Consider the following 63,182-nt stretch of genomic DNA (forward strand, 5'->3'; position numbering starts at 1 on the left):
AGCAAGGTGGTGGCAGGTAAGATGGCACTGCACATCCCTAGTGCTTGTTGTAGTCAGAGGCGACCAGATCCTTGGTGGGTACGAAGTGAGATAGTATCACTGAAGTTTATGGAGCTGCGTCAATTCACAGGTAGTGTGTCCCCCTTAACAGCCCAAATTCCTCCTTGGAAAAGGGGCGGCAGCATTTACACAGGGAACCAATTATTTTGCATATCAGCTCACACGGAGGGCAATACAAGCATGTTACTTCCCCAGGGTTAGTCCCAAGGCTGATGTCTATATACCCTCCCCATCAGCTGAGTAAGAAATAGGTACACATCATGTTTCTTTAGCATTTTGGAGGAAGAGTAAAGGGACATGCCCCCAGACCTGACCTCCTCTCCTGTCCCCCAACATGCAATTTCCTGCAGCCTAGAAAGCCCAGGTTTAAATGTAGACACAAAAGCAAAGGGATGCATTAAATCCAGCATACCTGTAACCAACTGGCTTGATAACAGGATTTGAACCCAGACCTTTCAGCACTAGCCTGTACTGCTTAGCTATAGCACAACAATAGCCCGCTGCAGCCAATCAAAGCTCTGACGCAGTGCAGTCATTATAGAAGAAAGATCCCACCCCCCTTCTATTATGGGTTAAGCAGGTACTAATTAATACCTGCTACCAGACATATGAGAGAGGTAGTGAGGCTATGACTTGCATTGCCTCAATTCTCCTTTGGTTTTTGTTTCCTCCTCCTTTCTGACGGGTCGATTTCACTCCTCATCCTGCGCATGCATTGTTGCTCTTCACATCCACTACTCAGAAGTTGATGCTGAGTGACCTCTTTTATTCCTGACCCAAACCGTGGACAGATAAACTGGCACGTTGTACTGAACTAGAGGCCAGGTCAGATTTGGTCATTTGAGAAAACAGACTAAGTATCAGTTGTTGTGTAGAGACCAGGTCAGTCCACGCCTGAGCCAGCATTCCTGCTGCATAACTGGACTCTGGAGACTGCAGCAGAAAGATCAACCCAGCAAATTTTGTAATTAAAGGTACATTGGACCTGGGTTATATTCAAGTCTGTTTTTCTCAGCTCTGCAGTGAAGGTGCATCAGAAAAATACTAGCTTGGATGGCTAAAGCTTCTCTGAAATAGACAAGTAGTAAGTTGCAAATGAGCTCAGTTTATTGATGCAATTAACCCCCCCCCCACACACACACACACACTTCAATCTATTTTAAATCTCATTGTTTTCTAGATTTTAGTTCAAGAGTCCTGGTGTTTGATTAGAGTGATCGGAAGATTCCAGGGTATTAAAAACCTCTTCATGCATTACCTGGCATTTGTCAGTTGATTTCTTCCCCCTGGGGAAATTCCAGAAGAGATTTTCCCCCATTTCTTTGTTTCCAAGACTCTCTCTGTTATTCAACGCCTGTTGTTTCACATTGGAACAGAGACATTTTCAGTGCAAATAGCCCTGTGCTATGCTGTATTCTGCACATTCTGTTCTGTTCAGTATTCATTACACCTCCCAGGCACTCTTCTCTTATTCAGGAATTGTTTACAAGGAATAGAGAGAAAGGCCTAGCCTGGCAGGTGTAAGGACAGTGCCTCTAGTGAGACCTCAGGGGGAATTACACATTTCCTTAGCCAGCTCCATTTCACTTGTTTACATGCTTGCGTTCCCCTCCTCAGTTACAGTTTATTTTTGTGGGTGCACAGATCACTCATTCCTCATTCCCTCTTGTGTGCTCCACTGACGCTCATTCTAGTCAGAGTTTAATTTTAGAGAAAAAGCCTGTCCAAGAACTGAGAAGATGAGGACAACCGCCATGCCCCACTTAGAAGGGGTATATATCAGCATAGCTCCCCATGTTATGTTTATGTAATGCCTTTGAAAGACAATGTAGCATTTAGGGGGTGGGAAAAACATGCACATTTTTATTCTTTCTTCCTACCCATTTGTAATCTTTGGGGGAATGTTTGTCTTTATCTCCTGCCTCTATCCCCTCACTTACCCAAGCTGTTACTTTGGGCATCTTAAAATATTTTCAGAACAGAGGCTTTGCCATGGCAGGGATGAGACTGGAAAGGACTGGTAATGGCTGGTACATGGAGCCTTTCATCTCTAGGACAGCAATTCCAGTACTGACAATCCCAAGCATTCAAAAAATGACAAGTCAGGCCCCATCATGAGATTGGCCTAAAAATCACAAGAGTTTAAAGATAATAAGTGTTGGGTTCTTTGTGTATGTCTTCCCGTATTAGAAACTTCACTGTTCATGTTTCCAGGCTTTTCTCTGCAGCCAAGTTAGAAACTTACTGTTTTTGCAATGAAAACTGAGTTTCGTAGGTAATAACGTGACTCCAGAAGCTGGGGGCTTTACGAAAAAAACCTCAAAATCACAAGCTCCACAATGAAATCACGAGAGTTGGCAACACAGCAATGAATTCAAATCTAGCCCAGAGTGGCAAGTGTACAAAGGTAGTCCTGATGCTAAAGCTGAATCCATCAGCACCTGGGCCAAACCCCATTGACTATAGCAGGACCCTGGGCAGGATTAAGTGTCTGCATGTAGTACTGGGGCCTTTGTTACCATCTAATGCTGGTTTGGTGCCCTATGAAATGGTGTACTCCCCCTAGTTCTTTTAATACATAAATGGCCATATCTCAGAAGTCATCCCCTCCTTCAGCACCACTCAGCAGCCTGCTTGGTAGTTCTAGCTGAGAAGTCAAGGATCAAAACAGCATGAAAAGAACATTCTTTTCTTTACTAGTGGCCATAGTTAAGGCTCATTGGCAGGGCAGCTTGCACAGCTACTGCTCATGCTGTAACTATTCACTGGTTAAACAGAGAACTTCAGGCTCCAGGACTATTTAGACTGTAAACTCTGTATGGCAGGGCAGGGGTTTGTCCATTTATTCTGTTTGTACAGCACCTAGCACAATGGGGCCCCAATCCTGGCTGGAGCCTCTAGGCACTAATACAATACAAAGAAATAAGGACAATCTCTGGTATCTTTCACCAGCTCTAAGGTCACTTTTAATAAAAAGATATATTTTTAAATGGAGATACTGCATTAGAGGAAAAAATGGCCCACCTAGCTCAGTGTCATGTCTCAGCCTGTGACCAATCCCAGATGCTTCAGAAGAAGGCAGAACACATCCATAATGCACCTACCTGTTCAATACCATAGTGGAGGGAGGTGAGAACTTTCTTCCTGACCCAGCTGATTACATTAGGTTACATCCTGAAGCATGAAGATTGATAGTTCTTCTAATTTGCAATCCTCACCAATGTAACTGCAGATGCAATTCTTAATACACAAAAAACTTAGCCAGGAAGCATTTGGGGCTGCTGTAGATATAACACAAACCCACATAAGCATACCCTCTACCTGCAGCACCCATTTGTCTCTTGACCAGCCTTTGGATTATTCAGCTAGTCACGCTGTAAATCCCACACCACCAGGGCCATGGCTGCCCTGTGCATTTGATGAAGTAATCCAGGGAGGTGGAAGGTCACTGGTTGCTCTCAGTGGCTTAAACAGGTGCAGCAGGCACTGACCTTGCATATCTTGCAGCAGATTTTTATCCCTTTGATTTCCGTATCAGGCTGATGACATTCCCAGAAGCAGGTTTTTGATTCCTATGCACCCAATTTACTTTATAATGAATAAATATTGAAAGAGAGGTGCCGGGCTTGCTTTGAAGAAGCTGCCAGGTCAAGGGTACATGACTGCTGGTTTTGAAGTGGTTTTCAAAAGCAGCGAAGGCTAGCAGTTATCTCTGGGTTGCACTGCAAGGCAGGTTCTTGGGGGGTTGGGTTTTTTAAAACCCTCACCTGGCACTGAAAGGCTTAATCAGTGGTTCTCAAACTTCATTGCCCCGCCACCCCCTTCTGACAACAAATCCTACATGACTCAGCCCAGGATGGGGCTGGGGCCAGAGCACAAGCCCAAGCCCTGCAGCTTCACCGCCCCGGGTGGGGGCAGAGCCCGAGCCCTGCCACGCTAGGCTGAAGCCCTTGGGCTTTGGCTTCAGCCCGGGTCGCAGCAAGTTTAACGCTGGCCCTGACAACCCTATTAAAATGGGTTTGTGACCCACAGTTTGAGAACTGTTGGCTTAGTTGCTATGTTGTGAATGATGCATTTAGGATAGTGGGGAACTGGTGATCTTTGAGAGCAGAGAGGGGAATGTGGGGCCAGATGGGGCCAGGAAAAATGTATGTTTCCTGCACATCCCCTCACTCTTAACTCTTCATCTTGACAGCCCAGTTGCAACTCCTTTTGCTGGTGCATCAGCCTGTGAGGTTGGTTTTCTGCCCACTCACTTAGGTTCCCCAAAGTTCAATGGGGCAAACAGGAAGGATCACAGCTACTCTATCTTGCCCCAGTTCTGTAGGCCAGCAAAGCCTCAGCACAAAGTCTCTTCTTCCAGGTTGGCATCTCTTCCCAGGCCTCAGAGTTTGAAACTCCCTTCTCTACGCTTTGCAAAAAAAGGGAATTACAACATAAACCTCCTACGCCCCTGAAGCACTCCTGCCTATGGGAGACCCAGGTTTCTAAGGCTCAGGCTGGCCTGAATGCAGGCCTTTAAAAGAGGCAGAACATCAGCGGTGAGCTAGAGTCACTGCTGACAAGAAGCACATGGTTCTTAGGAAGGTGGGGCATGGCAGGAAGATAAAGATCTAGCTCTAAGGGTTGAGGACTCAACTTTGATTTCTTTGGTACGTGTGCAAGTGCAAAACATTCCATGTTAGTGTAGCATTAAGGCTGAGAAATTAAACAGACAGTTTGTAAATGCTGAAGGGTTTGCCTAGCAGCGTTAACTTGGTCACACTGCGTATCTTGTATTTCTTCCATTACTGTTCATGTTGCTAAATGTATTCCTCATTGCAGCAGAACCTCACTACTAGTGGCTGTAAGACTAACACACCTTGTAGATTGGCAAGTAAGAGAAAACCCAAAGGCTGGCCTGAATGGATCCAACTGTAGCATCTTGTAGGACCTTGAGTTGTAGATTAACAAAGAGAGAATTAGCAGCATTCTGTTGTGTCTATCTATAATATGACTGAATTAGGCCCGCATGCTGCAAACACTAAGGCCCTGATCCTGCAAGCCCTCAAACACATGCTTAACTTTAGGCTTATGAATAGTCCCTTTATAGTCAATGGAACTACCCAGGTACATAAAGTTGCATACATAAGCCAGTCTTTGCAGGATCAGAGCCTTAAGCACATGTGTAATGTAATCCACATAAGTAGCCTCTTATTTGACAGGGTATATGATGTAGTGGCTAACACCTTAGCATGCTTAGACTGAGACTCAAGAGACCTGTGTTCTAGTCCCACACAAAAATATCTCCATTAAGATGGAAGTTTCTATCAGTAACTTAAGAGTAAGACAGGTTTCAGAGCAGCAGCCATGTTAGTCTATATCCGCAAAAGGAAAAGGAGTACTTGTGGCACCTGAGAGACTAACAAATTTATTTGAGCATAAGCTTTCATGAGCTACAGCTCACTTCATCGGATGCATGCAGTGGAAAATACAGTGGGGAGATTTTATATACACAGAGAACATGAAACAATGGGTGTTACCATACACACTGTAAGGAGAGTGATCAGGTAAGGTGAGCTATTACCAGCAGGAGAGAAAAACAACAAAAAAACCTTTTGTAGTGATAATCAAGGTGGGCTATTTCCAGCAGTTGACAAGAACATGTGAGGAACAGCGGGGGGGGGGGAAATAAACATGGGGAAATAGTTTTACTTTGTGCAATGACACATCCACTCCTGGTCTTTATTCAAGCCTAATGTAATCGTGTCCAGTTTGCAAATTAATTCCAATTCAGCAGTCTCTCGTTGGAGTCTGGTTTTGAAGTTTTTTTGTTAAAGAATTGCCACTTTTAGGTCTGTAATCGAGTGACTAGGGAGATTGAAGTGTTCTCTGACTGGTTTTTGAATGTGATAATTCTTGACGTCTGATTTGTGTCCATTTATTCTTTTACATAGAGACTGTCCAGTTTGGCCAATGTACATGGCATAGAAGCTGTGTTGTGCTGGCTTGGTAATCTAAATATTGGAATATCCACCAGTGTTTGGGGTTTGTTTGCCCCATTCTGTTTGTAGTTCACCCTGATTGAGTGACCTCAGCTGGCTCCCACGGGCCGCACCGTCACACACCCAAACAACCTTAACTCTGCCCTGAAGTAACACCATGCAGTAACCTTGTGATTAAGACATTTCAGTGCTTGTGGTCCCAGATTAAATTAAACTGATTTTTAAGGACACATTCACTTTTTTCCATATGTTTTAAATTCCTTGTGACCTCACTTATGTCCTTAATTATTGGTATTACAGGACCAGGCTTTTGGCTGTGTAAAAATCAGACTTTACTGTTGTTGTCTTTTTAATTCCAGTGAAAACAAGTTTCATGCAACCCAAACATGGCAGCCATGGCTTGTGCATGAGAACTAGAAGCAAAAATGAAAGGGACTGGTCTAATTTCATGTATGTGTGGAGAGAAATGCACAAGCACAAACAGTGAGAAGCAGACTAATCTTTCAGTGATTTTACTTAGACAGTTTTTGAGGAGGAAGAAAGAGGAAGTGATGTGTTGCCTCTTTTTCCCGCCTCCAAACTCTGGATAAGAGTGGGGGTGCAATGTGACCCGCAATACCGGCACACACTCACTGCCAACAAAGAGGGACTCTCTCACTGGTCCAGAGGCAGGTAGGCTGTAGAACTGATCAATGAAATTGTTTTTAATTGTTCACTTTATTAATATAACTTCATAAGCAAAGTTTTATGAATGAAACAACATTCATTCATAAAACCGGTTACCCCAATAACTGGCTAATTGAGTTTCACTTTCAATCCAATTTTTGCTTAAATCACTGAAACTTACACTGTTTCAACATTGTAACTTCTGTTCACTGTTTGCCATTCCTTACACTTTTCCATATTGTAACTCAAACCCCATTTTAACGTGTCCCAAACGCCATTTTAAAATGCTCACTCCATTTTGTAAAAGCTTGCTGCAACCTTCATTTTTGCAAAACCCTGCTGTCATCTTATTAGTTTAGATGTGTGAATGAGGTATGTAGGGATGATGGAATCAATCTCCAGCCCCAGCCTGTCCTGATGAAATTAAGTGTAAACACCCAAGGGCTGAAGATGCAGACAACAGCCCTGACAGAGTAAGAGGAGTCCACCCTCAAAAGAAAAGAACAAAAGTACAATTGAAGAACCGTGCCAGGTCCTAGGCTGAAAGTCATGTCTGCAATTGACGGGTGATCAATCACACTGAACCCAGAGGCAGCGTGACACAGCAAGACCTATAGACTCTGGATTCAAACTAAAGCCTACAAAAAGGATGGGTGAGATGGAAGACTTTGAAGGGTAACATTCTGCTGCCAACATGGAAGGGCATTGGTGCATGCCCAACAGAGACCCAGCTCTTCCTTGTGCCTGGCTTACCTGGCCAGTTAGCCGCCATGAGCTACGAACCCAAGCCACGAACTCAAGCTACATTCAGGACTGGTAACTATACAGCAGCTGCAGAACCTTTGTGTGTGTATGAAGGAACGTGTGAATGAATGTGAAACTGAATGAAATGTTACAGCTATAACTGACTGCCTACTATGATTCTTTTTGTATTCACAATAAATGCGACATTTTGTCTTATCCCCTTTAATAAGGTCCTGCTGGTTTTTATTTTATTGGTATAACAAGGCTGGGGGTTGGGGGGGGTGGAGTGATAGGGAGTGTTGGGTATGATGTGGGGGGAAGCATGGGATTGTGCGTGTGGCAAGTGAGAATACAGCACCATTTCCTCTGTGTAACAACCTGGTCTAGTGTGTGACTTCCACTACCTCTAGAGGTCCCCAGCAAGTGGAAGCCAGTTACTGCTGTCTGGAACCAGCTGCATGCAGAAGTGATGGGATGTGTTTTGGATCTCTACCAAGTGACTGTCAGGTTCCAGTCAGGGATTCTGGAATAGGCGCTGGTTGTAGGGAATGGATTCCGATGAGAAATAACCTCCCCACCCCTCTCCTGTAACAAAAGCATGGGTAAATTGTACAGCTTCTCAACATGTGCAGCCAGCAGCCTTAGAGGGAGCCAGGCATAGCTCAGCCAGGTACTGTGCACATGCAGCTAGTTTTGCCAATGCACCTCTAACCCTTGGCAGGTTAGCCTTGGATTTAGCAGCAGCTGTGAGTTGTGCCAATTTATATTGGACCAGGCTGAGAACACCACACTTGCTCCCTTTGTCTTAGGCAACATAAGCACTGGTTATTGCTTGCCACTGACTTCCAGGTCCATATCCTCTTCTGTTGTAAATTGGCAACTTAGAGCCAGATTGGTACCTCAGCTGAAGTCAGCAGGCATACACCGATTGCTGAGGATCTGGCCCTCAGTTTGGTCATTTACCAACAGAAAGGATGATGGATTTCTTCCTAACGGAGTCATGATCTGAGAGTCATGCATGTGACAATCATGGCAAAAATGCAGTGTCACGCAGAGGTTACCTGGCCCCCCCTGGGGCTGAGATTAACGGAGAGCTCCTGGGTTGATTTGTAATCAGAAATACTTTTTACCGTGTGTCCAAACTGTAATGTATAGCTCTGTTTCCAGCATTTCATGGGGCACAGTGTGTAGCACCTCCGTCCTCTCTGCTAATTAATTAGAATTAGCTGTGTTTTGCTGCTCCATACCTGCCTCAGACTCCTGTGATAGATCAGATTGGAATGGAAGTAATGTGGCCAGATGATGTGTAGTGTTTGGGGAGACAGAGGAATAGTGAGGGGGGAACTTGTGATGTACTCCAGCCTGGACCATGACTGAAGAAGAACATCCTGATTCTTATGGGGGATTCTGATTCTTATCACGCTGGAGATCATTCACCCTAAACTGCTGGCATTCCCCACCTCACATGGCAACAGATCATTAGCACCATGCCTCATGCAGGCACTGGTGGTCCCATCACAATTGGGACAGGGAGCCAGCAGCTGCAGTTCCGAAGCATTGTTTAATCTAGCTCTGGCTGAAGGGACCTGCCAATCCCTTCCTGAGTCTCCTGACTGCAGAGTGATATGAATCACCCCGCCTCCCTTGGGCCTCCCTGCTGAGGAAGTAAAAAGACATGATGCCCTTGCTCCCAGCACCTTCCAGGGACATGAGGAGAACTCGGTTCCTGTTCCTTGCATGGGTGGTGAGAAGAATGCAGAAACCCGGGTGAGTCACTTGTCCGTGACTGAATCAAAACGTGCCAGGAGTCATCTGTGGTTTTGCAACATTTGCTGCGACAAACCAAGAACCCCAATCATGATGCATCATGTGAGTGTTGGCAACTGTGACAATGACATTATAGTGCACAAGACAGGCATAGCTCACCAATGCAAGGGGCTGGATCCAATGCCCATTGTTGAAGTCAACGGAAAGACTCCTTCTGAATCAGTGGACACTTGATCAGGCCCTATAAGAAGGCTTTGAAAACCATGAGACCAAGGCAGAGGTTCCAAAACTGATCTTTCAGCCTACATGTCCCTCACCTGGACTGACAGGAGTGTTGGCACTGAGGGGAGGCTTTCTAGCTGGGCGATGCTGAAGAAAGAAAGCAGCGTTCTGATGACAGCACCTGCTGCTCTCCTCAAACGTATTGGCTAGGAATGGGCTTGTTAACTGAAATGGGGATTTCTGAGCCTCCTGTTGGTTGCCACCACCATGCTGCTTTGGAAAAGTGAAGTGACACCATTAGCCAAGATGGGAGTCTGGTTTCTACATAAGTTTCACAGGAGAACTTGAGTATAAAACAGTAAATGTGTCCAATTTTATTTCCACTGAAATCCATGGCAAAGCTCTCATTGACTTCAATGGGAGCAGGAGTAGGTCCCATTGCCCCTCCTTCAACAGCCCACCAGTACAAAATCACCTTCAAAAACCCTAGATTCTAGCTGGTCAGTAGCCTTGGTGGTAGCCTGGCACAAGAACACTGGTTGGAGCTACTTCTCATTACTGAACCCCATCACACCAAATATCAATGCACCACCACAAGGAATGGCTTGTATAGAGTATCAGTATAACACAGCGGGCCCAACTCTCCACCCCACCCAACTCTGTTCAGCCATCGTGAGATGGGCACAGTGCAGGGAGCTGGTTGCAGAGCCTAGATTCCATGTCATGTGGGATTAGCATAAATCGGCAAAGGCAGCTCTCATTGATATCAGCGGCGCATGGTCCCTCTGGGATGTTACCCCAGTGGATGATTGGCGGTAGCATAGCTCCAGTCTGCCATGCTCATTCCTGCCACCAACCCACCCTAGAAATGCTCCTGCTGACTCCACTGGCTTTACCAATTCTATGCCAGTGGATAGCTCCTTTGCACAGGGAATTCTCCACTAGCCAGTTCAAGTCCACTCTGTCACATGCACAAAGTGGACCTAATGGACCAGAGAATCTGGCCCAGAATGTGTTATGCTGGACACAGCAGGCAGCTATAACCATTAAGATGTTTTTTTCAGTGACATCCAATCTTGTGAGCAAACAACGCCAGTGTCCCTTCAGTCTACCAAAAGCATATTCAGCAGTAATGCTGCACCTGCTCAGAAGTGGTAGAATCTTTCGTTGGTGCTGTCGAGGTGGCCAGTGTACAGTTTCATGAGCCAGGGGGAAGGCTGGGTCACCCAGGATCACTACTGGCATTTCAACATCGTCAATGGTAATCTGCCAGTTGGGAAAGAATCTCCTTGCTTGTGCTTTCTGAACAGTCCTGTGTTCTTAAAGATGCGCACATCATGAACCTTCCCTGACCAGCCAACACTGATGTTCATGAAATGTTCCCAGTGATCCACCAATGCTTGCAGAACCATAGAAAAATAGCGCTTTCGGCTGATGTACTCTTTGGCAGGGGTGTCTGGTGCCACAGTAGGGATATGCGTGCCATCTATTGCTGCAGCTTGGGAATCCCCTTGTTGCAAAGCCATCGCCTGTGTCCTGCATATTGCTGAGAGTCACAGGCCTGCATAGCAGGAGACGATTAATGGCTCTGTACACCTGCAAAAAGATGGCTCCTGCAGTGGATTTTCCAACTCCAAAATGGCTTCCCACTGACCGGTAGCAATTTGGTATTGCAAGTTTCTGCAGCGCCATTGCCACTCACTTCCCCACTGTCAGCGCAGCTCTCATTTTGATGTCCCTGTGCTGGAGGATTGGGGTGAGTTCAGCACACACAGGGCTGTCCCTACCCATACGCAAAGTACGCAGCTGTGTAGGGCACCAGGAAATTTGGGGCACCAAATTTCCTGGTGCCCTGCGCAGCTGTGTGCTGTTCCAGCCCCGTCCCACCTCTTCCACCCATGCTCCGCCCCACCCCTTCCCTGCCCCAGCCCCCACTCTTCCCGTCCCTGCTCCACCGCAGCCCCACCCCCACTCCCCTGAGGACTGCAGCAAGGCTGGGCCTGCACTCACTGGCAGCGGGAAGTGCAGCGGCCTGGCCCCAGCTGCGCTGCCAGTGAGTGCTGGGGGGTGGTTCCTCCCTGCCCCCCAAGGTGGTTCCTCCCTGCCACAGAGGGGCTGCATAGGGCCCCAGAATAGCTAGGGACAGCCCTGCGCACACAGATCCAAAAATGTGGCCTTATGCATCCAAAAGTTCTGCAGCCGCTGATCACCATCCCAAGCCTGCATTACGATGCCATCCCACCTGTCAATGATTGTTTCTCGGGCCCAGAAGCAGCACTCCCCCATCTGCAGCTGCTCCGTGAATGCCTCCAATAACCTTGAATTGATTCTCGCTGTGTCCCACAGCAATCTGGCCTCCAAGAAATCGTCACGTTCCCCACAGATTCAGTTTTTCTTCCCGCTCCACAAACACCAGAGGATTGTGCGTCCTGTGCTTGCGACACTCCTGACAATAATGCAGAGCTGTGCAGGCTCCATGCTTCTGTCAGAGATGGACAGCGAGGAGGGCCACGTAGGTTTGTGGGATTTTTTGTAAAAGGCACAAAATTATGGGATATACATGACATTATAGGACGGAGACAGATGCACACTGGGAAGTTGACCCCTTGCTCCTAGTCACCCTGCGTGGCTCATTTCAGCCCCATCACATGTTACCAAAACTACCCACACTAGGATACGTACACATGGAGCACTGCACTGTGCACCATTGCAAACACTCCCCCGCCGCAGCACCAGCTCAAGAAGTCAAGGAGGCGGTGACTTGAGGCCAACATAACTTACATCAACCAAAGTTTGTAGAGTAGACGTGGCCTGAGAAGATCCAGGGAGATGAAATCACTTGCTGAAGGCCACAGAATAAGTCGGTGTCACTGGAATCAGGATTAAGAGTCCGGACTCCCAGCCGCATGCTCAATCCACTAGGCACTGTCTCCAGAGGCATTGACTCTGTGTGTGCAAACCTGGAGGCTACTGCTAAAACTAACTCAGGGAGACGTGAAAGGAGTGACCTTGTGTTAATGATTCCTGTCTTTCTGCTAAAAGAAAAGGAGTACTTGTGGCACCTTAGAGACTAACCAATTTATTTGAGCATGAGCTTTCGTGAGCTACAGCTCACTTCATCGGATGCATCCGATGAAGTGAGCTGTAGCTCAGAGACTAACCAATTTATTTGAGCATGAGCTTTCGTGAGCTACAGCTCACTTCATCGGATGCATCCGATGAAGTGAGCTGTAGCTCACGAAAGCTCATGCTCAAATAAATTGGTTAGTCTCTAAGGTGCCACAAGTACTCCTTTTCTTTTTGCGAATACAGACTAACACGGCTGTTACTCTGAAACCTGTCTTTCTGCTGATGCATCCAGTGTAATGTGATACCAAGAATCAAAACACAGTTGGGATAAATGTTGAGTTTAGTATTTCTAATCTGATGGTGCCATCTGCTGTCATGGAACACAAATTACTCTTAGCCATTAGAAACTAAGTATCAGAGGGGCAGCCATGGTGTAGCTAGCAACACCATCAGAGGACCCAACTACATCAGCCACATCATCAGGGGCTCATTCACCTGCACATCCACCAATGTGATAGATGCCATCATGTGCCAGCAATGCCCCTCTGCCATGTACATTGGCCAAACCAGACAGTCTCTACGTAAAATAATAAATGGACACAAATCAGACATCAGGAATGGTAACATACAAAAGCCAGTAGGAGAAAACTTCAATCTCCCTGGACATTCAATAACAGATTTTAAAGTAGCCATCCTTCAACAAAGAAAACCTTCAAAAACAGAGAAACTGCAGAGCTTACAATTCATTTGCAAACTTAACACCATTAATTTGGGCTTGAACAGGGACTGGGAGTGGCTGGCTCTCTCAATTTTCCCTCTCTTGGTATTGATACCTCCTCATCAATTATTAGGAGTGGACCACATCCACCCTGACTGAGTTGGCCTTGTCAACACTGGTTTTCCACTTGTAAGGAAATTCCTTTCTCTTCATGTGCCTGTGTATATATTTATGCCTGTATCTATAATTTTCACTCCATGCATCTGAAGAAGTGGGTTTTTTACCAATGAAAGCTTATGCCCAAATAAATCTGTTCGTCTTTAAAGTGCCACTGGACTCCTTGTTGTTTTTATTAGACACTAACATTGTCAGGGTAATCCAGGCCTGCATTTTAACATGATGTCATAGATTCTCAGTAGGTATGTGCTCTGTTTCAAAGAATAGAAAGATTTGTTTACTCAAATCCTTGCTGTGCTTCAAAGCTCAGACAAGACGTTGTAAATTAGAAATAAAATGTATAGATATATAGCCTATGTCAGCATAATTTATGTCGCTCATGGGTGTGAATACACAGACCACCCTGAAGACACAGAAGTTACACCACCATAAGTGTCCGTGTGCACTGAGCTAGCTTCTCCAGCCAACATAGCTGCTGCTGTTCACAGAGATGGTTTTATTATGCCGATGGGAGAGCTCACTCCTGTCCGCATAGAGCGTCTTCACTCGTCACTGCAGTGCTGTACATGTAGACATGCCCTTAATGTAAAGCGTCGTAGCAGCACCTTTCTGAGTTTGCAGGCAGCCTGAACCAGTAGTTCAGAGAGGTGTGATCTGCCTCACTCATCTCAGACTAGCCCCTGTGGATTCCACAATTAGATGACCATGGCATATGGCATTTCTCCAAGATGCCACAGGATTCTGCATTTTTGCAGTGGAATTCACCATTCTGCAGCTGCCTGGCACTCAACATATCATTTTTAGTCTCCCTGCCCTTCTGGGACCTGCCTTCAGCTGCCTCTCCACCTTTCCCCATAAAGGAGAGCTAACTGGATTACAGTGCAAACTCCCTGCATTGCATGGGCAGCAAGGGGTCTTGGAGCCTGAACTGGAGTCCAGCTTGCAGCCCGAGAGTGGGCGAAGCCTGAAGTATAAGCTGGCAAGCCAGGCTACCTAAAGAATAGAGCAGTAGCGGAGATTCAGAAGCCAGGGTGGTGAATTGCTGATGCTGCCTGTGATGTTGCACTCCATATGATTTTATGAAAATATGCTAATGAGTGTGAATATAATGTAACTAGAATATGCTTCATGCAAAAGGTCTCTTGTAAGGTATCATTACAAAGCTTATAATCTACTGAGTGTGGTCATCCTATTTGTATGAATGCATCATTCTTGTAGCTGAAACTAGAAATATGAAATATAGCTCTGAGGTCCTATTGTAATTATGCAACGTGTGGGCCATTAATGGGGGTTTGGAATCTTGATGGCTCCCATCAACTAGGACAATTGGTTGTAAATGGCTCTGTTTACATGCAAGCCTTCCTGTGAGTCAGGCCAAGAAGAATGAAAGCTTGGGGTCTCACAGGATATGTGACCATGTCACCTGGTACTGGAATCCATCTTAAACCTGGTGCTTTTCCATTTAGAAGGAGGGTTAGGGACCCAGAGAGACAAAAGATTCTTGTCTTGTGCCAAAGCTATATAATAAGGGTGTGGAACAGAACAAAGGAGGCTCCAGTCATGAGAAATCCCATAGTTACCACCTGAGCTGGAGCTAACAAGAACTGTACCAGGGGAAAGGATTGGGCCCAGACTAGGAAGAAGTCCAGTCTGTGAAAGAAGCTTATTGGAACATCTCTGAGGGTGAGATTTTATCTATAAATCAGTTTCTTAATGTATTAGGCTTAGACTTGCGCGTTTTGTTTTATTTTGCTTGGTAACTTACTTTGTTCTGTCTGTTATTACTTGGAACCACTTAAATCCTACTTTTTATATTTAATAAAATCACTTTTGCTTATTAATTAACACAGAGTAAGTAAGTAAGTAATATCTGGGTAAGCAAACAGCTGTGCATATCTCTCTATTGGTGTTATAGAGAGTGGACAATTTATGAGTTTACCCTGTATAAGTTTTATACAGAGTAAAACAGATTCATTTGGGGTTTGAATCCCATTGGGAGCTGGGTGTCTGGGTGCTGGAGACAGGAGCACTTCTTAAGCTGTTTTCAGTTAAGTCTGCAGCTTTGGGGCATGTGGTTCAGACCCTGGGTCTGTGTTGGAGCAGTCTGGTGTATCTGGCTCAACAAGGGAGGGTTCTGGAGGCCCAAACTAGCAGGGAAAACGGGCTCAGAGGTAGTCTCAGCACATCAGGTGACAGTCCCAAGGGGGTTTCTGTGATCAAACCCATCACACTCCCTACAAGCTCTTCTCTTCCCTGGCACATGTGGGTAGAAGGTGATTCTGTGCTGAGTCTGACTTCAACAGGGCTCCTGCACTGTGAGCTCCTGAAGTGAGGACAAAGCTCATTGGAGGGTTGTGACCATAATCAAGAGAAGTGACTGGCTGTATTTTAGGATCCAGTATTTCCTCTGTGGCTTCCACAGCAAATGTTTTTTGTTGGAAGCTGATTTTGCTACAGGACAGGACTGGAAGGTCTTTACACCATTTAAGAAGCCGGAGGACAGGTGATGGCCTAATCTGAAGACAAAAGGGTTACAGAGGTCACTAAGGGCCTACTCTGGGCCTTCAGAATCTTTCTTACAGGGGATGATGCTTGAGAGAGAAAGTCCCCAGCTTGATGCTGAGCTTCCCAAGGTACATTTGTAGGGTTTGCAGTTAGAAAAGTAATGATCCCAGATTTGATCAGAGATCAATGAGCGGATGATACACAGGGACTTCCGCAGTGCCATTTTCAGAGTAGCATTGCACTTTCACCAGCTGGTACCACGTGGAACTCTGCAGAGCAGCAATCCTTAACGCATCACAAAGGAACAACTCCCTCTAGAATGGTCTTGCTTGGCAGTGACAACAAAGATCTCAAGGACAGGGGAAACATGAACAAGACAGGTGAGTTACCTGCAACACACTCTTGCTGGAGGCCTTAGCAAGCAATTAAAGAGGGAAAAGTGGGAGCACAGGCCAGGGACTCAGGAAATCTAGGTTCCATTCCTGCCTGACACAGAGGTGCTGTGTGATCTTGGTCACTTAAGTGTAAGCTTTCAGAAGTATCCATTAATTTGGAGTGCACATTTTCTAGGTGCCCATCTTGCCTCTGTCCCTCACTTCCATATCTGTGAAACAGGGATAATAATACCTTCATTAATAATGTTCGTATAGTACCTTTCGATCCTTGGATGGATGGAGTTTCTGAAGTTAATCACTGTCAGTGTAACCTGAGTCACTTTGTCTCTCTTGTCCCTTGACCTGTGTTGGTTTCTGGGAATTTATTAGCGTGCTCTGCAGAAAAGTAGTTAAAGGGTAACAATTTACAGAGCCAGTTCCTCAGCTGGTGTAAGCTGGAGTAGCTTCGGGGGTCAAAGGAGTGATTCCTATCCACACCAGCTGGAGTTCTGGCACATGATGTTTTAGTTTTAAAATCTATTTTGGGATTGGTCCTCTCCTGCAGTCAGCCACAGTGTCTCTTTTTTATTTTGTCCTGCACTGACTCATTGATTTCACAGTACTAATGCTATTTGTGCCTGAGCTAGGCTCTTTAATTGTTTCAAGCGTTGCCCTTTGACCTTTCAGAAACTGGGATCCCACACTGGGACAAACTCTGGCTACGTAAAACCTTCTTCAGGATATGTTCATTGCAGAGTTTACACAGGTCCGGGGACCCAGGAATGGGCACCCTGGTTAGCCACGCCCACCCGCAAGTGTCCACGCTATGCAGCCACACTCAACTCATACCCATGTAGCCACTGTCATGTTTTGGGGTGCAATCCAGACCAGTAAGGGATTATGTCACTGCCTGCCCTGTAACCCTGGATAGCTTAAATGCTCTGCTGCTGTGGGTCATAGCCTGGACACCAACAGCCACCAGACAAGAATGCAATATCCTGAGTGTCTGTGTGCTGCACAGCTCTGGGTCAGTGCTTCTGACTGCAACAGCCTGCCTACAACACAACAGCCCCACCCAGGTTTGGTTACTCCTGGCAAGATGACCCCAATGCACTTCCAATCCTGAATTTGTACAAAACGATCTGCCCTGAAAGGTCCAGCCCTCTCCTGGACTACTCAGAGAAATGAGGTTTGTTTGCTCCTTCAGAGAGACAATACCCAGCAGCTTGCCATGTTAACTGAAGTTAATAGTCACTTAAATTCAACACAGCACTGGGCTGATTTAGATTAAAACAAACAACTTTATTAGCAATGTGATGGGGGAATCCTGCTTGTCAAAAGGGGCCATCCTTGTTGGCCCAGTGCAGGGTTGGTACACCCCATCACACAGTCATCAGGACTCCCTGTGGGATCAGATATTGCTACAAGGCAGGCTCAGGACCTTTGGCGAGGTCAAGCAAACAATCAACCTGCAGCCCCTGGGCAGGGCAGAACAAGCAGTCTGTAGCCCCTGGGTGGGCAGGGCAAACAAACAGTGTATGGCCCCTGAGCCTCCTGGTTGGGACAGGCAATAGCAATTGGGGGTTCTGACCCTCTGGGCAGGGCAGAACAAACAGTCAGTTTGTAGCCCCTGGGCGGGGTAGCGCAAACAAACAGTAGTCACATGTAGTGGAAAGTGCGGAGAGGTAGGGGAACCCAGGCCCATCCTGCTCCACCAGGTTCCAACTCAGGGCCCTATGAAGCTGGGAAATTCCCTGTTAAGGGTTTAAGCATCCACTTCTACTACATTCCCTGGGTCACTTCCTACCGCAAGGTGCACCTCAGGCTTCTTCCTGGCTGGCAGCGGCTCGGTGTCCCCATAAATCTCTGTGGTCGTCTGGTTGTCTGCAGCCTAATCCTGGTCCACAGTTTTTGCCTCTTGGAGTTTCAGGTGTTTCTGCAGGAGCTTGCAACACACATCCTTCCTTCTCCTCAGCCAGCCCAGACTGAGCTGGGATGTCTCCTTTTATCTGTCCCATCTACCTGGAGCATGTGTAGCAGGGGTAAGGGGGTGTGGCTTCCTGGGCCCACAGTGATTGGTCCCACCCCATTGGCCCAGTGCAGGGTTGGTAAACCCTGTTACAAACAGGACATAGGTTAAGTGAAGCCAAGCAAAAGAAATAAAGGTAGAGATGGTTACAAGCAAACAAAAGTGAAAACATGCATCTAGAAGTCTAATACTCTACCTCGCAAGGTTTCGCTCACCAATTGCTCTTGTTCCGGCATGGCTGGCTGTCTCTCAGTCAGGACCCTTCCTCAGATGTACAAGGTACTGGTTTCTCTTGTCTTAGGTGAAAGCTAAAAATGGAATCTCTCTCTGTTCCTTATATTCCTAAATAATAGTTTTTGTTCTCAAGGTTAGAAAGGCCTCCTGGGGATTTGGTCTCTCTGGTGTGTAGGAGCCATGTTAATTCTATGTGTCTCGGGTTCAGGCTCAAGACAACCCAGGATGGTTTGCTTTATAGCTTTGTTAATGACTAATAGGTAAACTCAGGTAAACCCTCATTTCTTTGTCTAGGACGGACCTGCTTATCTAGGCTGTCTTCTTACGCATCTTCTAGTAAACTTATAGAGAGGGAACTCATAACTTCACATATTAGATTAATACATGCATTTTACAATGAGGACCATTGTGCTAGAACATAAGAGCATGAGTGGCCATACTGGGTCAGACCAATGGCCAATCTAGCTAGTATCCTGTCTTCCAATAGTAGCTGGTGCCAGATGCTTCAGAGGGAATGAACCAAACAGGGCAATTTATCGAGTGATCATCCCCGGTCATCCAGTCCCAGTTTCCGACAGTCAGAGGTTTAGGGACACCAAGAACATGGTGTTACATTCCTGACCATCTTAGCCAATAGCCACTGATACACCTATCCTCCATGAATTTATCTAATTTTTTTAACCCAGTTATATTTTTAGCCTTCACATCATCCCCAGGCAACAAATTTCACAAGTTAACTGTGCATTGTGTGAAGAAGTACTTCCTTGTTTGTTTAAGCCTACTGTTTATTAATTTCATTGCATGACCCCTGGTTCTGGTATTATGTGACGGGGTAAATAACACTTCCTTATTCACTTTCTCCATACCATTCATGATTTTTACACCTCTATAGACCTGCTATTAGTTTTCAAATGATACCTTACAAGGCATATTTTGTACAAACATCTTTGCAGTAGTGTGAGAACAAGGGGGTGCTTAAAGTCACAGCTGTGTCCACATTGGCATTGCAGTAACCCAGGTCAGGCACAATGATAATTTTGGGGCATAGCCCAGGATTCTTAGCACCTCACTAACTTGAGCAGCTGTAGGAATTGTTCCACAGTGTACTGTGAGAGAACTTGTCCACCCTTCCCAAGCCTCTTGTGGAGGTGTTCTTAGAGTTTTCAGTGTTACAGGAACCCAATCTATTAAACATTCTCCTCCTTTTGTGTTCCTTAAACTGGGTTTAGAAGGAATTATTTAAGAACCGTTTTAAACAATTCTCTTTCCTAGTATGAAGACTACCAGGGATTGAACTGGGAACTTCCAGAGCTAAAGGTGTGAGCTGCAGCTTGAGCGTAAGCTTGCAAATTGTGGCTCTAACACATCCATACCTCCTGTAATTAGCACAGAGGGGGCCCTATAACACTCCCCAGTGGGCTACCCTAGTGTTTTAAAATTCATTTTTTGGTTCAGTTTCTCTCCCTCTCTGTAACAAAAGTTGGGTAACCGTTTCTCTTCTCCAACCCTAGCAACGATAGCCTCCAAGGAGCTGGTGGTTCTGCTGGAAGATGAAGTCTTTGTAGATTTTTTCAACACATTCCTGAATCTCCCCGTAAGTTTCCATCTTACAGTTTAGCTCACTCTCTTTCTGGATTCTACCCTCCGTGAGTTTGCAGGTCTTAGGGAACCCTGTGAATTTCAGGCCAGTACTGCTCTGGTAGCTATCCCTACCCCTGCTCCATGGGCATGCATCTTTGGATGTAATTTTGTCAGCTGTTGCAAGCTATGTACGGGGGGGAGGGGGTTAGATGGGCAGAATGTAGTTATCCAAGCAGGACTTTGGGCAGCACAGAAGGAATAACACCTTATTTTTGCACATAGTGCCTGTGTCGTGCTGTCTGGAGTCGCTCACAACAGGGACTGCCTACCTCAGGGCAGACTGTCAAAAACAGGGCAGATGCCCCCAAACTGGTGGTGTGTTCTACAAGTAAGATTTCACCAAGCCAGTAACAGATGTGAACTCCTGGATCACTACACCAGTCTTACCATGGAGTCACAGACAGTCCCCTTAGACTCTCCAGTCTATCTTGCCACTCCGACAAGCTGGACTTAATGATAAATGGTCACTTACACCAAAAATCACAAAATATTCAGGTTGCTCCCAGTCCCAAGAGACCAGTCACTTACCCCAGATCAATTTGTGTCTTAGATCTCACACCGAAGACAATGCCTATAGCCAATCCTGTAATAAACGAATTTCAAGGTTGATTAACAAGGAAAAACAAAATAAGAAAGTTATTTAAGGGATAAAGCAAGCAACCATATATGCACAAATGAGTTGCAATCTAAATCCCAAAGATGACAGAGATGTGGTAGTTTGTCAATTCAAGATGTCTTCCAGGGTGGACCCAGGGATTTCTGCCTCAGTTGGGAGTCTCCCAGTGAGACTTAGAATAGCAAAGAAATGACAAGTTTTCCTGTGTTTGTGTTTTTTATTTCCTTCATTCAGCCTCCAAGTCCATAGGACAGGTCTTGCACATGGCAGTTCCCAGGTGCAATAGGGCCATTTACCAATCCTTTGTATTGTGATGTTCCTTGATGGCCCATCTGATTTTGATGGTCCTTCTGGACAAGCGGTGGAGGGTGAAGGAGAAACACTCTTTTCATATGAGTTCACAAGTTTAGAGCAAACATTTTCAAAGCCATAAAGCAAACCTTACCTATTTCCTTATAGCATAGAATACAGACATTACAAATGAGATTAACGCATGCAACAACTTGTAAGCATCCTGTAGAGTCTAAACATACATACATACTTATAACACTAATACCTATTTTGAACAACACTAACACATAAGTGAATTGGTGTGGTCTCCAGCTATGAGTTTGTCTGTTCTTAGCTAATGCCTGAAGCCTTGGCAAGAGCTGGTGCCTGGCCTGCCAGCATCACAGCCTGTTTGGACAATGATTCAATACTGATCAGAAAGAGTGAAAATATAGACTCAACTCCACCACTTCCAGCACCATCAGTTTCCCTGAGTATGTCTACACTGCAATAAAAGACCCCCCCGGTACTGAGTTTCAGAGCCTAGGTCAACTGACTGGGTCCCATGGGGCTAAAAGATAGTAGTGTAGATGTTCGGGCTTGGACGGGTGCTGAACTGCTGGAGGTGATGTCTTTAGAGATGTCAAACAGAAATTGTGACTGCTGGTGGGAATTAGGAATCCCTTCTGCCTTACAAATTTCTCCAGAGCTTGTTCCTAAAATGGCTACTTTTGGGCCTAGTAGGACAGAGCTCATGGAAGAGAAGGAATGAGCTTGTGAGTTAAGTCTCCCAAAGACTGGCTTCAAGTCCCGGCTCTGCCACACACTTCCTGGGTGACCTTAAGTAAGTCACTTAATCTGCAAAGTGGGAGCAATCATTCCTTTCTCCCACTCTTTGTCTGTTTAGACTGTAAGCCCTGTAGGGGAGGGGCTTTACTCCCTGTACATACAACACTAAAACACTAGGGTACCTAGGCCCCGCTGTAATACAAATACATCACAGACCACACACTGAGAACAGTGACTATAGGGAGGGGTGCATCACTTTGGTTTTAAACAGCTATTTAATTTATTATTAATAATTGTGTCTGAGGAGTGTTGCTGCTTACCAAGAAAGGTTGGAAGAACTCTGCATGACTTGGAAGAATAAGTGGTGAGGATTGTCTATAGGAAAGATGGCTTTTCCAGGAGGAGTTATTGACTCCACTAATCAGCCCCTCCCCCACACCCCAATCTCTCTCACTTCTTTCCTGTTCTTTCTTCACAGGTCTTTGGCCAGACACCCATTTACATGGCCAACATTTGCCAGTGGTTCCTGTGGCCAGAGTTACCATGCTACCTGGTGAGGCAATAACCTTCTTAGCATGCAGTGGAGGGCTGTTACCTTCTACAACAGGGATGGGCAGAACAACTAGAGTTTAAGATTTCCAAGGCTGACTCTCCTTCCCTTTTGTCCCCTCCTCATGTTTATTCCATTAATTGATTTATTTTAACATAGGGAATCATGTTCTTTGTGAATCCTGGGGACAATCAGGAGCACAAGTGATCAAGGCCCTGATCCTGAGGAAGTTCCATGGGGCTTGATCCAAATTCCCTTGAAGTCAGTGGAAAGACTCCCATTGACTTAGGGGCGGGGAGGGGGAGTAGGATCAGGCCCCATCTGCAGAAGTTTCGTTGAATTTGATAGAACAGTGTGGAGCAGAACATTCCATCCTTAAACAGGATAGGGCAAAACCAGGAGCCTTCACCCTAAGCCACCTCCTGCAGGGTCTCTCCTCTCCACTGCTACAAGCAGGATTTGCCTGTGCTTTGACACTATTGATCCCTGCTGTTCTCACTGGGGACCCTGCTTCCCCGATGCTCCAGCTGCATCATCACCACCTCTTCCTCCCATTGGTTTCACTGACAGGAAGCAAATCCCTGTCCCCCTAGGTGTAACCCCATTGGGATCAATGGGGTTTACGTCCCACAAAATGTTCATTACCCTGAAAAGGTCATGAAAAACAAGTCCTACCAGGCTTTGAGCCCTGGGAGTCTTACAGGCCCCAAGCCCTAATGGGTTCTCATTTAATGAGGTCAATGGAGCTACACCAGGGATAGATCATTCCTCACAGTCTAATCAATCTTTGGGGGGAATACAGGTGCCAAAGTACAAAGGCTTATTGACCTGGATGGAAAAGTACCGGCTGCCGCACTTCTGTAAAACCAACTTGTGTCTTCATTACATTCTCTGTCAGGAGCTTCTCAGTTTCATTAGATCCAAGGAGGCAGGTAAGCAGAGGTGACCTTAAGCACAAACATTTTAATGCAGGGCAGGATTTCACACGTCAGCAGTGCTGTACCCTGACTCCGTTCAGTTAAGGTGCTCACCTCTGGTGCATGCTGACTGAGGTTTAGAGAGTTGGAGACGCATTCTGAACTAGGTCATCGTGCTTATAAAATGGTTGCATTTTTTGTAAATGGTTTCATTTGTGTAGGGGAAAATATTTGTAAACGGGAAAAAGGCTCAAAAGGGGCATTGTTTATTGTAGCAACTTACACTGGAACCCAGTGACTTCTCAGTCTTGGGGTCTTTAATCAAGACTGGATGTCTTTCTAAAAGCAAGGCTCTGGCTCAACCAGAAGTGGTGGACGGGATGTAGGACTCACTGGGTGAAATTCTATGGCCTGTGTTATGCAGGAAGTCAGACTGGTCCCTTCTGGCCTTAACACCTGAGGACTCTATTCTGTCTCAGTGATTCCAGGTCAAATGTGCTCAATTCACACATAAAAAGATCGTATTCCTTTTACTTTTCAAGCTCCTCTCAGGCTTGAAACAGGCAGATATTGGAGAGAGAGAGAGAATTTGCTGGCAGTTCCTCTAGGAGTCACTCAGCTACTACGGGCATGAGCAGTGGTGCAATCGTGAATTTTATGTGCAGTTACTCCACCTCTACTAGCGTGGCCCCACACCTACGTTGCCTGCGAGGTCACTCTGTGCTGAGGAGGCTATTTTGGTCTATAAACCGTGGTTACAGGAAGGGGACTCTGACAGTATGAGCATGCAGAAGGGGTGCAACAAATGATACCCTGAAACATGGAGCAGAAAAAGCAAATATCAGAAGAGCACAGAACAAAGTGAAGGGACTTGCTGTAGTTGGTTGTTCTGCTCCAGTCCTCCTTTCCCCCTCTCCATAAGTTACATTCCTTTTGCACGCCCATGACTGAGGGTTAAATTGCTGCAAGTTGCCCACTTCACCACTTACACCTTTTTTTGGCATTTAAAATCATTTACCACTTGTACCCAAGTCTAACTTGCACACTCCCATTAAAGTCACCAGCCAGTCAATTTCTCCCTAAAATCTTGATGGGAATTGCACCCAAAAGTGGACTGTCCATGATGCTTGAGATGCTGAAATAATCCTCTGTTATAAATGTCCTGAGATGACCTGTTTTTTTCCTCATCTGAAGGAGCAGCAACCATTTAAAAATGACATCTTTTGAACGATTCTGGATAGAAACAAATGGTATATGCCCTTGGGAGTCCCACTGTTCCAGTGACGTATAGTAGGTTTGGTGGGTCAGGAGATAGCCCTGATTTAGGCTTATTGGTGCGTTATTTCTTGTCTGCTGTGTCCTATGCTTCTAAAATAGTGTCCTAGCCTGTGAACCAGCCAGTCTGTGTCATAGTTGCAGCAGGTCTGAATCTGGGCCATAGTGTTACCCCAAAACACGAGGGCAACAGCCCATTTACCAGGGAAATGGAAAGCTGTTGAAAGTGAAGACAAATGGGAGAAAGGCAAACAGGATCCTCTTGGTGTTTCATGGGGCACAAACGCATAGGGCCAGATTAATCTGGTGTAACTCCAGGGAAGCCAATATTTAAAGCAGTCATTGGGTGTAGAAAGGTCACCCACCAGCCAGTGCACCTTTAATGACTGGGCACAGTGTAGAAGCCTCTTGGACTCTGGTGGCCCTTGTTGATGGCCACTCTGAGCCTGTAGTGGTTGTCCATTCTCATAACTCAGCCCTCCAGCCACATGGTGTGTCATCCCACCCCTTCTGGGGTAATAGAAAGCCTAACAAACAAACAGTACAATGACCTTATGCCAAGTCTTTAGCCCCATACCGGGATCACTAGTTCTTGTTTTCTTGCATCAGACAGGCTTTCACATCCCCTTCCTTGGAGGCAGGGAGGGGAACCCAGGGCCTCCCTCTCCTCTGGGTTCCAACCCAGGGACCCTGTACTAAGCAGGTAAGATCTGCTTCCCTGGGCCACTTCCTACCTTCATTGACCTCCAGGCCCCTCTCAAAGAGCAGCTGGTTCTAGCATTTTGTCCTTGGAGGTTCTGGCTCCTTGCACTGCTTCCTCCCACTTTGCAGCTGGTGCAGTCCTCCCCAGGTTCCCAGGCAGCAGTCACTCTCTGGCTGAACTCCAGCCTTTTATCCCAACTGGTGCTAGTCACATAATTCCCTGCAGGTGGGGAAGTAGCTGCTCTGCCTGGGTGGCTATTGCAGCACAAGGTCCAGACATCCTGGATAAACTTGGGTTATACCATGGATTAACTTGGTCCATGTGGTTCAACAAAAGCTCAGAATCAGAATGTCATTATCAGAAGAGCTGCAAAGATAGCTGAGCCATGTTCATCTCGTATTATAAAGTCAACAGGAGCAAAGTTCACACCAGTTTGATCTTTCCTCTGCATCTCAGGCTTCTTCTTGCAACCTAGGTTTAATGTTCAACACCAGGAAGATTTGAAGGGAAGCCCCAGTTAAGATAAAAAATGGGAGCAGGGACGGGCTAACTCAGAGAAGGAGATGGCAGGGTGTGGAGGGCATGTGTGTGGTTTTACATGTCCATATGTTCATGTGCTGGGTATCACTAGTGGGAATTCCAGCTGAGCATTTGCAACTGGCTCTTATTTGTTCCAGGGGGCAACTAGGTTTTGGAACAGGGCCAGGGTCCATTGGCCTGCTGGCTCCTGGCACTGCGGGTCCTCCAGCAGAAACTAACAAAGATCACTTGAAGGATTCTAGAGGGGTCTACTGGAATTTCACATCACATCAGAAAGTATTCGAGCATAGGGATGTGTTTGCACATGCACATGCTCGAGTCCTTTCTGATGTGATGTCTTTCACTTTCTCTTGCAGCAGAGATGCTGAAATGGAAGAGTGCAGATCAATGGCTGCTCGAAAAGTGCATTAGCGGTAGCAGGGGAATGTGGCGCTTTCGTTCTTTCATCCAAGGAATGGCAGGTGACCATAGAGAGCTTCCTTCGTACTGCCCCCTACTTCCCTATGTAGCCATACATTTGTGCAGAGTGGCAATCCCTGCATCTGGACATTGGGATATGTAACTTTAAGGCGGGGCCACTAAAGTAGTTCTACTAAAGTAGAACTCTTCTACTTTAGAATAGCACCTGCCTGTCTCATCAGCAATGCTTTCAGGGGATGTCTCTCCTGCACGCTCTCCCCACTTTCTCATTCCTTCCCTGCCATTAACCATTGTGCTGTGTGTCTGACCCACAGGGGAAGAGCTGACAAAGTTCTGGCTTGCTGCAGAAAGGATCTTGGAGATTGACGAGTCAGATGTTGCCCAGCGAGATCTCTACTTGTCTCTGCTCCAAGTGCTGAGGGCCACGCATTTGCAGGAGGGCTCCACAGTGGTCAGCCTCTGCAGCATGACCATTGGTAAGGAGAATTTGAGACTGAGAATCCAAACTTCCAGGAGCAACAAGACTTCAGTGCATCTGTTCACTTTCTGGTCATGTCCAGCACCCTACGCTTGGCTTGAAGAGCTGGGGATAGAAACATGGGGTTGTATTTACAACTAGGGAGTTGATGAGCATGGAGTCAGTTCGTACAGCTCCACCTTGCAGAATGGACATCAGTATCACTTGGTTAGAGATCTCATAGTTCCAGAGATACCAGCACTCAATGAACAATGTGACCAAATCATGGGCGGCTGGTATCATAGGCTAGGGGAGGCTAAGCATCCCCAAACTGCCAGGCGTGGCCCCGTCCATGCTCCACCCTGAAGCACCCTCCCCCATCCCGCTCTTCCCCCATGGCCTCACCCATGCTGCTCCTTTTCCCACCCTCGCCCAGCCTCTCCCCCAAAGCCAGCAGGCACTGGGGCTGGGGCTAGGGTGGGCAGGCTGGTGGGTTGGGACTCTCAATGGCTGGGGCAGGTGGGCCAGCGGCCTAGGGCTCAGGCCAGCCATGGCAGCTGGGGCCAGCTGGCCTGCAGCCTTGGACTTGAGGCGGCTGGGGCAGGTTGGCCGGATGGCGGGCCAGGACTCAGGGTGGCTGAGGTGGGGATCCTGCGGCCACGGTTGGGGGCTTGGGTGGGACAAAGGGGGCGGGCCAGGAACTAGCCTCCCCAAACAGGGGGCTCACGCACCCCCCATAGACCAAATACCTCTTTCACCCCAGAGAAGGCCATTCCTCCACCTGCTCAGGCTTGAGGAGCAGTGGTGGAGACTGGAACTGACGGGAGATGGAAATGAAATCCATTCTCTTACCCAAGGGAGGGGAGTTGTTCCAGAGCAGAACTGAAGGAAAGTGGTGGAGCAGAGAGGGCAAACACAGGAGTGAGAAAAACTGGAGACTGACTGGTCCTGGCATCCTTTTGAGAGAGTTATTCCACCTCAGCCAGGGTGAGGGCTTGTGCGGCCCATCATCAAACTGGTACAGTAGTCAAGCTAATCTAAGACGTTAACTCACAGAAAGCCCTGGTGGGGTTATGACCCTGCCACTGGGCCCTTTCTAGATGAAGGTGTATGTGGAGCAGCCGGAGTCTGATGTACCGAGCAGAGGGCTGAAAAGCAGTCAGCTTGCATTCAGCTGCTGACTCTGCCACTGAGTCACTGTGTGACCTAGGTCAAGTCACTTAACTGCTAGTCCCTGTGCCTGCATTAACCTATCTGGAAAACAGTGGGCAGTAATGCACTTCTACCTTCCTGTATAAAGTGCTTTGAGTTCTGTGGATTACAAAACACTCTACAATGCAAAGTATTATTATTGCTGTTATTTCCCCTTGCTTTAAACCATTGTCTTGTGGCTGGAAGCAGTGAGCTATTTTGCTTGCTGACTGCCATGCTGTATGCCGGGATTGTGCACGTATACAAAAACGGCCACAGCGCATGTGTTGCTTTGTCATGGAACAGATAAACCACAATCAAAAATCCAAGTTTTAAAAAAGTCATTAAAATTAGACATCCTTGCAATAGCTTTGTGTATGTGCAGCTTGCAATACGAAATAATGGAATGAGGAGCACTGTGCAGGCTGTAGGACTCCTCTCTCCCCTGCCGTATTTACTCATCACTTCTCAAGAACCTACTCTTGCAGGGTCTGATCCAAAGCCTACTGAGTTAGCGGAAAGACTGCCATTGACTTCAGTGGGCTCTGTATTAAGCCCTTACTTTTTACAATTCTCCATGCCCTTTTCAGAGTCGCTGTTGAAGATCTCAGGCTGGCACCCTCAGTACATCAGCACCAGGAGGGAGATCCTGAGCGAGATGCAGAAAGTAGCCCTGTTTAAGATCCAAAGTTATTGGCTCCCTAACTTCTTCATTCATTGCAAGCTGAACATGGAGAAGGAGGAGGCCTGCCAGCCTCTGTTGTGGGAATACCAAGAGCGTTTATTACAGGTGGGCTCAAAGGAGAAGGCAGTGTCTCCTGCACACACAATGAGTATTAGGAACAGCCGGGCTATGTCAGAGCCATACTCCAGTAAAAAAGCCAAGAAGAAGATCTGGGATCTCGTAACTGGTGGAAGACAACCTCAAGAAACAGAGAAACACGGAAGACATGGGCTGCAGCCTGAGGGGCAGCCAAGCTCAGACTGGAGTACAACTAGTCTGACAGACACGAAGCAACCACCTCCAAAAGAGGATGCCCTGGGAAAGACTTCTGTGTGGGCACAAGATCCAGAAAGGGCTGTTAAAGATATGGAAGAGGCCACTTCTTTCAAAACACCCAGCCTTAATGCCCAGCTGCCTCTTCAACTGGAGGAGACTGGCAAAAGGAGAAGCCTCTCTGATGTACGCACTTCTACACCCATTGCCCAGCTGCCTTCACTGCTAGCCCTGAAAAAGATCGTCAAATCCTCTTCTTCTTTGGATTTCCTTCCTTGGGCACTTAATGCCGACAGCTGCGCTGGCCGTCCCTTCGGGAAGTTCTTGAAGAGCAACAACTATGCTGTGGAGACTCATCTTTTGGATCTGTGGCACGATCTGGAGGATTTTCTGCACATGTTGCTGAGCTCCAGCAAAGAAGGCAGCTTCCTCCTGCGCCATTTGATGGGTGAAAGGATATGTGAGATCTACTTAACAGAAAGCAACCGCCAGCACCTTCCCCTGAAGCCGAACACTCTCAGGAACTTGCAAGATCTTCTGCCTTCTGGAGAGGTCATTCCTTGGATATTAAAAGCACAGGAAGAGATTTGCAAGGTAGGAAATGCTGCCATGATGCTAATGCTGGGAAGTGTGATTGACATTCTCAGAGTGTTGGGCTGCTGCTATGCATGAATGGAAGTCATTTGTAACATTGCAAAACTGAGTACTTTGGTGCCTGACGATCCCTTTACAATGTGCACGGGACACATGCAAACACAGTACCTGGAGCTTCTGACTTCTAAGGTCCCATTGTACGAGGTCAAACTCTGAACCAGACACTCCAGGAGGGATTATTCCCAGAAACACAAAAGGCTAAACTTTCAAAGGTTAGCACCTACATTTTGCTCACAAAACTTGCGTAGGCAGCTGTTGTGCCTGATTTACACCTGCAAACAGAAACTGGGGCATGCAACATGGGTACTTAGATGAGCAGCTACCCATTTGCGAGCCCAAATGTAGATTTTGCAAAAGCAGCTTAATGCCTACTTAATGAGGATGGTGCTTCAGTTCAGAAGTGAGGCAGAGAAAGGAGAGTAGAGGTGCAAGAGCACACCATGCTGCACACTGTCTGGTCAGGAATCCGAATTCCCCAAGGACGCAGCAGATGTTATTCTCTGTTTGGCAGAGGTAGTGCTGCCTCAAGTTAAAAATGACCTTCCACATGGTCTGATTCCAAGACCTTAGCTCATGCTCTGTGGACCAGGTAGAGGTGAGTGGGGAGCTCACTGGTCAGTGTGCCCAGCCAATAAAGACACGTGAGCCAGGGGGCTGGATGGTGTGGGCAACTGTGCTAGGGATCCTGTCACACTGAGGCTGGTGTTCTCAGTGTGATGTAATCTGTGACTGAATGCCATTATAACCATAGCTATTGGGTAGCCTATGCAAAATGACTTGATGGGCTTAACTCAGTCTACGTCACTGAAAACACCCTTCAGCTGGCCCTTTAGCCAAGGACCGAGAATGAATTCCCTTTTCCCCCTAGCCATGGCCCTTCCAGGTCAGCATTGAGGCATATGGACAGGGTAGTGTGGGGCAAGCCCACTCTTGGGCCACCTGGGCTGTCCTTTATGGCTCTGCAATAGACTCCTGCATCCATGGAGGGTATTAGTCCAGCACTACACTGGTTTTTCAAAGCACTCCCTGGCAAACTGAAAGCTGAGAGCTTTCAAAGCATGTGCTTACAAAGCATGTTCTTGTTGCCTTATCAGATACTGAGCTTCTTCTACGATGACTTTCTTGCTGATGATGATGAAACGTTTCTTCATTTTGTGGTAAGAGGAGGTTGTGATGCGGCTGAGGGACTGGAAGGATGGCCCCTGGCCGGTGTGCCTGAGGATGTTTGTGTCCCTTTGTGCACTGCATACCCATGTGTTCTGAGCATACAATGACTGTGCACACCTGGGGAAGGGTTTGTGTGAATATTTCTGTGTGTGCATGTAGGTGGGTGTGTAACAGACACTCTCTCCAGCTCTTTGGAGCAGCGTTCCCAAATTCCTTAGCCACTAACCTCTGAAATTTAGCAGCCTATTGGTGGTGTCTTGAAAGAGGCCTTGCAAGAGCTGTCCGGAGAATTGCCTGACCAAAAACTACCCAAGAGTAGCAAAAAAAATAACCTGTCTGGGCAGGAAACACAACAAGGTTCCAATCACATACACAAACCAGGGGTAGGAAATACAGTGAGTAACTGATACATTCTTTAAGGACCCACCTCTTTTCCCTTGCTTATAGCAGGTGCTGCCATTATTACACAAAGAGAAAAAAGTCTGCACACACAGACAGGTGACCCTGCAGCCAGTAAAGGCCTTCATTATGGGAGGGGCAGCTAGCAGTTTTAACTGTGCTTTACTTGTGTTTATGGTTTTCACATGTTTTTTCACTGCCTTAAGGAACCAAATTACATGAGTTCTCCTCTTCCCGTGGCATTGCTCTGAACTGGTGGTTGAAATTCCACAAGAAGACCAGATCTCATGGAATACCAGCCCCGTAAATGGCACCTTGAGGCAAGAATGCCTCTGAAAAACATACTTTCAAACAGAAGTGCTAAAATATCCAGGTTTATTTGGATTCCTGCAGAACCCACATGGGCCACCCTGCTAACGGAGGCCAACATTTGCAAACTGATGTTTCCTTTCGAGTGTCTCGGTTTTGGGTTCCAACCTGAGATACCTGGGCCTTGGCTTTAAAAGGTGCTGAGCACCTGCAGCCGCCCTTTCCTTGGGTGCTTAGCGTGTCTGGCTGCAAATCAGACCTTCGTTTTCTTAAGCCGGGTACCCCAAACCAATGGCCACTTCTGAAAATATTGATCTTGGGCCAGTTTTACAAAGGTATTTGGGTACCTAAAGATGCAGCCAGGCACCAGGTGGGATATACAGAGCATGTAAGCATCAAAGTCAATGGGATTTAGCCTCCAATGTTCCTAAGTCCCTTTAAAAATGACATTTAGCATCCTAACTCTGTTAGACCTTGCAACACTCAGCAAAGCAATGCTTGAATACCTTTAAAAATCTGGCCCTTATTAATTCTAATGGTTGTAAATTAATTAGCCAGGTACTTAAGTATCCCTTGACAGGGAAATTATCTTTCAGATCACAGAATTGGCCCATGAATGCAATTAGCACTTCAGCCGGTGCTAAAACCCTGAGGTCTGTAGGGTATGAAGCAACTGGGCTAAGTTCGTCCTTGGTGTCATGCTATGGAATTTGGTGGAGTAGCACCAGGGATAGGTCAGGCAGCTTGTGGGCATATCTTAAAATTTTCAGGTAAAGGACATTCTAGTCCTGTTGCCTTGTGAAGCATCCAAATTGCTCACTTAATGGTTAAGGGCCCAAACCTGAAGCCAGCAGCAGGCCCTGAAGGATATAGTTTGGCTGCATGGGGAAGGGGAGAGACTCTGCTGAAGCCAATGAGGTCACACAGGCGTAAAGGAGGGCAGAATTGGGCTCATGGTGTCATGCAGTGCATCAGCAGTTTCAGCCAGTCACAGGGATGGGCTGTTTCTCTCCCAATAGCACTTTTTGTTCCATGAGTTAAATAAAATGCCATGAGTGTGCCAGTGTCTGAATGATATGAGCATTTTTTATGTTACTTACTGGATACTCTAAATTAGACTACACTTCAAGGGCTAACAATTCTCATGCTTCAGGGCACATCCGGATCATCAATTGCTGTCAGGAAGACACATCCTCTACCTTGTCCTCCACATTATTATACAACTAGGTGCATTATGAGGGTTTCCCCTACATAATGGAGAGGAAGGGTGGTCTTGTGGTTAAGGCACCAGACTCAATAGACCTAGGTTAATTTCCTGGCTCTGCCGCAGACTCCATGTGTGACCTGGGGCAAATCATGTGGTTGCTCTGTGCCTCAGTTTCCCATGTAAGACATGGGGATTATAGCACACCCTTTCTCCCACTCTTTGTTTCTTTTGCATATTTACATCATAAGCATTTCGGTTCAAGGACTGTTGCTTTGTGCAGCACCTAGCACAATGGGGCCTCTGTGTGCTACTGCAATATAAGCATCCAGCACCAGCAACTGTCCGAGCCTTGCCTATACTAAAAACAACCACTCGCGTTTAAGCGCAGTATGACTGTGACCATCTTACAGCATGACTAGCTGTGCAATGCAGCTGGTGCTCACGCCAGCGGAGAAGCTGCCGGTGTGTTCTCGCGTAGCAATTTCGAGAATGTCATCTGGGCTCCAGCAATAATTCTCCACTCTTTTGGCTGTAGTCTCAGAGGAGCAAGGTCCAGAAGCCTGTGGGAGAAGAGGAGACTTATGGAAAAGATGAACACCTTCTGCTGGCCAAGAGGATAAACGAATCCCTGACTCTGAGCCAAGCCTTATGTGGAGTGAGGGACTTCGAGACACTCTCAGAGGAGCACTGGCGATTCATAGCCACTCAGGATCTCACAAAAGGGGGATCGATCCAGGTTGAACTGGAGCCTGTTGTGCGCAAGACAGGTAAAGGGAGTCTCTTCTGCGGGCTTGGACACAGTCATTTGAGTGGGAGGCACTCATGTCAAGCTAGAGTAAGACTGAAATACACAGTGTAGGCAGGGTTACAGTGATCCCTATAGGAAACCTGGAAAAAGTGGTTTCCCTCTAGCAGACCTTCTTCAGCTGCTTATTGGTTGGAAAAAACGTTAAATAGTTGACAACATTATTTTGCAAAAATGGTGGCTGTTCTTCCAACCAGCTTCTAGAGTTAAAGTGTTCCAAAAAAGGGTCTTAAAACTTTCAGCAACATTTTTTCTGCATTTTTTGGACAAGCTCTGTTGCTTGCAGCCACCTTGAACTTTGATACTTGGGGCTGAAATTTTCCATGCCTGGCGTCAGCCTCACAGCAAACCTTTTTTGCAGTCTTTCTTTGTTCAGCTTTTCTCTACAAAGAGTGGCGAAAAATACATGCGGGCCATGTTTTGTGACCCTTTATTTGAACACAGCTCAGAGGGAGATGGCAGACAATTCAAACTTGGCTGAGATGTCAGCCCACTATGGTGATCTGGTGAAAGGTGATTTTGACGATACACGTCTCCCATTGTGTAGGGTGTCTGAAGGTACATATGGAGTGGAAGCCCATATGATATGCCCAAGAGAGTATGGAATAGGGGCAGGGCTTTGAGGTCAGGGATGCCTGCGTTGTAATTCCAGCTTTGACAATGACTCACTGGATCAGATCCCCTCATGCTGGGACAGGAGGAGCAAACTGTGCCTCTTTGCACCATCCTGGGACATTGCACCGGGTGGAGGCCGCAGCAGGAACGCACGGAGACCCGTGGCCAGTTGCCTTGGCTTCATCCCACGTCTTGGACTGCCTTGGCCCCCAGTAGAGGGGAGGTTGTAGCAGTGCCACATGCTCTCGCCCAGCGGACTTCTGCTGCCTAGAGCCATGCACAAGATTCGACGCTGGCGAAAGCTGTTGTAGACCCTTGGATTAATTTAGCTCACTGTGTGACCTGAAGAAAGCCATTTAATCTCCCTGTGGTTCATCGACTGCATCTGTACACTGGGAACAGCAACACACGTCTTGAAGGGAGGCTGGGAGACTTCAGTAATGTCTGGAAAGTGCCAAGTGTTACTAAACCTGTCATTATTAAGCAGTTTTGGTGAAGCCTGAGTTTCTGTGGACCACCTGTCTTGGTCATTGCTCATCACAGTGGTGAGTCAAAGGAGCAGGATAGAGAAGGAATCAGGGGGGCGGGTGGGAAGACGAGCACTCCTGTGGATATAACACCATGAATTATTTCCTCAAGCACCTTCCCAAGGCTGATTGGTAACCACAGGCGGAACGAGTGATTAGTCCAACCCCTTTTCTCTCTGCCCCATCAGACTACAGGAGCATGACGTTCGAGGAGCTGACCCTCAGGAATCCTTCGATGGCTGTAGAGCTGTTAAGCGAGGACTATGAGCTCTTCTGCCGCATGTTTCCCTCCCTTGGTGAGTGCTTATGAGGGGCTAGAACCAGGGCAGACTTAAAACAAACTCATGGGCAGAGAACAGCAGACACAACCTTGAAGGACTGAGCCCAGAAGGCACCCTGAGAGGATTAGGCTGAGGAGAGGCCCACCTACTTGCTTCCTGTGGTTCAGGTGATCATCTCCAGAAGGAAGTGGGAGAGGAGAGTCCTGGCCCCCCAGAAAGGCCTGCACTCCAGCACCCTTTCCCAGAGTTCAGGGACAAGGAACACTTCCCAGCAGCCAACCCCAAAGGGACCTGACCATATTCAGGTGACAAGCTCCCACAGCACAGGCTCTTCTGGGCTGGCCTCGTGACATGAATGTCATCATGGTGGGTTTGGAGATTGCCCAGAGCCCTCTGGGTTCCTCCACCTGGAGGCTGAGTAAGTCTGTGCTCTCTGCAACATGGCTCCCAGTAACCATGGGCCCACATCTCTTCTCTCTGTAACAGCGTTCGATCTTGAATGCGAAGTGAGGAAGACTGTTCGCTCGAGCAAGACAAGTCTGTCCCTCATGAAGAAGGGGATCCCCATATTAAAAAAGCCCTCTCTAAGACCCAGGTACAGCACCATGCGTCATGGAGCTTTTCTCCTTTTTACCACCTCCACTCTCTCTGGCGTCACATTTTCTAACCCCCCAAACACCTGCCATCTGATTCATCTTCCTGTGGAAGCAGTCCCACCTGCCTCAGAGTAGGGCTGTCTCAGACAGAGACATTGATATAGCTGGGATCTGGGCCGTGGAATGTGGGGAGGAGGGGAAGAAACTCTGTATCCCCCACTCCCCCCACACACCCTCATATGCAATCTCACATCTCATCTACTTGTACAGGAAACATCCAATTCAGCCTGGAGGGCTGAATCACTACTAGTTACCCATCAGGTGGAACTGTTGAGCATCATTAATAAAGCTTCCTCCTCCCCTCATTCATTTATTTCTCTTACCTGTCTAGTTTGATTCCCTGCTGAGCTGATACTCCTTCAGCATAAGGGCCAGTATATGGCCTGGGTGCTGCTGATCACTTGTGGGTTCCAAGGCAGTCAGGGCAGATGCCTTCAAGTGCACAGCTGAAGTCTAGTGAAATTAACCTTGCTCCCACCTTAGTTCTCTGGTTGGGATCTTCTGTTAAGCATGGAAGGCCCAGAGCCATTGGGTCAAATTCTGCTGTCTGGTACACCAGTGTAAATCCAGAATGACTCCACAGGCTTCAGGATTTACACTGGTGTAACCCAGGTCAGTATTTGGCTCAGTTGCTCCCTTTGGTGGCAGCCAGGTGTGGTAAATTCCACTGATGCTGTTGAGTGATGGGTGGATTCATCTGGTCACGTGGTTCTCAATGAATCAGTAGCTGGATAGGAGGCACACATCTGTTTTCCCTTGTTACAGAGAAGACGTACTCTGCCAGTGCCTTCATCAGATCCCATGCGCTGAGGTCCCCAAGCTTTCTACCCTCTCACCATCATTGGGAGTCTGACAAAAACTCCCTGTGCCAATGGAGATGTGGGTGCAGGGCTCCAGCTCTTGATCAGGGTCCAGTGCCCTGCCATAGTGCTGCATCCTCACCCAGTGCCTCCTCCCCACCAGGTATCTCATGGAAGTGCTGCACAACCCCGGCCACCTGGAGTTTTTCAGGCAATTCCTCAAACAACATAATGCTGAAGCCCCACTGCTCTTCTGGCAGGCGGTGGAGAAGCTCAGCGCCGAGTCCAACCCCAAGGCTCAGAGGGCTTTGATCAACAGTATCCTCAAGAATTTCTTCCACAACAAAGTGCCTGCTGGTACGCAGACTCCCTACTCCACAGATCTCAGCTACCCAGGAAGGCAAATGTGATCTAGGCTACCCACTAAGGTTACTAGGGAAAGGGATGCCCCATCCTAGAGTGATTTCTCTGGGCACAGGGTAGCGCCTAAGCTCACCATCCCAGGAGTGGCTCGGACATGCATTGTGCCACAGACACCCGTGGGGTACAACTCACTCCCGACTTCCCTATTGCTCCAGGGTGGGAGGGAAATAGTAATTTTGTGGCTGGGCCTGCCCACAGCAAGGTAGGACAACCCCCTGCACCACCTCAACTGGTTGGTGCATTGGTAGGGGAGGGGAAGCCGGCGCATTGCCCACTTACTCCAGCATGGGGAATATGTGGGCACACAGCAAGGCTGTGGCGGAGCTGCTACTCTCCCTGCTACAATTGTACGCAAATCGGTGAGGATTCTTGACCACAGGGAGCATCCTCAGCTGCCCTACCTAGGGCTGGCTTACGATGCTGTTGTATCACTCCAGCACCACAATGGGACTTTAGTGGAGGCAGAAGGTCTGAGCTGTCAGTAGGCATTTCCAGTCTGCTGTACCACAATGCTGCTAAATCCAGGGACCTTGCAGCAAGATTTGGATCCAGCTTGTAGCAGAGTGCACAGGACCTTGCCAGCTCTCACTGCCCAAACCAGTGGGGCATCTGCTCTTCGGGGACTCTAATTTTCATCTCGCTGTTTCCTGAGGTTCCTGCTCTTACTGCCACACAGATTTCTAGAAGAGACCACTATGATCAGCTAGTTTGACCTCCTGCATAGAATTTCACCCTGTGATTCTAGCAGTGGAGGAAATTATTCTTCCCTACTGTATCTTCTTTAGATGTTTTGAGCTCAGTAGTGTCACTTGCAAAGTGTGTGAGGTGCCTTGGTACTTACGTGGCCTGCAGACTTCTTCATGGATTAAAAAGTGATATTATAAAAGGGGAAAATGCCAAGGAAGGAGGGAAAATGTATTGGGCAAATGTGGTGGAGGGGATAGTGATGGTGATGGAGCTCCTGGACCTTGTGAACACTAGGGATGCAAATTCATGGAGGGCTCAGGAGGTCCTTACAATGATAAGAATGTCTGGTGCAGATGAGAGGAGGTGACTGTGTGACTTTTCTAGAGGAACTACTGCAGTGCCAAGCTTCCATCATCAGAGATATACCCAAGGCGAGCCTGGTCACCAGCTCCATGCTATTCAGAGCACAGAGCTTTGTCCTGAAAGCAATGGAAGAGAAATGGTAAGTAGTCCTGGCTCATTTCACTTTAACGGGGTACACTTACCCCTGGGGTGCCTCTTTGTGGCTGCGTCTGGGGATTCTCTCTCGCCTGGTCTGGTGCCCCTTTTCCGCAGTTGCCTGCACCATGGCCTCTCTATCTCTCTGGGACTTGGGGTGCTTCCTCTTCGTGACTCAGCCTTACAGCCAGGTCACTATTTGGTCCTCCCCTTCTGGGGTCTTAAAGTCCCACTGGACAAGCTGTCCATATGCCATGTCAGTCAGTCTTTCAGGCCAAGTCCAGGTCCAGTGCCACTTCCCCAATGGCTGGTAGGGGAACCCAGGCCTGCCCAATACTACGAGTTCCAGCCCAGGGACCCTGTGCCTAACAACCACAGTCTATGCAGTCTCTGACTCTGTTGCTGTTTCCTTGGGCTCCTTCCTAATTCACTTCTCTATCTCCTGGCCCACCTCTGGGTTTACCAGCCCAAGCTTCCTCTGCTCCCAGCGCCTATTGCCCCCTCTGAGCTTCTTGCCAGAGTCTGTAGTCCAGGACAGGATCCCAGAGTTTACACTCCCCCTCGAACTCCTCCTTGTCCCTAGGCAACTTCCTTTCTCTCTAGGGAGTGACTGCAGAGCCCCTCCCTGCAGCCCCCCCTTGCTCTCAGCTTCCTGGCTTTACTCAAGCCCAGCCTTCCCATGCCTAGCTGGGCTTCATCTTCCATTAGGCTTTTTCCATCCCTGGCTCTCCTCCAGGTGCAGCCTGTAAGGTTAATTGGCCCCTTTTAGCTTGTTTCAGCCTTGTGAGGGGTGGACGCCCCATCACACTTCCTGAGAGGCCAGTGGCATTGTTGCTAAGCTTGCTGGAGGTTACACACACACATACTCCGTAGGAGGATACACCTAAGCAGTGGCCAGAGTGCTGAGTCCGTATTCTGGCACAGCTCTCATTGAGGCCGACAAGGGTTTTACCTGTATAAGGACAGCAGGGTGGCTCATAACTTTTCATTCACAAGTGTGTCTGTGATATATTATAAGGGGCAGGCTGAGCTGGTCCTTGCATTGCTGGTGTTACCCATAAATAGCAGCCCCCTGCAGCAGCAGAAGCTGGTGAGGAGGGGATCAGAGGATGATCAGTTTCACCCTCCTCATCAGGTTTCACTATAGCAATAGAAGTGATATCCAGGGTCACTGAGCATTCTGGGACTGGGCCCGCCATTCCCCCCACTACCTCTCTCCTCCCTGTCTCTGCCTTCACGCCAGTCTCCTCTTAGCATTGAAGTCCATTGCTTTACTGACTGACTGGTTGCCACTGCTTTCTCTAATACTCTCCCATCCTGGCAGGTTTAAGATGTACCAAGACTTGTACCCTGGGAGCGATATTTTAGACACTCACTTTGTCACGAGGCAGGGGAGGGGATCCTTCATAACGGACAAGCTGGTAAGTAAGGATGGCCTGCACTCCGCCTGCTGATACCCCAGCTAGATCCCATAGCACAGGCCCGAGAGTGGGGAGGGGCTGTTTTCTCTGTGGATGTGTTGATGCCAGTGGGCTGAGGGGTCATGCGAGGCTGCAGAACAAACTGTCTTTGTCCAAAACGAGAGAGTTAATGTGTAGAGCCCCTGGGCTGTAAGCTCATCTGTGCAAACAGACCCCTGTGCCCATGCAGAGCCCTACTGACTTTCATCAGGAAATTCATTTAGCGTCAGCATCCCCTAGGGTTCTGACTGAAGCCCAGTGACATTCAAAAGCAATGACTGTGGCTCAGTGGGGTCAGTAATTCCACTTAATGTGAGGATGCATTTTGGTGCATTAGTTCAGAGTGGCAGGTCTGCCTGGGCACAGATTCCCAGGGAATAATCAGGATAATTAGACTGAAGGCATTCCCATCAGGCCCAAAGTTATTTACTGCCTCCGTTCCCTGCCTTGCTTCCCCTCCCAGTGCTGTACATAGGCTTACTCTCTCCATGCACTTTGCCCACAGAAGAGAGTGTGGTTCGTGCTCCAGGCTTTCATCAGGAGCATCTGCAAGTTCAGGAGGGAGATGAACAATTGGAAATCCCGCAAAGACTTTGAGGACTTTCTCCGGAGAGAGCTCGTAAATCAAAAAGAAAGTATGTCCAGATCCCGCTCATTCTCCTGCCTACCATTGTTGTCTCCTGGGGTGAGCAGACTTTAGGGGAGGCAATAGCAGAAACCTGGCAGCTTGTCCCCTGCTGTCATTTTCTTACCAGAGGGTTCTCTGTTGGAGGCATATAAGAGGCCAGGATACCAGCTGGCTCAGAGGGAGTGAAGCAGCTGTGTTGTTCTCTCCATAGCAAGAATCTGCTCCACCCAGCAGGAAGTTAGCCACTGGAGAGGGGGAAATCCCATTTGCTAACCTGGGCAGGCAGCTCTGCAGCTGGCCACTCAAAGTGGCGTTTTATTCAGCTCGTGCTATTTGAGCACCCGTGTGAGGAGATGGGCAGCCTACTTTAGGCACCCATTGGGCACTATAATGAAAAATCAGGTCCAAAATGTTTAAAGCAGTAATTATACTGCATAGCCCCCCTGGAAGTTCCCTACACCTTACATTTTCAACTCATCTGAAGACAGCACCCACCAGCTGCTTCCTTTATGTTCAGTAAGTCTGTGCAGTGACTTAGTACCTGGCTTCAGCTGTGAGTATTTTCTCCATGTGATGGTTTAGGGTGTAGCACTATGTAAGTTCTTTCCCTGTGATTTAGAGTAGTGCTGAGGGGCAGGAGAGGTACGGGGATTAGAGAGTAATGTGAACTATAAGGGCTCCGGATGAGCCCTGTGTGTACTGGGGGAAATGTACAGCTTGAGGATTACAGGGCCAGAGACACCAGCAGCAAACTGTAGACAGAAGAGTAGAGCACTTTAGGTGGGGGTGAGGGTACAAGATTACATTGTCGGGGGACTGGGTAAATTGATAGAGACACACACATGGGCCTGAAATGAGGTGTGGCTCAAACCCATTAGTGCTGGCCCTGTCATGTCTTTGTCTCATGCTCACACTGTCTATCAATTTACCCAACATCTGGGTTGCAGGAGCTTGAGGGAGATGAGTTGCTCAGGTCTTCCCTTGTCCTCACTCAGACTTGCCCAGTAGCTCCGTGCGCAGTAACATCGCCATGTCTAGCCCCCGCCAGTCCATGCCGGCTGCCAGCGTGGGAGAGGATGTGGAGGTGATACAGGTGAAGCGCCGGCTCTTTAACCAGCGGCACATTTCCATCAACTTCCTGGTCAACGACCTCAGTTTTTACCTGGAGATTGAGAAGTAAGCATGCCCACCCCGTCCGTTTGTTTCAAATACCTTTGGATTTTTCCTGCCTTGCAGCGATAAAATCCCTGGCCTGATGGGCTGGCTCAGACAGAGCGGCACCGCACACTGGTCTGCTGGACACTCAGCTGATCTGTTGCTTACACTGCAGTGATGTGGTGCTGGGAGGCACTGTACTCTGCTCCCTGGGCAAAGAGACTAGACCCAAAGGCCTGTTCCTTTGCACAAAGAAGCCCCCTTTCCACAAGCCAGAAGGGAGTCTTGGTGTGAACGAGTACCTGTTGCTGAGTGCTCTGCAGCGACACCTGTTGGGTGATCAGGGAGCAGCAGTAACAGAACACTGAAGAATGCTCACTTTCAACCTCCCAGCCACCACACGAATGGCAGTGACACAAGCTGCGTTTCTTCAGGGCAGGAGGTTGTTAGGGGGAAGGCAGACAAGTCAAGCCATGCTACCTGTGTCTGCATTTTGTTAGCTTAACTGTGACCCATGCACCGCTGGTGGCCTGCAGAGAGTGGGCTAGTTACACACTACTGGTTGCTGCTCCTGGTTTGACATTCGGTATTTTCCTGCTGGAGCTTGACACAGGGATGTCATGATGGCCAATGGGAGGAGTGGGAAGCACAAGACAATCCCTCTGCTGAGGTGTAGTTGCCCCATGAAAGTATCCCCCACCCACCTCTGTCATTGAGTGACTCACCACTGGCCAGGTGTGGTGTAGCAGGCTCTGGTCTGGCACCTGCTGCGGGACAGCTGTTCCAGCCTAGTGGAGGTCTGCCTCTTCCAGTGACTCAACCCTCTGGCCAGGCCACATCCAGTCCCACCCCTTCTGGGGTAGCAGAAAGTCCTGCAAACACCAGCCTGATGTCCTTAGGTCAGGTCTCCAGTCCTGACTCTAGGCCCAGTGGTCTTTACATCCCTTGTCTCCAGGTTTCCCAGAGTCCTTACTCTTTGTATGGAGGTATCATGCCACCTTCCTCAGTGGCCAGGATGGGAACCCAGGCCCTCCCTCTTCTCTGGGTTCCAATCCAGGGACCCTGTGGAAGCAGACAAGGTCTACTCCCCCAGACTCCTCATTTGAGTGCTTCCTATCTTGGACTTCCTGCTGCCCGTTTCTGGGCTCTGTAGAGTTCTTTCCATTTCTTGTGGTGAGCGATACTTCTCAGTTTCTCTCCCCCTGGTAGTCCTGTTCCTCTTTGTCAGAGCTCCCCTTGGAGGGACTGCTCCACCCCTCTGTCTTCCCAGTCTCTCTCCTGGCCTGTTCCAGTGTTCCCGTGTCAGGAGAGGATCCCCAAGGCCTACTCCCCCACCTCCACCCCTGGGTTTCCTCTTTCCTCTACTGCCCTGAAATCCTGCCCTTGGCCCACAGGCCTCTCTATTGACCAGAGAGGGACTGCAGAGTTCTTACCTTCTCACTGCAGCTTCTCACTGCAGCTCGTTGTAACTCCCAGCTCCTCCCCAACTGGGCTTTATCTTTAATTGGACCTGGCCCATCCTCCAGGTGCAATTGGGTGTATTCATGACTCTCTGGGTCCAATTAGCCTTTTCTATACCAGTGTGGCGTATACACCCTGTCACACTCTCTTTGGAGGAAGGCATGTGCCACAGGGCAGGGGGTGAATGTTAGTGGGAAGTGGGCATCTAAATCCCCTACGTGGCTTAGAAAATCTCAGCTAAAAGCCACATGTTGTATCATAGTCTGAGTAGACAGCCACGCCCATACCTTCTCTCTTAGACATCCCTTTCCATTTGTCCTGGCAGGTTTTGTCACCTGGCTGATTCGGCCGCAGTGCTTGCAGCCTGGGGGATGTACACCGAGAGGGATGTCGCCTTTCTTAAGACCAAAGTGGCCACGATCGCCAAACTCTTCCTGAATTCCGAAGTCCCTCCTAAACTGCGGGTAGGACGCTGTAACATGCCCTGCATGCTCACTGCCAGGGAGGCCTGGGGCCTGCAAATCATTGCCTGAGAGCTTGGGGGTGTCTGGCTCAGGGAATTACTAATGGGACCCAGGTTTCAATCTGTTCCAGCTGAACATACTGCAGTTCTGATAACTTTGGCATTGTGTAAAGTAAGTTATTAGCTTCAATCCAGGTCCTAATGGAGAGTGTCCATCGTTACCAAAACCACTCTCACAACTGACGCTAATTGGTAATCCAGAGAGTGTGAGTGAGTGGGCGTGGTAACTGAACGACCATCTAGACATGGGCCCCTCTGGTCAGGGCTGAGACACAGTGGCTGGCTTTACAGTCAATAGAGAAGAGCCTTTCAGTCTGTAGTCACTAGAGATCATTCATACTCTCCCTCCCCGTTACGGTGCACCTCCCCATGGCACACTGCTGTTTTAACCACCTTTCTTTTAAAATCCCTTTTAAAAGCATGGTGAGGGAAGGGGCAGAAAGGGGATTTCTTTGGATTTTGGCTAGTTAGCCAGGAAATAAACCGAAACCCTGCTTGGAGACCTTTGAACTGTGACCAGGGCTCTATAAGTGGAATGCAGAATCCTGGAAGGTGTGAGGGCGGGGTGGAGTTACTAGGGGTGTTTCTCTCTGGGATCCAGTAGGGATGCCACCCGTGTCTCAAGCCCTATTTATGAAGTGGTCTCTGTTCTGTGACCAGGTGAACATTTCTGACGGCCAGAAAGATTTAATCCGGAATTTAACTTCCAGAGGGGTCCTGGATCGCAGCCTCTATCACGTGGCCTTGCTCAATGTCTTCCCAGTTCTGATACACTTCTGGAAAAGGTAAAAATCCCTCTCTTTAGGGCTGGGCGAGTGGGGTGCAGAGGTGGGTGTCGGGCATTTTCTCGCCTTACCTCCTTCCAAAGAAAATGTGAGTCCGAATGGGACATTACCGCTGGCCGTATTCCTCAAACGTGTTAGACTTGATTTGCTGTCTGTCCTTAACGTTAGCATTTCCCCTACAGATACTGTAACTGGAAGTCAATGAAGTCCTTCCGCAGGTATCCGAAGATAAAAAAATCTCTCTCTCCATTCCCTGCTAAGACATCACCTAGGACATCCAGTATCTTCAGTGGGGGTAAGCTGAGACTGCCTCTTCCTCATCCTCTCTCTTTCTCTGATGTGTTCGCCATGTCCCGTATGCTGCACATTAGTCCTCTCAGCCTTGCCCATCCTCTAATGCCTCAAGTAGTGGCTCACCAGTGGGTTCTGTATGAGAGGCAAAGTATTATTATTGATATTAAAGTACCTTCATTTGGTGAGCATTTGCATAGATCAGGCAGCTTTCATGGTGTAAACTGGATCAGGTCAGGAAGGAATCTTCCTCCAGGTAAAGGGCTGAACAATTGTCTAGGGGAGTTTTTTTGTGAAACATCAGGTAATGATATAGATACTGTAACTGAAGCAGAAGATATGAATTCATGGATTAATATTGATCTGTCAATTCCTATCTTCTTATGTTGGGGATCCTTTTCAAACATGATGGTCTCAAAACAACTAAGGCCTCTCCCTTCATTCCCTCCTGATAGCTCATGAAAATCCCTCAGTGGTAAGTCCCGTAACTGTACATCTGCTGCTGAATACAGAAAGTCAAATCAGGGTCATATCCATCAGATGCACTTTCTCCACACTAAACACACTAGATTCCTTATACCACGTCCCAAAAAATATTCAACCCTTCAAAACAGAAATTAAACCAAATTAATTCTGGTTTGCGAATTTGCTCCCAGATAGGTTCGGAGATGAAAGCAGATTGAGGAGTGATTCATCTCTCATGTAACTTCGCTGACATCAGTGGCATTGCACCAGGGCTGAACTGATCACTTAGAATGCAGAGAAACTGCAGTAAGGGTTTGGGGGTGATACTCACTAGAGTTCAGGTGTGAAGTGGAGTGACTGGTATAGAGTACATTCTCCTAGGGATCAGGGACAATTTTCACTTCTCAGCCTGGCACTTAGTACCAGCTCCTTTAAGAACCAAGCTATGAAATAATACTAAGACATTAGCACTAAAGTGGTTGTCACTCCCTCTGACAGCTTGGATTCCTCACTGAGTATTCATGTGGCAATTTTCTAATTGACTTACCACTTTTAATCAAAATAGTCAATTTTTTATGAAAAGAGGGAGTTTTATTTTCTTTAATAGTTAGAATGGAAAACTGAGAGTCAGGAGTCTAAGGTTCTGTTCTCTCTACTACATCATTGAATGACCTTGGTCAAGTCATGTAACTGCTGTGCCTCGGTTTCCCTGCATATAAAATTAAGATCTGGAGCCTTGATTCTCTATTTTGTTACAGCAGTTTTATGTGGCGCTATTGATCTGAGTGTTGAATCAAGCCCATTGATGTCTGTTGAGATGCATATCAAGATGTATTGACCAAGGCCAAACAGAACTCAATATTTATCCCAAGGAACAATAAATGTTATTTTCACTCAAAGTGGAAGTTACTATGTGTAACCACAACAATCTCCTTTCCTTATTTGTTTGTGGAATGTTTAAGGCTTCCGAGACCAGCTCCTTAACACATCATGGCTCTAGTCCCAAAGTCAGGATTATTGACCTTCCAAGGAGTCAGACAAAATTTGATTCATCACATGATTATTCTCAGCCAGATATCAGTCAAAATTTCAATTGCACATAAAAAGACTTAGGGTATCTACCTGACAGGGCTGTTTGGGAGGGTAAACAAATCTTCATAAAGAGCTTTATGGAGAGAGCTATATGCAGTACATGCAAATTATTACAGTCATTAACTATTTCTGTTCCATGCTGTCCACACCCAGGCACCAGAGTTCCTGTTAAAAACCATGACGCTTTGAGATATGACCAGTCGTTATCCCAGTATTCAAGTGTTGCTCTGGACTGGACAGCAAATGGAATCTGTTGAAATGGCACTTTGTTCCGTCCCATCATGGCCATAATCCAGCAAGGAGTGCCAACTGGCCAGACCCCTGTGCTTGCACAAAGCTCCTTGCAGGACTGGGGCCCCTAGCAGAATCCAGACTCTGTAGCTAAGGCCTTTAACAGGCTAACATCCTCACTAGATCCAGCAGAGGATGGTGCATAAATAACTCTGACCTGCGTATTATAGCTATTCGCTGTATTTGGGTCAGTTTCTAGAGCTGCCCATTAAATGAGAAGAATCATCTGTAGGTATTACCAGTGTCCGCACTGCAAAGCTGAGATAGTGGTGGGAGAGCAAAGCAGATTCTCTTCTGCTTCATGTCATCCACACACTTGCCAGCCAATCTCTGATGGCGGAATCTGTATTGCTGGTGTCATTGTATGATGAGGGGAAAGTACCCAGCTGGATTTCCAAACCCAGGATAAAACTGTATTTTAGGCAGTCAGAAAAATCTTGTTTCGACTTGCAAACTGAACTGTTTCTGCTGACTTTTGCTAAGATACCTTGCTGATCATGATCATGCCCTAAAGTAAAAGCTTTGCCTAGTGAGATTACTGACAGGATGGGTTAAATAGTTTTTAAAAAAAGAACTCTAAAATTACTAGGAAAAAAACCCTAAATATATATTGATCACACAAAAGCACCTTTATTTACCTTAGTTTATTTCTGGGATTACAATCACTGCGGAGAAGTGGCTGAGCAGAGCAATGCATCACAGCATGTACATATTTTAAATTCATTTCTCTTCCCAACCCCACTCCCCTGGGGTGCCTCTCTTTCTGGGATATTCCCAAGGAAGAGACTTGAGTTTTTCTTCCACCTGGCCACATGGTGTCACTGTTGCTCCACTTGTGCCTTATTTTGTCATCAGCAGAGGACTGGGCAGCTTCTGGTACTCAAAGTGATGTCTCACCTGGGATTGTAGCCTTTGAGGATGTGGTGAAGGACCTTCTTTAGGAAAGCTTGAAAAACATATATAATTCAGAACTTCAAATCTCTCATTCAGGGAGGGAGAAATTCAAATGACATCTGCCACATGAAGATGAAGATAGTGCTTCATCCTACAATTTGTAGAATAAACATGCTGTTCTTGTACATACACCAGCTGGCTGGCTCCATGTATATATCGGACTATGGATGTGGCTGGGCATGTGTGGCAATGTGTTAAACCGTGTGGCTGTGTGTAAAGCTGTATGTCTTTGTGGCTCCATGTACCACCTTCCTCTTTCCCTCTCCATTCACACAACCAAACAAACCACCTTGAACAACATCCGACTAAACACAAGGCCCCATATTCTGTCCTTCAAGACCTGTGCCATGCATGCGACAGTCAGTAGCTCCTACCCCTGTTGATCACCACTGCTGCAGCAGAACCTAGGGCAGGAGGTGGTTCCCTCTGTTATTCATTCGTCCTCTCATCTGGCTTCATTGTCTGTGCCTGATGTTCAAAGAGAATAGGCTACAACAACATCAAATGAGATGCTTGTTGGATTACCCTGAGCCGCTTCCTTCCCCCTCTTGCCCAAGGATACGTGTCTATGTCACAACCCAGTCATTTAATATGGGATAGGGAGAGGGATGCAATCTCTCTCTCCAGTCCCCCTCAACCCTGTCTGCCAATCCAGATGAAAGGAGCCGAAGAGGCCTGCGAATTTGTGTGGGAGCAGCTGGGTGATAGAGCAGAGGAAGGGGGATCTGTTGGACATGCATTAGAGGAGGATCCCAATGCTGGAGAAGTTACGGTGGTGTATTGTTTTGCCTCCTCTTTCAATAGAGGACCATCCAATCATTAGGTTCACGCTGCTCAAGGGGATCCAGCTGCTGCTACCTCAGCCTCGGGAGGAAGTGGATTCTTCTACAGAGCAAAAGTGTAAGTAACTTTGCCCCTAAGGTTCTCTGACCTGGGAACCGAGTGCCAAGTGATGAGGAAGGAGCCTGGGAAATCAGACTCTCCTGTCTCTAGTTATTCCTGTGCCCACCTGCGTAAATGCTGTCAGGCCACCTTGGGAGCATCATGTCCCCCTGCTGATCTCTTTACCCCGAGGAGAAGTTAGGAATGCTCTTTCTCTTGAGTTCACCTTCCTATCTGCCCAGGAAAAAAGATGCTTAGATGTTAGAATGCTGCTGGTTGCTTGTGTGGAGGGGACCTGCAGGGTGATTTTCAATACATGACGGAAAGTTCTCTTGGGTTTTGTCTCAGCATCGTCTGGAAGCCTCAACTGGAAAAAGCCCCCATCTGGCATCTGCGTGACCCAACAGATAGGGTAGGTAATGACTGGGAAACCTCATCTCCTTCCATCCAGACCCAGTGTGAATGCCCAGCATGAGATGGGAATCACTTGCTTCCCAAGCTGAGTACAAGTTGTATGGGCAGTACCAGCGCCCTGTCCCCCCAGCCTACCCCAGGCACAATTAAGAGTGGGGAAAGTAACCCCAGCTGAAGATGAATACAGAATAAGGGGGTAACTTACTTTATGCCCCTCTCTGCCCCTGCACAGATGGCACAGAATGAGCATTAGATTAGATTATTTGATGTGGTTTTCAGTACCTAACATTTGTCTAACGGTGCCCACCACAGCATCCATCTAATTCATCAATGTGGGGAACAGAAGGGGATTGTTAGAATAATCTTGCGATTAAAGCACTGGACTGGGAATCAGGGGATCCTGCTTCTGTTCCTGGCTCTGCCACAGACTCTCAGTGAATTAACTACTCTCTGTGTGCCTCATTTTGCCATCTGTAAAGTGGGGATAACAACACTTCCCTCCCTCAGGCATTGTGAGACTAAATCCTTGGAAGGCACTCTGATCCTGCAGCGATGGGAGCATAGAGGGACTCCAATAGACTGTATACTCTCCAGTGCTTTGTCCAGTTCTGTTCCAAACGGTCCAACGGAGAGAGTTTGGGAGATTATACCCAGTCCAAGAGACCTCGCCATTGGGATAGCTTCTCTGATAGTCAGGCTTTTCATTTCACTGCTTCTGGTTAAGAGCCCTTGGACCATTCTGAACTCTAACTCCAGAGGATAAAGTAGAAAGTAGGACTAAGTCTAGATAGAGTTGGGATGGGCTGACAAATAACATGTATGGAGACATGCTCATGGACCAAGGACCAGGGCCAGGAGGGAGTGGTGGGATATGTTGAAACTTGTTCTGCTTTTGAGGAAATGACTGTATCCATGACAACATTTGTGTCATACAAACCAAAACTCACTAGGGTGGGATTGTTGGCTTCTCAGCTTTGTTGCAATTCCAGTGCATTTGTATAATAGAGGGTGGGTGCCCTCCTGTCCCCCACCCATCTTGAATTGGCACTGCCTGACGTTCTTGCTCTTTTTCCTTCAGGCAACAGCTTCAAGATGCTTCTAAAAAGCCATCCTAATCCATCCCCGCTTTCACTGTTTGAGTGAGAGCAACTGTCCCTCTCCACCCGGAGGCTGGCTCTGAAGACACAGCAGTGCTGCAGGTCAGGACTGAGGTGCACTAGCAAGGCCGTGGTGGGAGGTCTGGACTAGAATATCAGGGGTTGTGACAGTTCAGGCATTAGGTGCTTTGGCAGACCTATGGGTTGCACAACACCCTGTCCTCATAGTCCTTGGCTGTGGACAATGATGGCATCTTCCGCCTTCAATAATGTTCTTTAATCACTGGCCCCTTCCCCCATAAACAAATAAGTGGAAGCAAAAAAAAGAAAGAAAGAAAGGTCACCGGGAGGTAGGTAGCTAGGCCTAGGCACTAGGATGGCAGGGCCTGCTTACCCCTCCACTTGGGGGACAATAGCAGAGAGCAGCCAGCCAGAAACTCCAGCCAGGGGGGCAAGCACAGCCAAAGCTGGGACCTCTAGACATCGCAGTGAAAACTGTAGCTGGTTCTGACTTGCTCTGCCCTGCCCTGACTGGCTGGCTGTCTGTTTGCTCAAACCCTCCCTCTCCCTCCTCACAGTATCTTCACCTCACCTTCAGTCCACACCTGCCCCTCTTAGCCTCTCCTCCCCTGCCCTGTCCCCTTCACCTCCCTTTCCATTTGGCTGATCCCCTAACTAAGTAAAGCCACTCCTCACCCCGGCCTAAAATAGTTGTGGAATGAACATGACGTTTGCTGCCATCCTGCTGATCACTCCGCTTGTGTGTTAGATCCCTTCCCGCAATCTGGAGCTGTCTAGTCTATTTAGACAAGTTGTCTCATTGTTTCCTTGTACCTCCCTGTCTGTCCGTCTCCACCTGTTGTCTCATCTTGAGATTCTAAGCTCTTTGGGGCCGGGGCTGTCTTTTTGTTCTGTTTGTCCAGCTCCTAGAGCCGTGGTCCATGACTGGGGCTAGTAGGCACTTCCGTAACACCAATAAATAATAATTAGTAGGTTTGCTGCTTGGGTGTATTGATTCCCCGGGTGCAATGCTCTTGTCTCAGTTCTCAGAGGGAGTTGTTCCAACAACTCACACAAAGTAAGCGGGCCGCCTCTGTGCCTTTGAAGCAACATTGCAGGAAAATCTGATTTCTCTGTAAGTCATTGTCTACCCTGGGGATATGCCCCTGTTACAGCCACCAGTGGCTAGCCACTAAGGTAGCTGCACCAGTGCAAACCCCTAGTGCGGGCAGGCAAAAGCTCTACAAGCTACAATTTGCACTGGGAGAGCTTGTGACTCCTTGAAGCCTGGGCAAGCTTCATCGTTGCTAACCTAACTGTAGTTTAAAGCCTCTTTGCCTGCCTAGTGCAGCTACTGTGCTGGCCGAAATCCCCAGTGTAAACAAGGCCTAAGGGAGCTGTATCCGTCCCCCCACTATCCTTCTCGCTTGTTAATTTCCCAGAGGTCATTGCAGCGTGTGATGTAAAGTGTTTTTCCCCTCCACAGAGACAGCGGGAAGCCTAGTGCTCCGATGTTATTAGCGGATGCTGCAATGGGAAAAAAGTTCTGAGTTTCAAGAAACATGCACATGCACAGAGAAACTTTCTGCTCAGATGCTAACAAGTGCAGAGAATAAAAGGTTCTGTTTCCTTGATCTGTTCCTAGTACCCTTCTGTCTTCGTCGAAATAAAACTAGCAGAGCAACCTCCACAATGAATTCCTGTCCCTTCACACTCTGAACACACCATATGAGCCTCTGAATCCATCTCCTGTTCTCACTCTCATCCCCTCTTTGGACATGCTAGAGAACTTCTGGCCCTGGGGCATTTACACCCTGTTAGCATAGACCAGACAACTGTTTCCCCCCCAGCGTGAAGGTGGCAGTGGGAGGGAGGGGGAGGAGCAGAGACCTTGGTTTCCAGAAGCAGCCGGCAATGTCTCTGCGGCCCCTGGGGGGAGCCAAGGGAGTCTCCGCATGCTGCCCCCGCGCCGAGCGCTGCCCAGCGCTGACTCCGCAGCTCCCAGGAGCCAGCAAACAGAGCTGTAAACAGGGGAGTTTCAGTGGGAGTTCTGTTGGAGGAGAAGGTATTTGTATTTGGTTTTGTATCTGTATGTGTAGAGGCTTGTAGGGGCTTTGTGCTGGGAGAGAAGCTGAGCCCTGATTAGGGGGCGGGGCTTCTCTGACTAGGGGTCCTATAAAGGTAGCCAGCCAGCAGCACAGGAGCCAGCAAACAGAGCTGTAAACAGGGGAGTTTCAGTGTGAGTTTGAAAGGGGAGTTTGTCTTGTGGTGCATGTTTGGGGTTTGTTTTTGCTGTGGGTGGTGGGTTTTGGAGTGGTTTGTGTTTCCCAGATTAACAGGATTTAGGAGGGAAGACTATGACAGATACAGAGGCAGCAGTGGGAGTGACCCATGTCATGGAAGACACAATGAAGATGGCTGGATGTGGAAGCTGCGGTATGTACATGATCCTGGAGGGGGTACCTGGTAAGAGTTTTTTGTCTGCATGAAATGCCATCTGATAGAGCTGATGGAGGAAAAGATCTGAGGATTGGAGATGCAGGTGGAGACTCTGGTTGAGTTTAGGAGGGAGTTTGAGTGGATTATGGAGCAAAGACATAAGGCAGCTGAAGGGAAAAGCTCAGACTTGCAGATGGAAGCAGAACTGAAGAATTCTGAGGGGAGACTGCTGGGTGAGGAAAGTGGACAGTGGAAGCATGTGACTAAGAAAACCAGGCAGAGGAAAAGATGGCTAGTGAAGGAGAAATAGAGTTCAAGAATAGGTTTGCAGAGTTGGAAAATGAAGAAGGGGCTCAGCAGGTGGTCACTGAAGGTGGAAGGGCAAGGAAGAAGAGAAGAGCGGCTAGTCCTATAGGAAAAGGGGAAGAGTCAATGGAGACTACACCAAATATGAGCCTCAGGAGGATACAGGATGTGTTGAAAAGGATTACAAGGGAGAATAGGAATGGAAAGAACTTGCAGCCAGAGGGAACAGGGGATAGACTGGAGAATAGTACCGTCACCAGGAAAAGGCAGGTCTACATGACCGGGGACTCCTTACTGAGAAGAATAGACAGGCCTGTAACCAGAGCTGATCCAGAGAATAGAAGGGTGTGCTGTCTTCCAGGTACTAAGACACGGGATGTAGACCTGAGGTTGAAAAGGATCCTAAAGGGAGCAGGAAAGAATCCACTAATTATCCTTCATGTGGGAACAAATGATACCGGTAGATTCTCACTGGAACGTATCAACGGAGACTATGCCAGGCTGGGGAAGACGCTTAAGGAAATAGAGGCTCAGGTGATCTTCAGTGGGATTCTGCCTGTTCCTAGAGAAGGGCAACAAAGGTATGACAAGATTATGACTATCAACAGATGGCTCAGGCAGTGGTGCTATAAGGAGGGCTTTGGGATGTATGGCCACTGGGAGGCATTCATGGACAGAGGACAGTTCTCTCGGGATGGACTTCATCTGAGTAGGGAAGGAAATAGACTTCTAGGATGGAGGCTGGCACAACTGATTAAGAGAGCTTTAAACTAGGAATTTGGGGGAGATGGTTGGGAGATATCCAGGTAATCTCCACGCTGGATTTTAGCATTAAGAGGGAAGAAAACAAAGTAAAAAAGGATACAGTCGTGGGTAGGAGAATGGACATAAGGAGGAAGGGCAGTGTGGATACCAGTCTAATAGGTCATACTGGCTGTAGAATGACCGTGCCTAATCAGGTAAAGAATGTAAGCGAGGCCAAACAGCAAAAATTAAGATATCTGTACACCAATGCGAGGAGGATGTCACCACAGGATGACTATGAGCTGCCAATGTGATATGGCCGTGAAAAAAGCTAATGTGGTCTTGGGATGCATCAGGCGAGGTATTTCCAGTAGAGACAAGGAGGTGTTAGTACCGTTATACAAGGCACTGGTAAGACCTCACTTGCAATACTGTGTGCAGTTCTGGTCTCCCATGTTTAAGAAGGATGAATTTAAACTGGAACAGGTACAGAGAAGGGCTACTAGGATGATCTGAGGAACAGAAAACCTGTCTTATGAAGGGAGACTCAAAGAGCTTGGCTTGTTTAGCCTAACCAAAAGAAAGTTGAGGGGAAGATATGATTGCTCTCTATAAATATATCAGAGGGATAAATACTGGAGAGGGAGAGGAATTATTTAAGCTCGGTACCAATATGGACACAAGAACAAATGGATATAAACTGGCCATCGGGAAGTTTAGACTTGAAATTAGACCAAGGTTTCTAACCATCAGAGGAGTGAAGTTCTGGAATAGCCTTCCAAGGGAAGCAGTGGGGGCAAAAGACCTATCTGGCTTCAAGATTAAACTCAATAAGTTTATGGAAGAGATGGTATGATGGGATAACATGATTTTGGCAATTAATTGATCTTTAACTATTCATGGTAAATAGGCCCAATGGCCTGTGATGGGATGTTAGATGGGGTGGGATCTGAGTTACTACAGAGAATTCTTTCCTGGGTATCTGGCTGGTGAATCTTGCCCACATGCTCAGGGTTCATATTTGGGGTCAGGAAGGAATTTTCCTCCAGGGCAGATTGGAAGAGGCCCTGGGGGGTTTTCGCCTTCCTCTGTAGCATGGGGCACGGGTCACTTGCTGGAGGATTCTCTGCCCCTTGAAGTCTTTAAACCATGATTTGAGGACTTCAATAGCTCAGACATAGGTGAGAGGTTTATCGCAGGAGTGGGTGAGTTAGATTCTGTCACCTGCATTGTGCAGGAGGTCAGACTAGATGATCATAATGTTCCCTTCTAACCTTAATATCTGTGAATCAATGGGAGCTGCGGGGGCGGTGCCTGCAGGCAGGGGCAGCGTGCGGAGACCCCCTGTCCTGCCCTCGCCTAGAGCCGTTGCCAGAGAGATGTGCCAGGTGGGAGCCGCCCGAGGTAAGTGCTGCACCCATCACTCCCTCCCACACCTCAACCCCCTGCCCCAGCCGGGAGCCAGAACTCAAACTCCCTCCGAAAGCCTGCATCCCCTCCTGCACCCAAACTCCTTCCCAGAGCCCGCACCCCCTCCTGCACCCAAACTTCTTCCCGTACTGCTCACCCCCTCCCACAACCAAACTTCCTTCCAGAGCCCACACCACCTCCTGGACCCCAAACCCCTGCCCCAGCCTGGTGAAAGTGAGTGAGGGTGGGGTGAGAGCGAGCAAGGGAGGAAAGGGGGGATGGAGTGAGTGGGGGTGGAGCCTCAGAGAAGGGGTGGGGCAAGGGCTGAGCATGGGGGGTTGGGGGTCCCTGAAAATTTTTAAATCAAAATGGGGATCCTTGGGTTGCTGAAGTTTGAGAACCACTGGCTTAGACCTTTGTTGTAAACAGACCTCACACAGGAGTGAACAACAAGTTCCCAACACCCCGTGGCCTGGCTACATGAGAGCTACTCTATAGCGAGGCCAGGATTGCTTGCTCATGTCGCCCCGGCCTCTGTGGGGCAGGTGTCACCAACTAGTTCTATGCCTGATCTGCAGAGGATAAGAGTCCGTTACAACCCTAGCTAGAGAACTTTAGCTCAGCTGTAGCAGCCCATGCATTTAGCTCTGAAGGTCCACAGTTCAGCCTCCCAAGTTGTTTGAGGGGAGCGCACCCAGAACTGTGAAGAGAGAAGATATGATGCAGGGAACTGAGAGCTTTCATAAAGACACATCAGCCTCGGGGCCAATGAAGGCCTTCTCTCCATTCTGATTAACACTGGCAGAGCATGCTTGTGAAAATAAACTGATTAATTTGAGTTCCCAAACTGGAGATATTTACCAAATAGATAATTAAATCCCACCAACCTCTGTCTACACAGCGCAAATGCTCATAGACATAAAATGTCAGATCTGGAAACCGGTCAACAAAATACTGTGATGGGTTCTGGATTATTTCCTTGAACCTAGAATAGAGAACGGATGATTTTACATGGGGCATCTCAATTCATTGAGAAGTATCAAAGAAGTAGGTTTTCCCACTTTTTGCTTCTGCTAGTGAAGTTTCACCAGCCTTGAGAGAATTTCCTGAAAACCAACTAAGGTTCATGCTCTCCCTGCTTTGCGTCTCTGGCTTCTTCCATTCTCACCCTAGTTCTCATGCCCTGGAATTTAAAAAAAAAAAAAAAAATCACTTCATGGGGGGAAGAGCATTTGGCCACTAGTTTTCAAAATCTGGTTGCAAAATGCACTTAAAGTTGTTTTTTGTTTCTTTATAATGCTGGAAGTGAGAAAAGGACCTGCTCCACCCTAAGTCCCCTCGCAGCCTCCCCGAAACAATCTTCATCTGGGACATCAATCCCGATACGACCACTTATCATTGTGGTTTTCCACCATAGTGCGCCCCGACATTTCTGATTAACCTCAACAGGTCAGTGACAGTATCTTCATAGGGGCGTCTCTTTTCCATGTTTTTCAGGACATCTTGATCAATCTGAAAAATGACCCATAAGAGATCGGTCACTCCATGAGGTTCCCATACCACAGAAAATACTCTCTTCCTTCCCCCTCCTTCTTGTCCCCTGGCTACTGCGATCTCCCACACTGGAAACGGAGTCACTATCCCATTATTTCTTACATTTTCAACAGAATTGACCACACCTATTTTATAGCTACAGCGATAGTTAAGGCTGCATAATTGTTTCCATTGTAACCCCCTATGTCAGTCACTCAGAGCTCTCCAAAACTTTTCACATCTCAGGCTGAAATTTTCCAGGTTCAGTGTCTGTCTGGGGATGAATTGGGCTGTTTTTGTTTTTTCACAGAGTATGAGCTAAAACAGTCCCGCTGTTAAGAACATGTAAAAAAAAAAATTAAGAACCTTCCCTATTATAAACAAAACCACCGCCCAACCTTGCAACCCCTGAGAGCCAAAAGGACGAGATCAAAGAAAGTTGAAATTTAGCTGGGAGAAAATAGACCTATGCAAAGAGAACTACCTCTGGTGACTTGTGGTTTTGTTTCTGCAGAGATTGCAGGGTCTTGAAACCACAGTTTGCACACCCACAGTGCTTTGTACAAGTACAGGGTTTTTTAGCCACTCTTAGCAGAGTTCTAAATGCAGGCATGCAGCACTACATGTGGGCTTGGCTAGCCTAGATGCACTGTGAGCATGCACAGCTATATTATGCATTGAGGCCCCAATATCTGTACAGAGACTCACTGAAGTGTCATAGGGGGCTACCCAGACCGAGCAACTTACACAAAGGCCTCAGTGAGCGTACATTTACTGCACACCAAAAGTGTTTGTTCCAACAGGCAGGGCTCCACACAACCTTTTGCATTACTGACTAAGGTGCACAGTCACTGCACACCTGATATAGAGAATTCTGATGGGTCAAAACCATTCTAAGTTATGGAATTTTTTTCCCTTTGAAGCCATAGGAATACCATTCAATGTCAGGAAGTGCCACAGTGAAGACTGTATATGCAACCTTAACTAGCCTTATACCAGGGGTCGGCAACCTTTCAGAAGTGGTGTGCCGAATCTTCACTTATTCACTGTAATTTAAGGTTTTGCGTGCCAGTAATACATGTTAACGTTTTTTAGAAGGTCTCTCGCTATAAGTCTCTATATTATATAACTAAACTATTGTCGTATGTAAAGTAAACAAGGTTTTCAAAATGTTTAAGACGCTTCATTTTAAATTAAATTAAAATGCAGATCTTACGCCGCCGGCCCGCTCTGCCCACTTCCAGCCTGGGGTTCCGTTCACCTAGACCGGCAGCCGGCTGAGTGGGGCCTGCGGCTGGGACCCCGGCTGGCAAGGGGCTGGCAGCCAGAACCCCAGACCAGCAGTGGGCTGAGCGGCTCAGCCTGCTGCCACTCAGCCCGCTGCCGGTCCGGGGTTCTGTCCACCGGCTCCTGCCAGCCAGGGTCCCAGCTGCCGACCCCACTCAGCCCGCTGCCGGTCTGGGATCCTGGCCCTGCCCACATAGAGTGGGTACCTACCTTCTCCCTGGTTCTAGCCCATTCTCTTCCTCTCTCTCTCTCTGCACTGAGCTGAGGGTGGGAGTGCACTGAGCACAGGGCTGGGGGTGAAGGAGCAGGCTGGGGGTTGGGGTGTAGGGTCTGGCCAGGAGCTAGAATGAGGGAGGGGGCTCAGGGTTTGGGTGTGGAGTGCTTACCTGGGCAGCTCCCATTTGGTGGAAGGGGTGCACGTTGGAATGTGTGGGGGGTGCAGGAGCTCCCGTTTGGTGCTCAGGTTGGGGGTGGGAGTGTGGGGGGTGCAGGAGTCAGGGCATGGTGTGTGGGGGGTACTGGAGTCAGGAATGGGGTCGTGGGAGGGTGCAGGTGTCAGGGCAGGAGGCTGGGTATGTGTGAGGGGGGTGTAGGGGTCAGGGCCGAGGGCTGGGAGTGTGTAGGGGTCAGGGCCGAGGGCTGAGGTCGGGGGGGCAGGGGTCAAGGCAGAGGGATGGGGGTGTGGGCTAGGGTCGTGGGGGTGCTCCCAGCCCCCTGCCCAGAGCAGCTCACGGCAGGGGGCTGGAGGGGATATGCCCTGATTCCACCCCTCCCTTCCTCAAGGCCCCGTCTCCACCTCTTCCCTGGAGCAGCGCGCGCGCTGCGGCTCCACTTCTCCCCAAGGGCCATCAGCTGATCGGCGGCAGGGAGGGAGAAGAGGAGGGGCAGGAACCCAGCATGCTGGGGGAAGAGGCGGGGGAGAGGGGACCTTGCCTGCCCTGCAGCAGCAGCTGGCAGGACCAAGCTTCTTCATCCTGCCTCCCCCCCCCCCCCCGGGCGGGGGGGCGCAGAGAAGAGCAGGCCGGGGCGGGCAGGATTGTTAATGGCACGCTGCTGCCTGTCGGGGTCCCAGCCGCCGGCCCTGCTCAGCCCGCTGCCGGCCTGGGTTCGGCAGCCGGCTGAGCGGGGCCGGCGGCTAGGACCCGGCAGGCAGCAGCATGCCATTAAAAATCGGCTCTTGTGCCATCTTTGGCACGCGTGCCAGAGGTTGCCAACCCCTGCCTTATACATAATGCATAGTATTCAGGACCAAATTCATGTAACAGATTTCAGAATTTGGCTCAAAGACTCTAATTACGTTACATACTATTTCTCAAATAATACAACACAACACTGTTTTCCCCCCTAGAACCTTGAAAGGTGCATCTTGTAAGGTGTGCAGTGAGGGCTTGATCCCTGACACCTATGGCAAGGCTTCCATTGACATCAATGGGCATTGGATTAGGCCCTGTGAAGCCCATTCACTACATATCTTCAGGCATACACAAGGGGGCAGAGTTAGAGGAATGACGGTTTTATGGTTAAAGCACTGGACTGGAACTCAGGAGATCTGGCTCTGGATTCAAGTTTCCAGCAGACTCCCTGTGTGACAGACTCCCTCTGACTCTCTCTGTGCCTCCATTCTCCATTTGTAAAATAAAAATTATACTTTCTTTCTCCCACCTTCTCTCTCTTGTCTATTTAGATTGTGAGTTCTTGAGGGCAGGGATTATCTCTCACTAGATGTTCATGCAGCACCTAACGTGATGGGGCCTTGGTCTTGGTACAGGCTGCTAGGTACTACTTTAATACAAAAATAAATAATAATTAGCATTACATATGTAACTTTAATTTTCTCATTTCCTAATATCTGAGTGCTCAAGTGTGCAACCTGCATGATAGTATGTGGGGGAAGGGATTTGGAATGAAAAAATGGCAAAAAAATATACTTGAAAAGGTACAAAACTGATGAAGTTTTCAGATATTTAAAATATGAAATGGCAATATAGGAAAAACACAATGCATTTTCCTAAGAAGAAAATATCTAAAGTATATTTTAAATATCAAATGTATATTAGCAATTTAGCAAACCAATTCAGATTCCATTTGGTACAGGAATCCACTGATAATGAAGTTATTTAGTATCAGTGCACTGGAAGAATATGTATATTGGATGATGCCTTGATTATGTGTCAATTTCATTCTGCCAAATCCCTTGGTTGGCCATTAGCTGCTTTTGATCACTAAATCAAGTAGGCTTTGGCCAGAGGTCCTCCATTTCACTTTGCAATGGACAGGCTGAGTAATAAACAGCATTTATGGATTCCTTCGGCCTTGCCACCAGCAACAGGTATCCTTGTCTTTGAAGACACGGTGGACACAGAACATGAGCAAACTGAGAAAAGGTTGAATACAGGCAGTAGTCCAACCAACCATCAAGCAGAAAGGACTATGATGACACTACCAAAAAAAGAGAAAAGGAAATTAGTCTTGATCCACAGTAAGGAATCTGGGCTGAAACATCTGTGGCCCACGTACAGAAAACCTTTGGGCCTAGAGGTCTTCAGGGACACCTTTCCTAGTACAAGCTGCCTATTGTTATTTATTTTATGATTTAAATGCCAGCAGTGTGCTGGGTGCTGTATAAAACACTAACTGACAACGGTCCTAGCCCTGGAACATTTGCACTATACAACAAAGATAGAGCGAATACAAGACACAGCAGGAAGCCTATTTGGAGGATTATTCTTAATATATAATTAGCTGATTAAAGCTTACCTTCTTAGTCCACTGGTAGAAGTGCTTCTCAGTTGTTGCCTTATTGCAACTCAAAGCTTTCACAATCTGGCTCTCAGAATTGCGTTTTTCAATGTCTGGATTATTCCCAACATCCACAAGAAACTCAAACCTGCTGTGGAATTGAAAGAGAGGAAGGGATGGCCTTCAAGAATGTGTACCTCCTAAGGTAAGTCAGGGTCGTCATGGCACATTTATTATCCCAGAGCTGGGAGGTTATGGCAGGAGCATTGCAGCTATTGTATCTATTGTTTGAGATCCTAGAACTATTGTTAATGACACTTACCTCTCATGGGTCCAGAAAAATGGATGGTGGATCAAGTCTCCTAACTGAACTGAGTTTCCTCCATGGGGGGAGACCAAACTTCTTATGAGATCTTCAATCTCCATTTGACCCTGCAAATCCGTTGGACATCTTGCAGCCACATCCTCTCCATCAGGTCCATCAAAAGGGACCTCACCCCTTGTTACAACATATAGGACCAACCTTCCGAGTGCCTGAGCAGGAGAACAAGCATCAGAATATTTCACTTCCAGAGCCAAAACCTCCAGCAGAGAGAGCATATAGGGTTTGATCCTGCTCTTCTTGAGTTCAGAAGAAGCAGTACTGAGCTCATAATCCGCGTAGATTCAGTTTATATGTTCATCCTATGGGCCAAATTTTCTTTGTTCTGCTATTCTCAAGAAACAGCAAGTACAAGCAAGTACAAGAAACAGCAAGGGTCTTTACCAAAAATAGGTATATGAATTGATAATATCTCCCACTTACAGTATCCCTTAAAAGAATCTGTTTTGATACTGAAATCAAGGTTGTTGGGCTTTTTAAAAAAATGCTGCATGTAAAATAATGGAATCCGTGGATCAAGGTTAAGGTTGTTGTGTTGTAATGAAATATACATTTCTTTAGACTAAGAAAGAATAACGTGCTTACGTTTATTACATGGGTGTAAGATGTTATGATGTTTTAACTATTCACTTCCTTGCTGTTAAAGGTTTGGGTTTTGTAAATGATGTGGTAGTTAAATAAATTGTTGATACTTAGCAACCTTCACTGTTTTTTTCTGTTTGGGAGTTGGATGAACAATTGAACCAGTGGATGAACTGCTTTGCCTCTGGTGTATTCCCATAGGCCTAAATCCTGCAAAGGTTAACACGTGTGCTTAACTTCACACACCGTGAGTGATGCCACTGAAGTCAATTGGAGTGTGGCCTAAGGCCTATTTTATGTATCTGTTACTCTCCCTTTATTGTGCATGTAATATAAGGAAATGACTTGTCCTTCAACAGTTTTATTTATCTTTTCTCAATGAGTAGGTTGCAACCCCAGGGAGTCCTGAAAGGTAACCAGGGGTGTCATGAGGCATTGAAATTTTTAATTAGAATCTAAAGCAAAGAAAATCTCACTCCCCCACTCCCAATTCACCTTACCCTTCAAAATCAAGTATTCTCTGTCAACCTCTCAAAACACACACACAAATAAATTTATATAAGCTTAGCATTATCATCGATACTTTTTTATCCTTACATTTACTATAAAAGTAACGAGGTTGCAACATTTTTTTAACTTTCCATAGGGAGTTGTCAACCTGAAAAGGTGGAGAAACATTGATCTACACTTAAAGAAACTAAAAATTAACTTAGCTATAGCTTTGCAGCCAATTTTTCATTTGAAGTGTTTCATTTGAAGTGAACACTAATAAATACATTACAGCAGTCAGCCCAGTTGCAGCTTAGAACATGCTGGCCATTTCAACCAGAATAGCAGAGATCCTCTTGTCAGATTAGTGCACATTGTAAATAGCAACTTGCAATAGCTCAGAGGAAAAAGTCTTTAATGTTCACCTCTTGTAATACCCAAAGGCCTTGCTTCTGATGGGGAAAAATATCCTTTTCTATTAAAAATTCCATTTTCCTAGGAGCTATGTCAATTTCTTGTGATCTATGGCAAGAAGCTGACCAGCTCCTGGTCAAATTGCCCATATGCTGCAGTGTGCTGTAGGTGTCACGGCCACTGTATTTTTATATCAAGTTTAAAATAAACTGAAAACAAGATACGTAGAAAAGACTATGGGCCAGATTGTCTCCATCTGTGTGAAAAGCAAAGGGATGGAACTTTGGGTTGTAAGATTTTCATATACGTTGTTCCACTGATGGAGTTACGTTTCAACTCCTGCCCCCACAGGGAAAAGCAACTTCCTACCAATAGATCTGGCACTTGGCAGCCCCCTTCCTCCGAAGCTCCTTGCCTGCATGGCTCCAATGGACTGGTATAGCAATAAAAACAATATAGGTATAAAAGCATGAAAAAAAAAATCACAAGACATAGATCTAGCCAGGGAGAGCTGTCTCTGTCTAAAGAATAGATTGCAGTGCCACAACATGGCTGCAACCCTTTGATTTCTTGGCTGTTTCTGACACATCATTATATTAGCATGTTGAAATTAAAGGATCAAGAAGGTCCCTTATCAGAAGTGACGGAACAATCCATTATTTCTATCACATGCACCTGCAATTTGTATTTTTTTTTTTAGAAGCATTGGAAGGTCCAAGAAATCAAGCCATCTGATTGGCTGATGCCAAATTGATTTCCTGTCAACAATACTCTGACCTTCTGCATTGTCTATTTCTACGTATGATTCTGCAGAGACCAATAACTATATTGTTAGGTTGGGGGTTGTGTTAACCACTGCCATTTCTTCTGTATAAATGTAAGAAATAATCGAGCTCCTTTATGGAATAGATAGCTGAAACAGTAGAGACCACCACTCAAAACACCAGCCATGCAGATCAGGTCAGAAACTGAGCTACATGGGAAGAGAGGTTTTGAAGTGTATTGTTTGTTGGAGTAGGACTTGTGGCAGGGGGCAGAAACCCACAGAAGCAGACAGAGAAGGCAGCCAAGGCACAGCCAAAGATGCGCTTACAGCCTGACGCTGACAAAAGCTAAGAGACAGCACTTTTGGGTTGAGTGCTGGCTGGGCAAAAGGCTTGGGACTGTGAGCAAAGAAACTGTCGCCAGCTGTTTGATTTCTTTTGTGTTCAGGAAAACTGGACTTTATGTGCATTCTTTGTAAATAAGCAGGCGTGCATCAAAGAAATACCTGGCTCCATAATTTATTTCTTTTCCTAACAGAATCAACTCACAAGACCCCAAATGTTAGCTAATCACTTGGCTCAAAAGGCATAACCACATGTTATTTTTGTATGAGCAGAGCAGGCTAAGATCTCTCCCCCCAGGAAATTAAAA

The 63,182-nt window shown here is 47.4% G+C and overlaps 1 protein-coding gene across 1 annotated transcript; it reads left to right on the forward strand.

Moving 5' to 3' along the window:
- Positions 1-16,231: 16,231 nt before the first annotated feature.
- On the forward strand, positions 16,232-49,459 carry RGSL1 (regulator of G protein signaling like 1). Its single transcript, XM_073358106.1, has 23 exons — positions 16,232-16,292; positions 20,061-20,143; positions 22,344-22,418; positions 23,218-23,347; positions 26,207-26,311; positions 26,585-26,746; positions 28,509-29,509; positions 30,664-30,726; positions 33,187-33,418; positions 33,901-33,969; positions 34,787-34,894; positions 35,366-35,474; positions 36,499-36,692; positions 37,830-37,947; positions 39,268-39,364; positions 39,909-40,038; positions 41,027-41,207; positions 42,973-43,111; positions 43,831-43,955; positions 44,138-44,250; positions 47,853-47,948; positions 48,279-48,342; positions 49,423-49,459. The coding sequence occupies exons 1-23, from the start codon at positions 16,232-16,234 to the stop codon at positions 49,457-49,459; spliced, it is 3,492 nt and encodes a 1,163-aa protein (XP_073214207.1).
- The last annotated feature ends 13,723 nt before the right edge of the window (positions 49,460-63,182 follow it).

The sequence above is a fragment of the Lepidochelys kempii genome, chromosome 8 (genome assembly GCF_965140265.1).
Source record: "Lepidochelys kempii isolate rLepKem1 chromosome 8, rLepKem1.hap2, whole genome shotgun sequence".
NCBI classification, from domain to species: domain Eukaryota; kingdom Metazoa; phylum Chordata; order Testudines; family Cheloniidae; genus Lepidochelys; species Lepidochelys kempii.

Coding starts and splice junctions, on each gene's coding strand:
- RGSL1 (XM_073358106.1), top strand. CDS start 16,232: ATGGTCTTGCTTGGCAGTGACAACAAAGATCTCAAGGACAGGGGAAAC. Junction 22,419..23,217: donor CAGAGTTACCATGCTACCTG/GTGAGGCAATAA, acceptor GGGGGAATACAG/GTGCCAAAGTACAAAGGCTT. Junction 36,693..37,829: donor CCACAACAAAGTGCCTGCTG/GTACGCAGACTC, acceptor TGACTTTTCTAG/AGGAACTACTGCAGTGCCAA.